This window comes from Battus philenor, unplaced genomic scaffold (assembly GCF_028537555.1).
Source record: "Battus philenor isolate CCGP_79_NKW_IND1 unplaced genomic scaffold, ilBatPhil1.0.hap1 SCAF_12, whole genome shotgun sequence".
Taxonomy (NCBI): Eukaryota; Metazoa; Arthropoda; class Insecta; order Lepidoptera; family Papilionidae; genus Battus; species Battus philenor.
The window spans coordinates 3,884,808-3,956,896 of record NW_027181674.1 but is presented as its reverse complement, the minus strand read 5'-3'; the positions used below and the strand labels follow the sequence as shown (position 1 = coordinate 3,956,896).

Genomic DNA, 72,089 nt, shown 5'->3' with positions numbered 1-72,089 from the left:
AATAGTATATCGGCAGTTTCGTATTTATTTCTCCATATGGATGGGAGTGGTGGTCACAATAACGTAGAACCTCACCTGCTTGTCGGTTAAGCGCAGGTCTAAGTTACAAGAGTTTGTCGGTTTTTGCAAAGTATATTATAAACTTCGTTTAGAGTACTGAAAGTTTAGTATATCATATTAAGTAAAACTTGGTAACAATTTTTCTAATGGTATTCAGACAGAGAGTTTAATATTTAGATACGTCAAAGATTTTTTTACTTGACCAGATTATAATTAACACGACCCATTGTAACTGATTACAGTTTACGTAATTCAAAATCTAGAGAGATCATACTCATAAATTAAAGGTTTACAATTTCATATCTTCTTAGACTAGTATTAATAAGGGGTATCGACCTAAATGGTCTTTAAAAAAAGGACTTACTAACAGAAAGGTTTACGAGAGGCGACTTCGAGCCGGTAGATGAGGTTTGGGTAGGCGCCCCCTAAGTGGACTGACGACATAACGTCGCGAGAGGTCTCATGGGTAACGTTGGACCGATACTCATGGCGGTCTTTGAGGGAGGCCTAGGCCTTTTAGTAAGCGTTCGTGAACAGAAAAAAAGAAGGAGAGCGGAGTCAATTAGTAAACAATTATGTAATAAAAGAATTATTTTTTTATGTTCCATAGTCTTCATTACAGCAGATGCATCGACGATGTGTCATTTCTGGTGAGCTGTTAGATTATTCTCGAAGAGGAGTGCATTAAGAAAAAGTTTATTTTTAATTTCGAAAAAAAAGTTGTGTATTCGTAGTCGCACAAGTGAGATAAAAACGGTTACTTCAAGGAATTCATTACAATGTAATATAACTTCGTCGAGTAGCAGGGACACAGGATTATTCTCCACCTGGATTCTCACGATCGCGAAGAATAAATAAAACGGTATCACGACCAATTAGACGTGAGTGAGAGGTCAATAAAAAACAGAAACATTTTTTTAAAGTTTTAATGAAGGTTTCAGATTCTTTGTATTTTACGTATATTATATATTATTTTATTTGGGAGGGGAGGATAGAGTAGTTTATTTGCAATTTCTTTTAAAGATTTGAAAACATTTTGTTTGTTTTTAAATAGGTTATATAAAAACAATCAATATATACTTAAAGTAAAGCAGTTGCAGTGAATTTTAAGTTTCTGTAGTATTCTAGTTTTAATTCTTCAATTTTGATTAACCGTAGCGCTATTAAGTATCACAAATGTCTTTAAAGTGTGGTACAATAATATTTATTCATAATTCATAATCGTCTGTGTATAATGGTAACTGAAAATACTACTGATGTACCTGTTTAAAAAAGACATATATAAGCATCATAAGAACTAGTTAGTAATAAATATCACGTCTGGCTTTGTCTTGTTTCAACTTTTGAAAGTCAAGTTGTGGTATCCTCAAAGTCACGTAAGTAATAATAATATAAGCACAATACAATCAACAAAAATCAATGCCTTTTTATCTATTTACGACGATAATAAGTAGAAACTTCTTACACGCTAAGTTTATGAATTGCACCGCAAATGCCCGTAGGCAGACGGCACCTGAGCTGATGTATTGCCTCAACGGTACTGCGGGCCAAATTGTTACTTACTTGCATTAAAGTTTTAGTTTTGAACACATATACATAAGCAACGCGGTATGTAATTTTAAAATGCGTGTTTCGGTTACGAAGCATTATGACTCTGCGACTTATATTGCGATATAAACAATGAGAGTTTATACAGTTAAATACAGATACTAAATTTGGGCACAGCAAGATCGCTCATCGTCGCGAACATTGACGAAGATCTATCCCTTACAGTGTATTTGTATTTTTTTATGACTGGACACTCACTGCTGCCCAAATGACATTTGCAGATTCCGCGGGTATGAGGTAGCAGGGTGCAGATTGCGCCAGGCTTAAAGCCTTTAAAAGCCTCTTAAAGTAGCGAAGCTCGATGGCTCCCAGGGTAGCCACGGCTGGGGACGCTACATATTTTTACTAGATAGGCATCTATCGGCTGATATGATAATAAATGTAACTTTAAAGGATGTCAGTTTAAAAAATCTTATCTTGAATTGTTAAAACCTTACCTAACCTTTTACGAGTAAAGAAATAAAAGATTACATGAAAAGAATTATAACAAAATATTACCGTGTACCTTTAATGGAATCAGGCGTTATTTTGCGGAAGTCCATCCTAAGTAAGAAAAGGACCAATACATAGCTAATTCCGCCAATGCAGTAGTAGTCATGTCCGTTGATAAACGCGCATGTGGGAAACAATGCCAGTCACTGTGAGACTTTGTGTTTGGCACTAATCGGTGTAACATAACTCCTGAAGATGCCTCGTGGAGGGGCGAAACACGTGTTAAGTGATTTAACGGTGGTAGTTGTGTACTTTGCATTGATTGCCGCATCCGCATTTATCAGCGTGCTGGCGGGTGGTGCAGTTTATTGCATGACTACTACTGCATTGGCGAAAATAGCTATGTATTGGTCCTTTTCTTACTTAGGATGGACTTCCGCAAAATTACGCCTGAATTCATAAGATGTTTACCTTTCTTCTTACCGAAGTCCTATGTCCAGCATTGGATGTCCTGAAGATGAAATGATGATAATAATTATCATCATCTCACCTAAAAAGTCATGTATAAAAGATACCACCGGGTACTCCCTCCCACAGCGAGGCGTAAGTCTAACCGATATTATTTAAGCAATAAAAACGCTATTAAAATAGTCACTGAAGTCCGCTCCAAGCCATTACGGTAACTCAGCAATATGAAATGAAGATAACAATTTCTTTATCGTCCACGATAAATGGTTATTACGTAGAGATGAAAGGAAATAGACGCCGGGAGCACGCGCAATACCACGTATCAATTACTTTGGAATGTTAAATATTTAGTTATTGTTATTCCTAAATGAAATAATGACCCATATCGACAATAAAATGTACTGTAATTGAACACTAGAATGCATTTCATATAAGTTCCTCACATACAACACTGTTAATGTCATCGAAAGATACCGGGAGCAGGTCACTTTCAACCACTTTTACTAGAAATGTATGGGGGGTTCCCCATCTAGTATTAGATGTACTACAGCTTAAGATAAAATAAAGATGTTGCACCTATGTTAGTTACAAAGGCCTTCAAAGCACCAAAACAGGACTTGCAGGCGGATAGAAGGCAATCCATAGTATTTTTGTTAGTCTATTTTAATATGTGAACAACTCTACCTTTAGGCCTAAGAATTTGTCTACTAAAAAATTATTTTTTTTTAACACAACACTAAATTTTTTAATAGGCAAGTATACTGAGATTTTAATTTTTCATCCTTATAAAACAGTTTTCTTCTCCTTTTTCAGCCTTTCTTGGCTATAAATTTAAAGTACGCCTCCTTTTTTCTGCCCACCTATTCATATTTAAGCAATCAGGATTCAGATGTTGTCCCTCATCATCATGATGTCATCACCTTCCAAATCCCATGGTCTCCATCCAGCAGGCGCTTGCATCAAAAATCTTATTGTCTAGCCTGGCCGGCACAAATCAATTGGAATCTCTGTTCTCTAAGGCTGTATATGTGATATCTCTGTAAAAGTGTATATGTGATAGCTCTGTTAAAATATTAAAATTTATAAATTAATACGTTGTTCCTAATGATTCGTCAATAATATCACTACATTGTAAGTATACAATGCCTTGTATTATTATTATTATTTAGCCAGCGGTTTTATTATGTTTATTAAGGTTAAAACCGTGTGAGCCTTTAATTGGCAAGCGTATTAAAATTCATAGTGGTCTGCCTCTGCCTAAACAATATTAAAAAAATAAAATGAAACATTAAATTTAAACATAATATTCTTAAATTAAACAAAATGCCAATAATTAATTAGCACCTGTAAATAAAAAAATACATATTTAAAGTTTAAAAAAAAACTTTCCTTAAATTCGCTATGAATGAAATATAATCCTTTTCCCGAAGGCATCTTCGCCGGAGGTATAAAATTTACGAAACCGTTGCAAGTAAAGACATTTTGTACGTATGATTAACAGCTTTTAACTTTGATTGATTACAACTCGAACCCATTGAGCACGGCTCAATTGTACCGCAACTCCAACATCAAGATGAAGACCTCATGCTTCGGAGAAATCTCGATCGGCTTTTGTCTAACTTGATCTATCAAAACGTGGCTAAAGGTACATTAATAAATTACCGCCTCCAGCTATACTGGACCGGATATCGTATACTCTATATACTACTATATTTTACTTTAAACCTTATTACTTTAGATTATGACTTAGATTAGTTTAACAGTGTTAGTGATTTGCATTCACGAATTTCATTAACCAAAACTAAGGTAGTTTTCGATTACTTTAATAGCACTGACAATTTTGCCCGAGGCGATGCGTCTAGGGAGCCATTAAACGCTTCCCTTAATTTTTCATATACGTTCACTTCGTGTTAATAGGTAAAATAATGTTCGTTGTACTGACACATTATACTAATTACATTTAAAATATAATAGCATTCGACGCGTCGAAGTGTGACGATAATTTTTCTTCAATTAAAAAGAAACTAAGTTCGTAAACAAATAAACGACTTAAATACAGTACGTAAAACAATGGAAGTAAAAAGAGAGATGTCTCAATAGTTTTTTTAATGACAACCGTTTTAGGGGACCTCTCCTTCTGCCTACTTTGTGTGGAGCAGACACGTTACAACATCGGGTATAATATTATTCTCAGTATTCATATTTTTTTATTTAACTTTGTCCTTTCATTCCTCACAATTTCTTTTTCACTTTCTTTATATTCTCCACAATTTCTTTTCTTTATATTCTTTCGCAAATCACCTTATTGCTCTTAAGTATTTTCCTTGTTAAATCTAGTTCTTATCACAGCACCTATATTATTTTGTAATTTCTTATAAAAAAAATTAATTATAAAATATTGTTTGTATTTAAACTTTTTCTTTATTTATGAAATTACATCGATCATTAAATTAATATTTTATAACAATCCGCTGCACCACTTCTGGCAACATTTGTCTTTCATCTTCTATTTTCCTATCTATTCCCACCCCCAGATCAAAGCGAAATCTTCCACTATCTTAATAGTTAGATATTCACTTCATTGTCGTGGTATTTGAAGACAGTTTGAAACATCAAGTAACGCAGTAATCGTAAAACGTTTTTTGGCATGCCCTTAAGAAAAACTTTCCAAAAGAAAAGGCGGAGTTATCTGGATGGAAGAGAAAAGAAGTGAGTGCTGCAAAGAAACAAAAATAGTAGTATGTAAACAGTCGAAGTCAGATAACTCAGTGCGGCCAGCGGATAGTTATAAAGCGATCGTCGAAAGCGTCAGCGTGTTACGTATCTCAACAAGTCTATTTAGAGATATCCCCTAATTCTGAACTATAAGACCAAAAATTACTCAAAAGCAGTTATTGAATGGAAATGATGTGTTCATCGGTTATACGAAAATAGTTAAATAAAAATCATTCCGAAGGGTGTCCACTGCATCCACCTTGGGCATAGGCCTAACTTAAAGATCTCAACGACGACCTGTCTTACACTGCCCGCATTCAACGACTTCCTGCGACTTATCACGTCGGTCAACCTACCGGAGCGCCTACTCACAATCCGTCTACCGGCTGGTGGTCGTCAGTCGAAAACCATTCGGCTACAACCACTGTCTACACTATGTGCCCCGCCTACTGCAACTTCACATGCAACTGTTTGAGCTACGTCCTTCAAAATAGTATTAAACATATAAAACTTTATTTTTATAGCATCGTTAGATTTAAGTTGTAGTCTAGCTACAAAAGCCTCGGTAGTAAATTTTGCTTCCGACAGCATTTCACTTGTAACTTCCTATGAAGTATTAAACATCGCTATCGCACACAAAATAAAGGTTGCGATGAAATCTAAAAACAACATTGGTAGTTTCCATACTTTCTATTTTAAAGTAAGCCCATATCTTAAAAGGTGGCACATTACAAATGTTTATTATATAATTAGTAACACCATACAATACGATGGCAATGAATTGACTCCAATCCATTCTATAAAATTTAAAATCAATTAGATAGTTCCATAATGATGATGACGATAATGATAGTGACGGTGATGATGATGGAAAATATTAATTAGTTGAGACACAGCGTTAAAAATATATGTGATAGCGACAATCAATTTTACATTCGATGTAATGTGAACGTAATAATTCCATGTTTAAAAAAGATAGAAAAATAACAATGCAAATGTATCAAAGATAAAGGCAAACCGTATAATAATGTATAAGGATAAGTAGTTAAACTGGTTTATTTACAATATTTTGTAAGGAAATTTAAATAGAGTAAATAAGACATTTTTGAAAGAGGTATTTAGTGTTGTTATCGAAAATAGCTTGTCTTTATCATTACTTCGTCAAATTCAAATACACTTAGATAATTTAAAACACACACCGACTATATCATTAACTTTATGTCCCCATCATCGACTCTTGAAATAATTAACGTAAAAAGATCAAAACATTTTTAATTACGTTAATTATAATTAAAGCTAAATCTATTCGAGAATATTCCCACAAACTCTATTAGCTATTTAAACTTTATCGCCGAGAAACTTTAAATCGTGTGACACTAAAAAAAGGCTTTTAGGTAATTTTAACGACTACAAGTGAGCCATCGGCTACCGTTCGTCGTTCGACAATAATTATATTTTATGATCAATTAGACACCGCTGTTTTGACTAGAATTTCCCATCAATGACGTGTATTCGTCAATTCAGGCCCATTATGATTAGTTTTACTGCGTCATTTCATAAACAAGAGTCCCGAAAGTGATCTGTTAGGGTGACCATGCATTTTGTATTAAAAATTCAAATTACGAATACAATTAGTCTGGCCATAAACACTGTTATAATTAAAAATTAAAAAATATTACTTTTGTATTTGAAATCTTTCATTTTTATATAATTGTAAACAAAATAGCATTCAGTAAAGTACGTATGGAGCCAAATATGTTTTTTCTAATATATTATGTAAATATAATACAGACGTTCCAGGCTTTATCAGAGCTGACTGGTCGTCATCTATTCCTGATCACCATCGGATGCTGTCTGAAAATTGATTATTATTATTAGTTGACACATATTTTGTGAACACCTGAATTTCAAAGCTTGTCACAAACCTGATTTCACAGATAAGATAAAGATTATACCGTATAAGACTCGTAAGGACTCGTCTCGACTTCGCACTGATTTATAAATTATTAATAATTATGTTAAGAACATGAAGAAAATTTACTCTGTGTAATATATATAGCAAACACTAGCAAATCACATGCACTCGTCGGAAATAGTTTAGTCGCCTTTGCCGTTACAATCGCGGCAACGACAAAACATAAGTAATAGACGTGTAATTATCTATAAGAAAAAATAAGAAAGTTGATTAAATAAAATTAAGATTTAAATCTTTGTACATTATTTTCAAAAACAGCTCACGGTCGTTCATAATTAGCTTATCGAGGGTAGACGAATGTAAGTTGTTTGGTATAAATAACTGCACCAACGATACGAAAGCGAGGATTGTCCCTTAAACTACGGAAGTGTACAAATCTCGAATATAAGAATATTATCCGAAAGTTCGTTCCAATAACTAAATGCTAATGATGTCACACTAGCTGAAATAGCTCTTAAAAAACACATACTGAGGATTTTTTCTCTTTATCTATCATCCTTTTACCTGTAGAACGTCCATTTCAAAACATAAGTCTACCCTGGATATATTAAACCGGTAATGAGCGATCTTCATCAACGTCTTCTGACGAATAGGATAGGTAAAGTAAGAAATTAGGATAACCAAACATAAAATAAAGAATAGAATATATCAAAATTTTCACGTAACATTTCTGTGGGAAAGTGATGGTAGGGCAATGATATAAATCAATGTATAGAAGGAAATAAAGAATTAATAAAAAATAATAGACTTTTTGATATATAAAAGAGGGAGGAATGTGTGACATTGAGATAGATATAAGATGAGAGTGGATATAAATATATTATGCGAAAAATTAATTGTGTCAAAAAAACTCTTTGTGAACCATAACAGTAGGAAGTTCCCCAAAAGCGCGGGGCGGTAAAAGAACGTCTTTCGAGGACCTAAAAGAGGTCGTCTGTCCACCATGATTTACACTTCATTTACTGGTCCACGATCTTCACTATGGAACCTTACGGCCACTAGGGCCACTTCTACTAGCCAATCCTCTAGAATACTTCGATTAATTCATATCATATTCCGACCTCTTCATTTCTGATCTCCTCATTCGATCTAGTAGAGAAATAACACTCTGTAACTTGTTGGCCGGCTACCTTAGACTTCTATCTCATTTCCATGATTATTTACAAGATACATTATAGTTAAACAAATCATTTTAAGTAAACACGTGGGAATTATACGCATAATTTTGTTAACTATTATTTGGTCCGTTCCCTGTATTTATTAAGTTAATTGGCTGTAAATTCAAAGGCTGTTTATTCAAAATGGCGGGCTACGATTTTGTGTAGTAAAGACCATAAACCTCCCTTCTTGCATGTTGTCGGTTAATAGCTTCATGATAAAGTTGTTTATGACTTAATTGAGGTAACAAAAGAGATTCTTTGAAATCGTTTTTGTCTTAATCATAATTAATTTAAATAGTGTTCATACTAACAAGACAAAGTTATTTAATGTTTTTTTTCTTCTGTAGATCTATTGAGTAAGCTATAGACGAAAATGGGTGGTCTTTTTTAAAAAAATAAAGTAAACGAGGTGTTGAAAGAGTTGTAAAGAATTATTATGTATTTTAATATTAATAATTGCCTTTTAAGATTAATAATCATTATCATTATTTCAGTGATAGAACTTCCACTGCGGAACGTAAGCCGTCCTCGTAAATATCAAACAAGACGGCTTGTAAGCGGCCTGTATTACATTCAAAATCACTCATGTTTATCTTCATTGCTGAAGGTCGCGGACTTCTAGGAAAGATTCGACGAACTGTGTCGACAAGTGTCTTTGAAAGAATCTGCTGCTGAATATTTTGACAAGCTGGCCCAGCACATTGAAAGAGAAATATAAAAAACATTGTACAGAATTTGGCAATAGTGATATATGTATTTGTGTGTGTGTGCGTTTGCGTGTGTGCGTGCCTGCGTCTGTGTGAGTGTGCGTGCGTGCGTGCGTGTATTCGTGTGTGCGTGTGTTCGTGTGTGCGTGTATGCGTGTGTGCGTGTGTGCGTGAGTGCGCGTGTGCTTGTGGGTGAGTGTGTGTGATCGCTAGGCTTGGCAGGAGGGTTGGCGATCGCAGTGTGGTATTATGGTACGTAGAGGACGCTGTTGCCCATCTTCTGGAAACTTGTTTGTGAGCTGTGGCAATCCCATAAAATTAATGCGCAAAGTATGAATAATATAAGGTTGTATCTCGGGAATCTAACCCGAGACTTACGATCGGAAGTGTCAGTCCTCCATTGCAGTCCGCCAAGGCTATAATAAAAGCAGCTGTCTAACTGGTTGTACTATTTTATCCTTTACAGGCTAATCATTTGACCTTTGTGTCGCTTGATGGTACGTGTCTGCCTAGCAAAACCCTATTAAGAGACAGTAAACACTGTAATATGCAAAAACGTGATCAAAAAAATTTCGAACGAAATCTCTCTTCAGAGCTTCTGCTTCACCAAGTTTGAGGTAGAGTGCTGATGGCATTTATAGACGTAACCTCTTCACAGTAACTAAGCATATAGTCTATATCAGAGGTGGCCAAACTGCGGCTATTCGAGTGATTATTTTTGGCTCCATGTCGAATTATTTCTCTATTCAAATTTATATTGCCTATATGTGTGTGAACAATTATTATTATTATTCCACAATAAAATTAGCGAAATCCAAACACCGATCATAATTAACTAACCGGCGTCTTAAGTATTATTAGGAGTGCTGTCATATACTTGTGCGTATATCTTACCTTAATGCACATATTTTGTACTATTGTCATGTAATTTAAAAAAATATGATTTTTGCATAGAAAAAATATTTGTTTGCGTGTCTCTACGCTGTCAGATTCATATCCGAACAGAATATACCCTCTGTGGATCACGTTCGGATATTTTTTTTGCATCCTTTTGGTGGTTTTTTTAACTCTTACCACCTTTACCCTAATGTTACTGTCTTCAACTCATTTTTATTACGTTCCATTTTCTTCTCCTTCCTTATTGTTTCTCACTTCTTTCTTTGTCGGTAGTGTGTTGAAAGAATTGAATTTGTGTGTGCGTGTGTGTATGTGTGTTTGTGTGTGCATGCTGGGAGAAGAAACATTTATTTGGAAGAGCGGCAATCCTTCTCTCAACTGAATAAGTACATTTTAAAATTCGACTGCCAGGATCCAATCTTATAAATAATTGAACTTTTTTCATATATATATTGGATTGCCACTACTCTCCAGCAAGTTCCCAGAAGATGGGCAGCAGCATCGTCTGAATACCTTAATACCACAATCGACCACCGCGCTGCGAAGCGTGACGATTATGATCTATGCCTTAGTGGGCGTCCAAGGGTTGAAACAACGACAGCGAATAAAATACTTAAGAAGCTTACATTTGACAATCAAATTAAATGAAAATCAATGAAAACTACAGACTAACTACAGATAAAGAAAAGGTTTAGCCAGCATCTTTTAAATTAATAATTTTATTAAAATTACATATAATAGCTATACCATAAGTGGCCTTGGGAGATGTTATTACTATATATATCTATATGTATGCACTCATACATCCTGGTCGGTAGCATATACTTAATCTTCTCGCATTCGATCAGTGAAGATGGATAGGAATAACGTAAGGAAACTGGTTTTGTGTTTTACCCGCCTACAATTATTCCGTGGAGCTCATTATGACAATATGTGCCGTGGGTGTTCAAACACGTATGCCATTTTTAAAATATTTATTTATTTTACGTTTACTTATTTGCAAGGTAATACATATACATTGTAATTTGATGATTTATCATTAATAGTATATCTATGCGTTAGTTTAATGACAGCACTACTGCTTTTTGAGACAACAGTTTTAAATGATATTAATAAATAATCTTAAAAAGGATACCCCATAATTTTCACTAAATTAATATTTTTATGTAAAATTTCATCACTTAATAGCCTATTTTGTTTCATCATAATTGTTTCAGCTATAATATCCTGCAGTGAATCTGGACATAAATTCTCTTCCCCCTTCCATAGATATCCAACAAGACCAGTTGCAGTGCAGTGCCTTCCGATGTTTTCCTTAAGAGGTAGGGCAACTAATAATGTCTCTTGACTCCCCTACAAACAATAAATTTTTTATAATTATAGTCCAAGCCTCTTTAAGGTCAAGGTCTTTCCATCAGACGAGTTGGGGCTCAAGCGTGGGCAATCAAACAACAAAAAGTGATAAAAAATCATGCCCAGAACTCCTACTAAACCTAAAATTATGGGAGATCTTTGGTCATAATATATCTGTTTAAGTAGATTCGGTTGTTCTTGAGGCTGTCGTATTGCATTTTCAAGTTGCAAGTTAGCCCTAAGGTTTTTACAGCTTCATCTAAACTGAGTTCGTGAACTTAAAAAAGCAAAGTAATTTCAAAGATTTTCCCTGATTTGTAGTGCGTCTAAAAAAGCCGTAGCCAGCTATAATTTATTCATCAAATAGTGATGGTCAATAAAATAGCTATACTATGCCAGAACTGAATAGAGAACTATTGTAAAATTCTAAATCTTTTATTACAGACAAAAGACTGCAAATAATTTAGAGTTTCAGGTAATTTTCCTTTTCAAGAGTTTACGAACGTCTAGACCATATTCTACTTTTCATGTCAGTTCCACTGCTGGATACAGTCTTTCAGATTTCCAATAGAACTAGGAACTCTTTCTTGCTATATTTCTAAATTTATAGATTGTACTGTCCCCAAAGCTCTCAACTTTTAGGTTGTACCAATGGGGACAGTATACTTGCCCGACGACAGTGACCTATTTACCATCTCTTATAGAAGTTATCTTTAAGGTACTCACCCCTCGTGCGCGATCGCACTACCTGACTTTCCAAGCAGGCGATGGAGTAGTAAGACTCACTAACTTTTTGTACTTCAACAAGAATGAACTCACGTTTTAATACTCATTCGCGACGTCAAATATGCTCCCTTGTTTCCTTGTTATCAGGAGTTATGAGACACACTATTCCTGATTCCCATCACTGGATCCAGCTTGAACTATTCCAATAGAACTAGTTGGAAACAGCCTCCATCCTGTGTCTTCGGACGACTTTGACAAAGACTTCTGTGCGCCTTGTAGTCGCCCTTTGCTGCGCTTGCCAGTCCAAAGTCTCTACTCCAAAACCTTAAGGTTCCAGCTATCATCTTCTATGCGCGCTAAATGGCCTGCCCACTGTCAATTCAACTTGCTTATCCTCTAGGCTATATCTGTTACTTTGGTTTCTCTACGGATCTCGTCATTTCTAATTCGATCTCTTAGATTAGTGTTTCCAAACGAGGGGCTCACGCCCCACAGGGTTGCCCACACTCCACAGAGGGGCACGTTGATTGCTAAGGCGGGCAATTTGGAAGTGGACTTGATACAAGTTTAACCCTTTCGTTTTAATATAAAAAGTATGTATGTTATATAAGGTAGCGTAAGAATTTTAAAAAGGCTAAGGTGGGGGATTGCACAATACAAAAGTACAAAAGAAGAATGTAAAATGCTGTCTAAGAGAAACCCCATGCACATCCTTCAATATTTTAAACTAAATCCAAAAAATACACTCTTATATACATTTTTAGTTATATTGAAAATGATAAACAAATTGGGCATTTAAGTAAGGTTGTTAACGTTTCAATTAAATAAATTTATGTTAAGTATTAAAAAATATATGCGGGAGAACCGCGGAGCGAATAGAACATATGTCGGAGAGTGTCCGACGCAATTACGAACGAGAAAAAAGCTTATGGCACGTTCCAATAAATATTAAAAAGGGTTCCGCGAAAAATTATAGAATGCGTTTCGCGATTGCTGTAAAGAATAAAACTAGATGCTAAATAATAATTGACTACAGCATATCAACACGTTTTCATAAAAAAACAAACTCGATGTTTTTTCGTCATTAAAGACATTTAAGACGATTTTTGAATTTGAATGAATTCATTTAAATAACATGAAATAATAAATAATAAAATGATTAAATTAGTATTCCACTAATTTAATCATTTTATTATTTATTCACTGACATGGAAACATTCTTTACATATTTATGACCAGTATAAAAAAGTTCAGAAAAGTTAGTAAAACCCAAAAATTAAAAAATATGTATAAATATATATGTGAATAGCATATCTGATTACAATATGAGGAAACATTTATACTTCATTTCGAGACACATCCAAAATGAATAAAAACATATTACGTATCCATTTCATTTTATAACTGTTTTTAGGAATTTAATATATAAATAGCAACATTATATATTAAAGACTGTCCAATAAATCAACTTCAAGTTGAAATCTAGTGATTGGTAAGATAGTAGCTATTCCAAAAAAAAAAAATAATAAAAACTGTTTTTCAAAAATATAAATAAATTGTATACATTGTGGTAAGGGTTTTTAAATTGCTAAGTCATCAAATCTATCCATTTGATATAAAAAATTTTATTTCAAACTTCATGTTACTTTTGGTAACCTAAAAGACAGATAAAATTTCTTACAACAACGACAGAGGCATGTTTAATAGCAGTTTGTCAAGCTATACACTTAAAATTATTTCTATGTTCAATTGTAACTTATTGTAAATACTGGAAATAGATTTTATTATTATTTTTATCTATAATAGATGGCCTCTTGCCTTGTCATCGGTTTATGGGACAGCCTGTATAAAAAAATTACTAATTCTTTTTCGTCTAATAAGCACCGAAAAATACCCAGAGTGGTTGTAAGCTTGAATATCGATACGAAAACTCGAAATTATTGATCGCAGCTGTGTAATTATTTCACCAATACATTCGTAAGGTATGCGTTTAAAATTAATTGAAAACTAGCTTCGTACAACCGGAACCCTAAACGCGGGAGCGGCAATGAAACCGAGTGTGATTACCATAATTTCATCGCCCCACGTGTCTGAGGACTCTGGACAAAAACTGGTAATAATCACAGTACACTGATGTACTGTTACCTAGAAAGGTGCAAACGGCGAAACAGAAATAAAATATACCTCTGCTTGATTTATATCTGCCTTCACCTGCTTTACATCTTCAATCGCTATCAATAGGAATTACATTTTTAATTAGTCTACTGAGTTACTGCTATACTATTGCACATTCGAACTTGTTTAAATTGCCATACGTATGTAAGCGCAACGTAAAATGTTTACTCACGAAGTGGACAAACGAACTGTTTAAGGTTGTATCGAAGCTAGATGCACGCATCTAAACAGTTCTACTGTTAATCTTTAGAGAAAGCCTATACTTAGCAGTAGATATTTTACAGGTAAAATGATAATTAAAAAAAACTTGTCATCAAGAAGACATAGATAAATAAACATTATATAAAATACGCAGAAGTAGTACGAACGTCCGGCTTATTACAAACAGCGTTTTTTTTTCAGATAAACATTAGATGGGATTATTGGCCTAGGAAAAATAGGACGTGTGGTCATCAAGTCATAGAAGATTACTAGATTCTCTTATTGTCATTCAGTTGCATATCTGGGCTATCACTGGTTCAACTTTATAAACTTATTTACTTTTCAATCATCAACAACCTTCCCTTTATTTCGGTTTTCTGTTCTAAACGAACTGTAACAAATTTGACTTTACTTTTTTGTATTATATCATAAATTGATACGAAAAGGGCAAACATGATCGACTTTTAAAGTAAGTATAAACAGAAAGTTTTGAAATATAAAATCTTACACAACACTTTTTTAATCACCGTTCTTTTACATATAACAATGCCATTGGTCAGATACGTTTATATTTAATTCGGTACATATCAGTAATTTTACACAACTGCTTAGTGATATAAAAGCCGTTGTACAAAAGTTCTTAAAGGTATTCGCTGTAAACACGTATCACCAATAATATGTTTTAAATATCTTAAGACTATCTGCTATCGACTGTACGCAAGTAGTCGCACAAACCCCTTGAGGCCGCAAGGGCTACCGTATGAAATAACAGCTTTTTTGTTCAAGCAACATCGACTTCATATCGCCTGTCATATATCGTTACTTTGTTCTCAGTCCTTAAATATTCTTTACAATTCGTTAAAACAAGCAATAATTTGAATACATTTCAGAAATGAAATCTTTCTTCTTTTTGTATAACTGTTTCTTTTATATTATTTTTACTTTAATCATATATTTCATTAATTATTTATGAAGCTTTCAAATCTAAAAGGTAAGGACATTAAATTTTAATTTATACCTTTTTATATAATAACTGTACAAACCATACCATTATTATTTCGACCATAAAATCTCCACGGATATAGACTTTATCATTGATTTGCTAGTTTAAACCATATCTTCTTCTTTTCAGCTTCGATGGACGTCAATTAAAGTCATAGGCCTTTCAAAGATCGCCGCGATGATCAGTCTTGGGCTGCGCGCATCCAGCGACTTCCTGCAACTTTATTTATGACGTCGGTCTACCTAGTAAGTGGCCTACTTGCGTCTACCAACTCATGATCCTTTCGACCCCTACAGCCTTTGGTTGCTCAAGCGACATGCTCCGCCAACTGTCAATTCAGACGAGAAATTCTTCGTGCAACATCGGTGACCTTCGTTCTTTTGCATATTATTTCTAGTCCGGCTTTTTTTTAGAATCGAATATTTTATATAAAATTTTCGATAATCGATGCGCATAACATTCTTATGTTAAGTACATGCAATTTAAGGCATTTTTCCTATTTTAATCTGCAGGCTAAATAACTAAAAAGAAAAAATAAAAACAACAATAAAAGATGACTGTTTTATAGAAATAGCGGTTAAATCAACCAGTGTACCAATGTTTTGATATAAAATAACATAGACCAGATAGTCTGTAAACAGAGATGAATAAGTTAGAGTACCGTATGCATAATGCGAACGATACTCACGGCCGATAGGGCCGCTGATACAAACTCTGTTCAGGGCCCCGGCGCATCATTAACGCAGATTCGATATCGGCTTCTGGTGATTACTTACTAGGGTGACCATGAAATGTACACTTCATTTTAAATCGTCAACCAATATTTATAATTGTCGTCGTTTCACACAGAGGCCCACTCTAAGGCACAAGCTTCCCTCAAAGATATCAAAATTGACACATTTGGTACGCGGGCTGTCGATCGCAGTGTAATATTATAGTACGTAGAGGTCGCAGCTGCCCATTCTGTTTATGGGCAGTGGTAATGCAATATAGTTAAAGCACAAAGTAAGTTTGTATCCCAGGAATCGAATGTGCGCACGATGACCCCAAGTCTCATTGCTGACGCTTGCTAAACCCAATATGCCAAAAATGAACAGCGTTAAAATCTTACAAAATGAAAAGAAACAGCGAAATTTATTTTTTTACTATAATGTAATATATGTTCTATAAAGACTATATCGCTGAAGTATGTGACATTACAGCTTGTAGGATTGTTGACAATTGAACTTTCAAAAACATTTTTTTTATTTAAAAAAAAATATGCGATAAAAATTTTTTGTGCTAACTTGTTACAAGAAGTGATCATATATATGGTGTTTGATTGCATACTAGATCGTTAACGATTTGCTTTTTGTCTTAATCTCCTTAAGTTTCATGCATAGGTCATACTAAAAATAAAATTAAGTACATCTAAAATTACCTCTGAATCTACTGTTACAAAACTTCGATGCAATCGATACATGGATTGTAACTTCAAATGTACAGGAATAATTTTAAAATGTTTTAATAAAAATGAACAGTACAAAGAATAACAAATCATGGTCACCCTTACTAACGCGTACCTTATGTTCATCTGAGAGCAAAAAATGCCTGTTGTTCCTTGATTACCCCACAACTCATGAAGAAGACGATACTGTTAATTTCACTCGACTTGTTAATGATTTGTGTACGCGACGATATCGTACTTTCGTGCGATAATTATGTTTGGCGTAAATCATTGCGATGCTGTTTGTCAAGAAGCTTCCTTAACTCACTCGAAAGAAATTTATTCAAAATTTCTTTTGTTATCTGATTCTGATGAAAAAATATTTTTCAATTGATATTTATCTGTAATTCAAAACTTATGTAATACACGAAGGTGAAAAAAGGTCAGGTGAAATAGTCATTTAAGACTCCTTTGCACTTTGAATGTAGGTAATTTTTTTCTTAGGATGTCAGGACTGTCTATAAAATTTGCCAAGCATCTTTTTATGAAAAGGTTTAATAATCTCCGACTTACACGTGTTTTGTCAATTGTTTCTATTTTGTCGAAAGCTTCAAGTGTCGATGAAGCCAAAACCGCAAAAATTTAAGGAAAAAAAACGTCAAAAACTCGTCACAGCGTTTCGCAACCACCGTATTTATCTGATTTGGCTCCATGCGCCCTTTTGATATTGAGCAAATTCAAAATGCCAATGTGGGGAGGGGACGCTGTTTTGATACGATTGAAGATATAAAAACCGAATCGAAGAACGTCTTTAAGGCTGTATCGGAAAAAAGGCTATTTCGACTATTTCGAATATTATTGCTTATTTATGGCTATTTCGGCTATTTCGACTATTGAAGACTGAAAAGCGTTGGCAAAAGTGGATTTTACTCGACAGGGATTACTTTGAAATTGATTTGAAACAATAAATTAATAATTTACATTTTATTAACAAATTACACCCTAGTTTTTAATCACAGTATTAAATAACACAAATCTATAATTTCTTTAAATCTTTGTCCAAATAATTTATGTACTAGTTTCATATCTATTTCGCTATCTTTTTATAATATATATTGTTTGAAGATATTTGAATGATACATTAACATATTTATTCATGTATTTATTTCATTATTTATCTGTAAATATTTTATGTATAGACAAGTGAAGTAATGAAACATCATCTCGCCTTAAATACGGTAATGGACGATGACGAAGGTCTTTGACCAGTGTATTGTCGGTGATGTCATATGGATCTTAGATGTGTTCGTTCGCAATAGGTCTTATAAAAAGACTTCAGATCACCTATAGGGCAATGGAGAATGGATCTATGGCCGTAGCTCGGCTGTGAGATCGAACCAGAAATGAGGAGACATTTCCCCCAAAGTCACTGACTTAATTCATAGAATTGTTGTCTAAAGTGGCAGTGAATGGGGTATATCGCTGGTATGACTAACAGCTATTGAGCCCTGAAGATTCTCGAGTGTCAACCATGAACAAGGAGACGCGGCTTAAGTAAACCTCTCATATTGTTTATCCACTAGGGTGACGGACGACTTAATAAAAGTCGCTGGATACGGGCAGAGCAATACCAGTCATCAAGACGATCTTTGTGAGGCCTTCACATTGATGATCTACCAGATGATGAGTGAAGTAATTAAGCTATATATTATATTAATACATAATAATTATCAACTAAAGATGTTATTTTTACATCCATGAATATCCTTTTTGAGAATACATGTGTACATATGTAAGGTTACTAAAATATTGTACATGTTCTATCTTCTAGCATTGTTACGAAATAAATGAATATAAATTTTGTAAATTCGTAATAAGTGAAAAAGGAAATAGTAAATTCATTTAACGATAGAATAAAATATTTCTAACAGTAGAATCAAGTAGAATCTATATGAAAACATTTAAGTTTTTTTTTTAAAAACTATAACATTATTTAACGATTTCGTGAAGAAAAATATAGTTTTAATTAAACTTTATCGATTATATAGATATAGTATATATGAAAATCTTTAGTGGTGTGGAAAATGGTAGCGATTTACGTAATATTGTAAATGAATTTAAATAAGAAAAAAAAATTTAAACAAATAACTGATTTCGCTTCCGTATTACCAACCGCTTCTTGGTGCGTTCGTTCTTAATCTTGGATCTGGTTAGGCACAAAGTAATCACACGTCAGTCAATGCTGGAAGTGGTCTGGTACGTATGATACCGGCATATCTTCAATTATCGTGCCTTACTTAAACACACGGTATCTACGCTCTCTGCGGCTCAAAGAATATGGAGTGTTATTGTGCAGATAGTAAAATAGGCAATTCATGAAAACAATATTTAAAAATATGTATCTTGTTTCTGTTTGACTTACAAAAGTGGTCACTATAAATGATCGTATGTGAATAATAATTTGAATAAACAAGTAAATAATCGATGTGTTTTACACTATTACAGTGTTGGTTTCTACAACACGCTAAATTTTGGGACTGGATTTAATTTGATGACTTCTTGTTCTAAATATTATTGCATTGAATTTTATTTTGCGAAATTTTCTTTAATATTAGTAATTAATTAAAATTTCGGTTACTATAGCTGTACTTTATTTTATAAAAAAAACGTTTTAGACGAAATGGTAGTCGACCTCTGTTCTATTTACATTAGATAAGTGTTAAAGAGAGTTTACATGCTTGTTATTTGTTGAAAGAAATAACGTCTCATGTTTTTTAATGAAGAAAATTTTTTATTTATTCTGACGGAGACATTTCAATGAGGTAATAAACGTATCTAAATGAAAAATATATTTTTTTAAGTAAGCCTAGTATAAAGGCGCTTATGAAACGTAAAATATATAAATATATTTACAGTACCACTGCATTCGAAAGACAGAAGACTGTTTTAAAAATACTCTTTTCAAAGGACATATATACATATGTTTTATATCTCGTAAACAGATGGAAGCGGAGCCGATTGTTCTCAAGAATCTTCATAATTCGAACTTCGATTTTTTTACAAAATTTTTGTCTTTTTATTGAAAAGTCCACAACAAAAGCTTTGAAAACTACTTATGATAGCGTATACAGAACCCTAGAAAGGATATCTGAAGTGATAAAGTTTTTTTAAATAATTTAGTTCTTTACGTCTAATTTTTCAGTAGCTTATGTAAAATATTCGTGTGTATTAATTATTATCTTAGGAACGAAATGAGTATAGTCATGTTAATGCAAGATAGCTTAGATAGTCTGTGCCGTGTTTTTACCCACACCGGCACTCAAGCGTCAGTGAATCAGCTATCACGAGTGATAGCCGGTCCATGATCACATTGATGGCTAATCACGGCGGCCTACTGACGGGCTAAGAAGCCATTTCCTGTGTTACTGTCTAATTTACAGCTCACTTTAAGACTGCAATAAGTCGGTTGAATGATCGAACACGTTTTTTTTTTGACCGACGGACGGGTATGACGAAATTGTATATCTACATAATCAACTATTAATATCTGGTTACCGTACGTCTTATAATCATCTATATTTACATTTTGTTTGTACTTTAGTTGGTTATAAAGCATTCAAAATTTTATTTACTAGTAAAAATATATTTACCAAACAACGAACTTGTCCGCCATATATTATACTACCAGAAATTGCAAGCCTGCAAAAGTCAAAACCAACTGTTATTATGCAGTTTTATTTATTTATTTCACAATACTTATACATGTTATATATAACGGTGAACATAACGCTGAAGGGGTTCTCTACCAGTTTGGATCACAGAAATAAATTAACGAAGGTAGGTGAAACAAGATAACATCATAAGTTTAGCATTTTTCTAATAACTATCCCAATGAGAACTTTTTAGAACTTATTAAAAACTTGTTAATAAATATGTACGAAATAAGTAAACTTCTCAAGTTATAAGATGAACAGGGGTAAGAGAAATTAATTTATCTATATCATTATTTAATTATATATTCCTTATAAACTGAAAAGATAGAATTGTCAATAAAAGAGAGATGAATCGCAGGAAGGGACTAGGGTTAACAAGACAAGTCGAGGATGCATGGAATACATTCAATGACGGATCTAAATCAAAGAAAAAAGAAGTAGCATCCTCTGCGTACCATAATATCACACTATGATTGCCAACCAACCAGCCAAACGTGGCGATAGTACTATATCCCCCTAGAGAAATCTTATGAAGAGGCCTATTTTTACAATGGGTGTTTATAGACTGAAACGACGACTAAAAACTAAAATTAAGGAAATACTTAATATTACTCTATTATATACTACCATTACTCTAATTAAAAGAAGTTTACATAAAAAGACATCTTCTAACTTCTAGTAGCGCCACGTATATTCCAAAGGCATTATGATCAAAGACTCCAAAACAAATTCGATCAGATCTCTTTTGTAATTATTTTAAAAAATACTCTAATAACAGTTAAGTTAAAAAATCTTTTTCACTATTATTGGTGTTATTTTATAAATTAAACTTTAAGATTGCATGAGAATTTAAAGGATTTACCCCGGAACGTATTGAAAAGTTAATTACAAATAATATTATAAATAATCGATATTGTGTATAAAACATTTATAAGTGAAACAGTTATATTTATTAAGGACTATTAAAATATTATTAAATGTTAATTTTACAGACGATAACACAGTAAAACAATTTTTGGATGTAAAATCTCTCAATATCAAGAATTTAAAATAATCTTCACGTCATCAAAACTAGACTGATAATACAAAAATCAAACGCATACTATTTATTTAAGATTTAGATTATACATTTGACTTTTTCAATTAAGACAGTTACTGATAAGTTACCATTACTGGACTCTGATAATTATTTTTGTTTATTACGGACTATTTACATACTATTATATAATACTGAATTCAATAATATATTGAATATAAGAACACAACAAACCAATTTACAATATACATCAACTATAGCAAAATAAAAATGAAATGTATATATGTAAAACTGAGAAATGAGGTGAGGAATGAAAGATATCGAATGAAAGAGAGAGGCAGAAGAAATGTAAAAAGAAAGATAAAGTAGGAAACATTATAAGAAGAATGCAAGAGCACGCCAATAAAAGTAATGTGAACAAATTATCATATTAAATAAAACGACCCTATCCTTCGTAAAGATAAGGGTACAAAAGGCCTCCGATAGCGAGGGCTACAAAACCAAAAAAATATATACATCAACTTAGTGTTAAAAATTAAATAGTTAAGAAAATTCAAACTAACTTGATTTATGTATAAAGGAGTCATATTTTATGGTGCATGAACAAAAGTATATGAATCGATTAATAAAATTGGTTTATACATTTGACGTAAATTACAAATTTTAATATAAAGTCAGTACAAAAGTAAATTTTATGCGAACAAGAAAAAAAGTAAAAATTAAACTCAATTTTGTTTAATCGTACAGTAGCCAAGGCGAGACTGGAGTGATTCGATTATAGTAATTTTACGTACCCGTTGTTCGCTGACCGTTCCAGTATCGATTTCATTAGATATAAAAATCGATTCAGCGATGGATGACCGGATGAGGTTTTGTTTTAGCTCTTTACTTTTATTATGTTTACCATCTAGATATGTAATTACAATGTACTTGTCATGAGCTTTACCAATTCCATTACCGTTCGTGCGATAAATTACCTTATCACTTTAACTTTAACGTTTATTTTACAAAAATAGTAATAGTTTTACTATGTCGATGTATCGCGTAGGTGGCTTGGAATGGAGAGATTTTAAATAAAAAAGCTGACTCCGCTATAATGAGCCCCGCGGTCGGTTGATTGATTGAGCATTTAATTGATGTCAGTGGTCATCGATGCGACTTGCCTAAGTAGATTGAGGATTACTCTTCAGTTCTTTTAATTACAAATGTGTCTTTGCATACATTGTAATTATATTTACAGAACCATTATGATTCCAGGTTTGCATTAATTCTATATCATAGACAATTAAACAATATCAGGAATGCAATACTGTTTGTTCAGTAATAACGAGGTTAGACGCTGTAAGTTACGTCAAAAAATAACTGGCCAATTTAAATATAATATTAAAAAAAACATTTTAAAATTCGAAAATAGAACTTTTCATCTCTTCTGATACATCACATTATCTGTTCATAATAACTTGAAAGCGTTTATCTTTTATTGAACCGTCGGTTCCTTATTTGAATATGAACTTGTGTACTAATAAAGAACATAACAAACATCGTAATGAATTTTTGTATGGCATTAAGACTGACTGTTTTTGACAACCTACGATTTGCAAACTACAGGCATCTCTTTGAAGGATTATTTGCAGCACTCGAAATTATTTCAAAATTCGGGACAACGTACCTATATGTATCGTATTTTTCATTTTAAAATTCGTTAAACACAAACATCGATTAAGTAATCAGTATATGAAAAAATTACTGAGAAGTACTGTCACCACATATTTATTATTTCCGAGGAATTATAAAGACATATAGTACGATTATTTTTAACTTTTAATATTTAAACTCAGCTTGTCCATTTTGTACTTTAATTTATATCATCAGCATTTCAGTCGATAGACGCTCGCAGCAAGGCACATGTCTCTCTCAAAGATGGCGACTATGATCTGTTTTGCGCTGCCCGAGTTACTTCGTTCAACGTTGTCTTTGACGTCGGTCCGTCTAGTTAGTAATTTTTTTCAATAAATATAAACTCTGTAAATATATTAATATCTTTTAGCATAACTTATGAATGCGTATTTAATTGCGAATTGCTAAATATTTTAAATTATGGAAAAGTGCTCGACCTATCAAGGAACTTGATCACCCTTGCTACATATATTTACAATTGCCTGTCATTTATTTAAGTTTTATATAGATACAAACTAGCTGATCCCGCAAACGTTGTTTTGCAAAAAAAAATTAAAGTTTTTAATTAACAAATGTAAGATAAGAGTTGATCGTAGAGGGGTGAAAATTTAGGTTTTAGGTATGTTTTTTTGTATGCCGTATCATAATAAAATAAAAACCAAAAAAATTGTCTAAAATATTAAAAATTAAATTTAGGGGTGGACCACCCTTATCACTTAGGGGTATGGAAAATAGATAGTAGCCGATTCTCAGACATACTAAATACGCATGTAAAATTTGGTAAAAATCGGTCAAGCCGTTTCGGAGAAGTTCAAGTTCGAACACCGTGACACGAGAATTTTATATATTAGATTTTCGCTAAATTAATTTTCTATTATTTATTTGGTTTCTGTTATGCTAGCTCTTTGATTCTTGAAGTAAAAACTAGTTTTGTTTTATTTCTTTCTACCTGAATAATACAATATTATGTAATATTATTATTGTACGCACTAATTTGATTATTTACTGTAATTTATTTTGTATTTTTGTGCCAACATTTAGGATTTTCTGTAATTTGTAAAATACAAAACTTTAAAAAGCACAATTGACTTATGTGGTATCTACTATTGACACCCTGTTTGAAAGGCGATGATTACAAGATACAGCAGTTAGGTTCAAAATTTATGTACGAAAATAAGGAACAACATTGCATAGTTATTTTTGGCAAACTGACCATCAAGCGGAGGCCGTTTCATTTAAAGCCTGATTCTAAATGTCGATTTTAAAACGTAATGATAATACAAAAAAAAATTGCTTAGAAAGTTCTTATTACTGTATTATATAATTAAATTCCGTTTACTATCTGTCCGTGCAGACTTAGTACTGCTAGAAGTAATTGACCTGTCGCATTTCAGAGGGAAAAAATAATATTTCAGCGTGATCAATTTATACAATGTATTTGATAATAGATGTTAAAGTTTTAATGCGTTTTGTTGCCAAATGACTCATACATTCAGTACTTTAAAACTTGTATATCTAAAATCGTTGATTTAAGTCATTTGTAAAAAAAAATGTCAAAATATTTTAACACACCTTCTTGTGTTTTGCAGTAATAATTCAATGTAAACCGCATATATAAGCAATTAAAAAGATATAAGCTCGCAAAGGAATTCACTGCCATCGATCATATAAATTTATTCAATCCTCCTCGAACGAGAGACTAAGAGGCAATTTTAGATTTGAATCAAAAGGCCGTAAAACCGGCGACGATCTCGTAGCCGCCTGAGAGACGATACGAACAATATTGATAACGATAGTACATAAAGAACATCGTTATTAATTTTAATTTATCACCATTGATAAATTACTCAATTTTATTTTTTAATTAAAACGATTTTTATTGGATACTTGACATTAAATTCATCTTGAATTTCGCAAATTATATCGAATACGACTAGTAAATATCATTATTTCAGCCGTAAAACAACCTCTTCCATTATTTATCTCTAAGTATTTAAGCTATAAATTATTTTTAGAAACTACATTACGTCATTTGCAGCGGTATATCGAAAGGGGGGAATTCACAGAAATATAATTCTTCATATACATCGGGCGAAAGAGGACATACAACTTTACAGCACTTCTCTACTTGTTACTGTCTAAGGATTTTTATTGGTTAAACATTGTTATCTTACTTCTAAATAGGTATAAATATAAGCTAAGCTTGAAGGTATATACACATCAACACAAACACTACACAGCTCTACTCCGGTAGAGCGCTTTACTACGCGAAAACGTCTGCATGGAACTGGTACGCACCTGACCAGCTTTGTTTATTTTTAAGTTCAAGAACCATTTCGCTCCGTGAACTCAACTTCGGTGAAGCTATACAAGCATTCGGGCAGTATACTCACACTTCTACTTCGGAGTTTGTGTTGTTATTACCTCTAAGAACGACCAGCCCTAAGAAGAATCTCCAACATAGAGATGCGTCACTGACAATGATATAATGTAGCTCTGGCCTATTAATAAATTCTGTGTAAAAAAAGTTAATATTTCATCGACAATACCGTAGATATCACGCCATACTATTTTATTTAATTCATGACATTATTTTTCCCATAATCCTATCATTCTATTTAAGAAAACTGTAAAATAATCACAAATTAAAAACACGTATGACAAAAACTGAATAGAAGATTTTAAGCAACAGTTGCAGTTAGATTTGCTTTTATAAAACAATTCTATCGCAATTACGTGATATGAGTCAGAGCACTGTGCGTTAAAGACAATGCTCTACAAAACCCCACACAGTTAAACTTTGCGGTAAGCCAAAGAAGAAGAGTAATCTGCTAAACTGTGAACTGTAACAACAACTGTTCATAGGCACAAAGGAAACATATCATACATACTTATAATTCTTATCCATTTATAAGCGGTCTTCACCGGCAACGATTTTACATACTCGTATTTACTAGCAAAGGAAAACTAAACATTGTAAGTTTTTCTTGTGGTTTTTGTGCACTGAGGTCACTCAGCCTAAAACCTCTTTTAAGGTAGCGAAGTTTGAGTGTTCCCTAGGGAGCCTCGTGTCAGACTAGTACGTACTACAATCCCACCGGATGGAGGGTTGAGGTTCTGCTGTTACTTCTCCCGCTAACGCTTTACGAATAAGTAGTAATTAAGTTAGCCTTTTCGCACAACCTTGAGGAGGCAAATAGTTGTAGTGGGATCAGGGTAAGTATCTTTTATTTAATTACGATTTTTAATTAATTGTACAATTTTGAAATGAATTGCTCCAACTGTTATTTAATTTGTAAAAATATTAAAAAAAAGGGTATGCGCATTGTGACTTCTCTCAATTCAGGACACTTCTCAAATGATCTAAGCCATGTTTTAGGATGAACGATATTTTATTAAGCTGTCAAAATTGATAAAAAGCTGTTCTATTTGTCGAATAATACTACGACTTTATGACACCGGAAATAAGCATCGCGTTTTAAAAAATTAAATTACATACATTTCAACTTCAATATAATAAAGAACTAGTAAATTTTCAGATAGAAGATTACACGGCACCGATGTACAGTGCGCTCAATTTTCTCTCTCACATTACTAAACGCTAGATTTAATTACGATACACGCACTTACTCCGCTGTTAAACCGGGAGCCGACCATTACAATAATAATCTGCTCACGATCGATTAATTTATTAAGTAGAACTCTACAGATCCTATTCACATGTCGATGGCAGACGATGCCACTGGGCTAAGGAAACCTGCAACATGTCTCAACAAGTAATAAGGATTGCAACAACAAGATTTAATCTGAGATGAGATGTGTAAATAAACGAAAATAACCAGCATATCCCAGCGGATCGGTATATTAAAGTTAGGCTACATAGAACACGGAACGAATAGCCCTTGGAGCCTGAAGGTTCTATAGTGGAGACCACGGACCGGTAAGTGCGGTTTTTGACGTCCACCCACAAGGTATAAACGAGCTTGTTAATCTAGTCGGAAGATGCTCGGTGCAGACCACTTTCAATAAGTCATATTGGAGATCTGTGAGAGGAGACTAAAATGACCACCATTGGACATCATTCGGATGAAATGATGATAATGATACTTCTTTAAAAAATTAATTGAAATAGAAGAGATTGCTTCCACGAAACTGCCGTCATTTTTCATAATTTAATTTTATTATTTTTTATTTAACAAAGATTTTCATAAAATTATCAACATTTTTACTTCCAATATGACGTGTGTTTTATTATTAAAACCTTACTTTTCGATTTATTTCAAAAAATACATTGTTTAGTTATGATTCGTAAACCAAAATTATTATTTAATATACCCTACAAACTAGTCGTTTTTAGTAATATTGCATGTGATATAACATGCCAAGAATGCCGAGGGAGCTCTCGAGCTAAGTTACGAAAACGAAGTTTAAGCTAACCTCCTTACACGCTCTAATGCCTTAAGTATAGATCCAGTCGAAATAGAAAAAAAGCTGGTTCGCATGTGTTATTGTGAGAAAGTTTTACACATAATGTAAAACTTACTTATTTCTTAATTTTATTACTTCTAATTATTTACTTCTTAGTAAATTTATTAAGATTAAAATTAGTTCATTATATAAAATTAATAACCGTCAATAAACCTTAAGTAAGAAAAGGGCCAATATTTAGCCACTTCCGCACATGCAGTGGCAGTCGTGCAACAAAGTGCGCCGCCCGCCAGGCCCCTGATAAATTCGTATGCGGTAAACAATGCGAATCACACAACCGCCACTGCCAAATTACTCAACACGTGTTTCACCCCTCCACGGGGCATCTTCAGGAGTTATGTTACACCGATTAGTGCCAAACACAGAGTGAGTCTGTGCATCTACATCTATACTACCATCTCTGCATGTGCGGAAGTGGCTAGATATTGGTCCTTTTCTTACTTAGGATGGATTTCCGCAAGGTAAAGCCTGATTCCATAAAATAATGAACCTTAAACATATACGAGAGAAAATATAGGTTCTATTTCCTTGATAAATCCCTGAGTGACGAAACGTATAATTTTTCAACTTACTTATCTAATTAATACAATTATCGATAGTCAAGTACAGTCAGATACCAATGACCAAAGGAACCTAAGGATTAAAAAATAACGTACAACGGTAAAGACCACCCAATACACAACAGAATAGTCGATGACAAACCAAAGAAACCTCTGCCATGTAACCCAATGAATACGTTATTAATACGTATAGACATAAATAAAGTAAAAGACTAAGAAATCCACGGACGCTAACTGTAGCGGCATCTAAGACAAAAAACATCCGCAGAAAAAGTTGGAAGACCGTTTTCAAACAAACAATGATGCTATACGAAAAATTGGTAAACTGTTTGTTTGTAATACATTAAGCTTTACTTACAAAACTATAAAATTTTAGTAAAACTTTAAGGTGAACACAAAAATATTAGAAATTCCAAAATAAATGATATATTACAAAAACTTCATTATTTATTTAAAAAAAAAATTATAATTTTTTTCATAACTGCGTACAAGTACATTTTAAATTTTATTACCTACCTCTAAATAAAAAAAAATCAATTTAAAGAAGGAATATTTAAAAAATAAACATTATATTGGGTCAAGTAAAACCATAGAACAAGAGAAAGTTATAGAATAAGGATTCCAAATTCTTTTGTGTTTTGCCGCCGGAGCGAACAGTAGCGGCATACATTGAATACAATACAACACTTATTTATAGTCAAAACTGTCGTCGCCATAGCGTCCTGGCCGGGGTCCTTAAGGAGCTTTTACACTCACTTTATTATTTTATTACATTCGATAAGAAACATTATAAATATATAACATATTGAATAAATATCCATAGTATTACGCCCCCATATTTTAACCATTAACTTATTTACGGGTTCTTTTTACACAAATAGTACCACATTCAGTTTACCATTCTAGAAGGACTCTTTACGAGTTTTTGTAGAATATATTCATTCATAAATTTATTAATACTATTATCTATTCATGTATGCCCCAAAATATATTATAATCCCAATTTGTAATACAATCTTTCACAAATCTCTCAAGTTAAAACTAGATCTTGCAGCATCTTATACGTATAATTTTTTACCTTCTTCTTATTATTTTCTGCTTATAATTGTTTGTGTAACTGATTTCAAATAAGTGTGTAAACTTTATATAGTTGTTAATAGTAAGAACGCCTTATGCGAACCTAATTAAATTTAATAAAATAAAACAAATTTAAAATATGGTCAGTGTATTCGCTCCTTTATAGTTAAAATCGCCAACTCCTTTTGCGGTTCACAAGATCAGAGGCATAGCAGCGCCCTAAGATTTTTGAAAATGGAGAAAAAAAGATCCGTATAACGGTGCTCCGGGCCGCAAGGTCAGTCGGGTAGCGATTTGTTTTTATTCTCATCCCGTTCAAGTTTCAATTAAGTTCGTTTCAAGACAATTCTTTTACTATGCACCTAAATTAAACTAATTTTTAAAGTAAAAGTAACGATATTTGTTATTTAGTGAACCATGCAAATAGTTAAATGAACTGTGAACAAGTTTTTAGCAGGAAGTCGATTCGTACATTTTTTTGGCCTGGCTTACACAGCTGCCTAAGTATCATTTGCACATTCTGAAGCTAGGAGGCAGGGCGCACTGGTCGCATAGCCTTGAACAAGAAATGCAAGTTTAAGATAGCGAAGCTCGAGGGTATCCTGGGGAGCCTTTACTTGGGCCGCTACCTATAACAATTTTATTGGATTAGACCCTATAAAGTCATAGGTGCTCACGAGGGGACCTCGGCTCAAGCCGTGAGCACCTATATCAATTTTGCTAGGTTTGTCAATTCGTAAAAAATGGTCCATTAGCACTATCTATCATGCAACGTTACGTAGTGGAACTAAATTAAATGAGGATTCATGTCATTTATACCTTGGTTTATACTTCACATTGACAGTAAGACACGAATCTGTAAATATTATAATAACATTGAAGAAATAACGACACCATGTTGAACTAAAACTGTACTCTCCTTTTTACATTTATGTCTTAATGGGTTTAACCTTTCAAGTATCTACCATTTTTGTAGGTACATGCTTATTAAATTGTATTCTATATATGATTTGTTATAAATCAGTAGGGCTGTCGAAATTGGAAAACAAATCATCATAATCATCATCATTTCAGTCGTAAGATGTCCACTGCTGAACCTAGACCTTCCCATTGACTTCTGATAAGACCGTTCGGAAACGGCTTGCATGCTGCGTTTCTCGACGACCTTAAGAAGGTTATCGGTACAACTTGAGGGTGAACCAACTGCGATACCCGTGGTCTCCAATCAAGATTTATAAAGCCTTCTCAATGCCTCATCAACATGCCAATCTAATAGACCATATCCGAAATAATATAAATAAATTAAAATAAGTGTACGAATTAGGCAAGAAATAGGAGTGGTGAAGGAAATTATACAGATAACTAATTTAATTTATATTTTTCTCTGTGATCCTTTCCATGAAGCGATCACATTGATTAATAAATAACTGGTAACTTTTATTCAATAAACTAAATATTTGATACGTTTCTGTACATTCCAATTTCACAGTAGATTACTTCGTCCAAAATGCGTGTTATATTGAAAAAGTTTAAAAATATAAAAACTATTTCATCTAAGTAATGAACTTAGAACTAAGTACAGTTTTATAAAATTATAGTAGGTTTTCTTTTTCCTGTCACATAACTAATTAAATCGATAACCCTTTCGATCGAAACAAACGTCAGAAACCAGTTCAAAATGTAAAACTGAATTAACATAAGATTACTGAATGTCACGCCGGTGAGATACATCTTACGCGATAGTGTGTGATTGACGTTATATGTAATTTTATAATTTGTGAAGTGATGCATGTGACCGATAGACTAGAATTTGTAACTAGAGAGTGGTGTTTTAGAAAGCCCTTTGGAAATAAAATAACAGTAATATTAGTGTATTTCCATAATATCAGATATCAAACATACTGCCTATAAATACTCTACACTAAGCACAAACTGTCGTTCACCTGTTAGCTCACTGTCTCGCATTCGGAGGACTTCGATTTGAATCCGAATGCCGGTTAGGTATAAAAATTGGTGAGGACTTTATGGCCTCGCTAATCAACGACGAGGAAACCAGACCGGCGTTCCTAAAACGTGCAGAACGATTTCAAAAAATGCGATAAAAAGCAATATGTGTTAAGGTTTAAAATTAAAATTGTTATAATAGGCTAATAAATAAAGGTGTAAACAGAACAATATTGTAAAAATGTAGATCTAGAATAGACCAAAAGTGAGAAAAAGAATAAAAACAAGAATCGTAATAGTTAAGGTATGAGAAGAAAGAATGGTCGAACGTAAGGAAAATGGATGAAAGGGAAAGGTAGAAGAATTGTAGAGAGAAAAAAAAAGAATGAAAGGAACAACAGAAGAGCACGAAATTAAAATTATTAATTCGAAAACTTATTAAAAGAAAATAAAAGTCCCTATACTATAAATAAGATAGGGGTACGATAGGCCCGTATAATAAATAAGGTTGAAATACCTAAGGGCTTTGTACACAGAAAGTTTTCGAGTGAATTCGATAGACACAGTGTGAGTAGAACCGACAACATAGTACAATATAGCCAAAGTTGCGGTATGCTGGCAACGTAAGACCAATGATTGTGGCGTCCTTAGGGTTGGGGGAGCTATGAATAAGAATGGTCATCTATCGGCAGACATAATGATGTCAAACATTACGTATTAGTATGCAACATTAGACAGAACTACAGGAAGATTAAAAATATTAAGAGTAGAAAAATTTTTGGTCGTCATTATTTGAGCCCAGAGACGCCAATAGCAAGGTATAAGCTACGACCAATGATATCTGTAAGAGGATATACCATAATCATCACGCTCGGTAGGCGGGTTAACGATCGCAGTGTGATATAATGGTACGCAAAGAACGCAGCTGCCCACTTTGCGGAAACATGTAAACTGCAGTGACTCGAAGTATTCTATTTCCTATTTTTTCGTATGAAGTTGGTGCTGTTAGGCTTGCGGCTCTTACAGCTTTATCGGTGGTGAGTTCACGGAACGGAGGGGCCCGTGAACTATATTTCTCGAAGTATTGCTCGTATGAAGTAGTGGGTGGAGTACATCGCTCGTGCAATCGATGGTTGTCGGGGCTAAAAGCTTCTCGAGTGGCGACCACTAGCTGGAAGACACAAAATGGGCAGGCCGTCTCTAAGTGAACCGACGAAATAGGTAAAATCGCAGGAAGTCACTGGGTGCAAGCAGCGCAGGGCGAGGCATCGTGGCGATCTTTGTGAGAGCCCTGTACCTTGCAGTGGGCATCCATCGGATAAAAAGAAGAGCTACATATTCACTCCTTAGAAGCTTTTTCATCTATAACCAGTCACCTTGTATAAATTTTTTGAAGATCCTATTTTAAGTATAAAAAATCTAAAAGACATAATTAATCTAATGCACATGCGAAGGTTAGTTTTAATGCTACAAAATGAGGGTCAATGTTGTCTATAAAATCGACGGAGTCGCCAAAAAACGTCCTAGAATCATGTAATTTGACATCGGTGACGGTAATGATCGCAGTTTTTCGGGTCCCAAAAGCACCGAGCAACGGGTAAAAAACTCGTTAGCGTTATTATCCCTAATAAACGAGAGTATATGGCCAGAGACCATAATGGCGTGGTCATTAGTGTAATGCTCGGGTATCGCCTCGGGTTATGCGCCTTTGTGTCGCCAGGGTGCGTTCCTCGTACTATATTTACATACTTTATTGTTGATAATTAGACGACGTACGTGAGAATTTCAAATACTGATCCAAACTTGCTATATATAGAGTGATCACTCTGAAATACATTGTATTAATTTATTTTTTCTATTGGAATGTGACTGGCCAATAACAGTAATTAATTTTAATATGTAGTAATCTGAATTACGATGCTTCTTCTTACCCTATTATCATTACGATATTTTATATTTCTAAAACCATTGATAGTAAGACATCTATACGTACATTAATTTTTAACAAATGAGCTAAAGATTCACCCCTTTAATGCTTTCATACCTATAACTGACCAACCTGTATATATATATATATATATAATTTATGATCTTTTAAAATTCATTATTTAGATATATTACAATTATATTGTACGTAAAGGAATTAAAGTAATTATTGTGTAATGTCGGCAACATCAAATGGTGGTTGTGTTTATAAGAAAAAAACTGCAATCAACTTTTTAAGTAAGCCACGTGCTGTGCACGGCACGCCCTGCGTGGCCGATTTAAAATTAATAATGCACACAATAATACAATAGAAAAGACCGCTTTTGCGATCACAGTGAGACATCGATGTAGATCTTTTGTTGAACGAAATCGATCTTGATATCGATTAAGCGCAACGATAATGGAACGTTCGTCGCTGTGGCAAATGCGTTTCGTTTTGACGTCGTGAAGAAGTCGAAATGATACATTGTTGATCGATTAATTATTTGGTTACAATATGTTAAATCGATTTCATGGAATGACTAATATATTTATACATAAATGACTGCCACGACAGACTTGGTTGGCTCGTTGTAGTCGAATAGGAAAATGTAATAATAATCTGAATATAAGATGTCTACGTGTATGTTTCATTTTCACGCTCCAAAAATATAATATAGTTGGAAAGGCAACATAACATTCGTCGTCGTAGTCTTTTTAGCCCGTAGACCCTCACTACAAGGTAATAAGGCATAGGTTCGCCTTTAAAGATATGTATGGGACATATACCATAATCGCCACGCTTGGCAGACGGATAGACGATCGCAATGTGGTATTATGGTACGCAGAGGACACTGCTGTCCTTCTTTGGAAACTTGTTTGTGATCAGTGGCAATCTTATAAGATCACGAGAATCAAACCCACGACCTATGGTCGGAAGTCAATTCTATACCGCTAGACTATCATTGTTCACGCAACATTGAGCAATTAAAATGGTATAAAATATATTTGTAAACTGTGTAAGCTGCTTCGCGAAATTAATGAACGCGCACTTAACCTTGCGAGTTAAATTTGTGAGATTCCGTTCTTAGCTGACTGACGGTGAAAAGAATATTAAAAGCAAATTTTAAATCTTTGAACCCTTTATGGATCTACAAAAACTATATACAACAACCTACCAAACAAATATGTATGTTACTTCTTCTTCTCTTGTTCAAACTCCCGCTCGGAATTAGAGTCAGCAAACCATGACATGTTTAAGAAGATGGTTCTAGACCTTTTAGCACAAAAATCAACCTAAGTTGTTACTATATACGTATTATATTTATGTATGTTTATAATTTATGTACATCCTTCTAAATAAGTATTTTTGTATTATTTTTCTATCACATTTACAGACGTAATTTACGCCAACTTGTTATCTCTGCAATAGTCTAGACTCACTGGTAGTCCGCCATTGCACAAAATATAAAAAGTGTGAAATAAATATATAAATAAAAGGAATACTGAGGAATATACGCATGATATCAACATCTTAAATTATCTCGTAACTTGGAGTGCAACCTGCAACCAATGGATCAAGTCTACGTGACTCAGAAACCACAGATCTCCAGACCCCGATAAACAGGAAGGTCGATCATTAGTCATAGCTTTACGAACCCATAGATATGAATTGTGACATCGTTAATTATTATCCAATATTAATTGCGCTGCCTTATCTATCCACTTACTTGCTCTGTGTAATATTTCACTAGGTTTGTTTGGCTTCCTCTTATTATATGCCTTGTTTTAATCATAACAACCAACATATAACGCTCTAAATAAAAACAATCGATTTTCCTTTTAAAATGCATTTGAAAATTTTTTTTCGTTGGTAGCCCTGCGGTAGAGTACTGAGTCTTGCGATCATAGGTCGCGGATTCGATTCTCGGGATACAATCTTATATTTGGCACTTTGTGAAATAATGGTATAGGATTGCCACTGTTCACAAACAAGTAACGGCTTTCTCTGCGTACCACCCCATGATCGCCAACCACCCCACCGAGCGTAGTGATTGTGATATATCCCACCATAGATATCTTTAGATGAGGACTTCACTAATAAGGAGATATTTTAAATCGTAAAACAGGCACGAATATCAGAAATATGAATGCGTTAGTAAATAAAAAATGTACGTATGCATGGGTAGTTGTCGCACAGGTAGTTTTTTTTAAGTTCTATGATAAATTTTAAAATATATACACAAACATTTTGTTAATGTATACCAAGGTATATATCAATAGTGAACAAGTTCCAAGGTAGTCTGAGCCATAATTAAAAATATATTATTTTTCGCGAGACGTAAATAAATAGTTATTTAAAGAATATGAAAAAAAGGTATTTAAAATACCTAAATCACATTGACAACATAAAAATAATAGTACAAACTATTAATAGTATTATAGATATTAATAAAAGACAATTTTACATCTTTAGATTATTATTTAAAATTTGCTGCATAAGGTGGCTGTACTTCTCAGCAATTGCTACAAATCCTGTTTTTTTTATATGGTTCTTTGTTATTGTGTACCTCTCTTACTCTTCTGTCTACTTTCGGGACATTATTTTCGGGGCATTTACATTCTTTTCAATAATTCATTTTACATACTTTTTATTTCTTTACTCTTTTTTCGTCATATGATCTATCTTTCCTCTTCTTTCATTCTATAATTCTCTAGCGTTCCTATCCTTCCTAGTATGTAGATACTAATTTCCTTTAATGTATCGCCTCTCTTCTTTCATCTCGTCCCTTAGATATTACAGGTTTAAACATTTATCACATATTTTCGCTTTTAGCATTATATTTAGGCTATGTTATTAAGTGTTCCTATTTCTTAAACTTATTTGATACAGACTACCATATTTTATCATAGATACGATTTTCAATTTATTTTCATTATTTCTGTTTTATTTATATCTGTCTATTTTCTTATTGATTCATATTTTATTTTTGTGTTTATAACCTCTTATATATTTTTTTAATTGCCCAACCTGTTTCATTTATCGGTTATGTCATTTGCAAATGCCGGTTAGTTAAAAGCAGCTAAAAGCTGTCTACATTATGCGTCTTAAGACAACCTTAACAAATTCGTCTGTCGACTTGTAAAGACATCCTGTGCTGTGCTTGTTTGTACTAGAAGCCCATATTTATAAACTATTTTGGTTATGTACATAAACGAATAATTCTTATAAATTAACGGTAAAAAAGTTTAACTTAAACTGCTTTATTAAGTAAAATAAGAACTTTAGCAATTGCTTACATATATATATGTATATGAGGACATAGCGTGGTCGATTAAGCTTTATATATCACAAATAAGCTGAAGGCGACGCACGGCAGCGGCTGGCGGAGCAGCGTGATGCACATGCTGATCGGCTCGAGCCTCCGAGGCGTGCATTACTTACAGATTAATATACACAAAGGTACAACCCGGTACATTAATTGTGGGTTAACAAAATTGAAACATTTATGTAAAATGTTATTTCAAATTGACATTTGTATATACATAATTATTGATTTGAGTTGTAAAACCTTTAAAGATATTGCTGTAGAGCACATTTGCTGTCAATTAATATATAGTAAACCTTATACAAAAATTAATAGTTTCAGAAATTTCAAAAAGAGAAACGGTGATATAGCTGCAAATAGTATTTTAAAAATTTCGGTTGCAAATATAATAAATAATATTAATTAGTGTTTTCTGTCTGTCCCTGTAAACTTTGTATTGTAGGACCGGTCGCATTCATATGGAAATAATAAATTAATGTTACATATTTCAGAGTTATCACTTTAGGTGTAAGAGTTTTAAAACTTTTTGCTGACAAATGAGTTATACATTCACTTCTAAGTCTTTACGCCTATAACCGATCATCCTGTATATAACTAAAATTACTGGCCGATGAAAAATTTAGGAAGCGACCTCTACAGTATTTATATCAGCTCTACAGACGGCGTAAAATAAAACTTAAATATACTAATTATTTGATAATCACCAGTTCTATTTTTCTCATTAAAAAGTCCAGATTAAAAGGTTCTATAGAAGTAATTGCCTTTTGCAAAGAACGTGGTCTGTGTTCTTTTGCTTACTTCATATGTTTTTTTTCTTTTCCTTCTTCTCAATATACAATAAAGAATTAAATAAATACTGATTACTATTTCTAGTATTGGGGTAGTATCCATGACGACCTACTGCAGTATTTCATCACCATTTACTAGTATTTAATTTTATAGATAACAGAATCTCTCCTTTAATATTAAGACTACAGTCTATTCTCTTCAATAGGATACCTATTAAATTAAAAATCCACGTTTCACGTGTTCACATTGTTCACATTGAACAGTCGATGTAAAGTACAGAGAAATATCTTAAATATGTCACTTGAGTTGATAGTTGAAAATGATTGATTGTTTTTTTTAAACTAGCGTTTATGGTGTTCAAGATGATTAAACAAAGGCGTCGTGTAAAGGATACGCATTAAAGGGCACCATGTAATTTAAGTTTCTATGCTAATGATATTGACTTCTATTTATGGTAAACAAATAAATAAATAGAAATAGTTGTATAGCACATCTTTCTTTTTATTTACATGTTTAAATAAACTTTTACTCTACTAAATAAAAAGCTTTGAAATTACTTACTACAAGTGATAATGGTTTTGCAACTAGTTGATCAAATAAAAATATGTTGATCAACTCTGAACAAGTCATCAATTGCAAATCAAAATCAACGATGTGTTTATGCCTTCAAAAACAATGTTAAATATTAACCATAGGTTTACCTTAAATTAATATTGAAACTTTGGAAAAGTACGTTGGAGTGTATACTGCACGTCGAATCGTGTACCGTGTCGCACGCACTTCGCAATCCACGCCGAACACCGGTCTGATTAATATGTCCCAGTGGCAGCCCTGAATCCCGCGTAACAACCGGGTGTGCGGCGCTGTAATGCATCCGATAAACATCTAGTGGACCAACAGGACATCGGCTCACATCGATGCGAAATGAGCACCTCACTTCGCCTAAACACCGCTTACTCACTTCAATTTCTCGACTGATCGAACCACCGCTGTAGATTGAGGTACGTGTAATCTCATACGCAGTTTAATTCGCGATGTAAATTTGAATTGCGGACAGTCCGTTATATAGTGATAGATACATCCGCTTCATAAATATCTTATTACCAATAAAGTACTTAAATCAAAAATACGAGTCTTAAAAAACGTTATTTAATAATATTAACCCCCAGTTAACTAAAAGGAGTATACAGTCACCGCTTGAAGTAAGAGAACGATGAGACGTTTAAAGTTGCGAATGATAAGATGCACTCAATTTAACAGAAGACAGATGGCTTAACAATCGTTCCACGTCATGTAGCTCATACTTCAAGAGGTAACAGACATCAGCGACCACAATTAACCACAAACTTACAAGAAAGCCAGTAAGAAGTTCATTTAAGAACATTGAAAAACGCAAACATGGTCATCGCAAGAATTTAAATATATAAATATATTTATACCTATATATATACCTGTGCAGCATTGTACGTCACCACAGATAATTTTAATATAAAATACAATTATATTTAACCCAATAATTTCCTAACGGACTTACTATTAATTATAAAGCGTAAATTGTATTTAAATTTTTTGATACAATTTCGCTATGTCGTGACGCTATTCGTTTCAAGGTTATGGTGTATTCATGTATTCACGTAAGATCATCAATAGTGATTATTGATGAAGTTCGTGAGAAAAATGCAGGAAGAAATTTATTTGCAAGAAACTAAAATCAATCTGGAGTTCTTTTGATGGCATCCTTCAAAGCTATAAATACCTAGTACCGGCATCTATGTAGTCCCAATATTAAAAAAATTATACAGATTTAACCTAATATTGTGTTCGTCTGCTATTAAAATTTACTTTACAAATCAAAAGACAATTAGTTTTGCGCTCTTCTCAAAAGCTATTTTCAGAGTAGTTTCATTCTATAACTTTTATTTTGTTACTTCATTAAATGGATGTTTTGTAATATTTAATACAGAGCCACCTTTACTTTATTCAGAACACTACACTAATTGCATGGAAGTATATTATTGAAGAAACCATTTTTAACACTAGATGGCGGTTAAATATTCTTTGAGCATAATGTTTATACATTAATTTATGAACAAGACACCTTACTTAATTTATTTAAATAAAGTTTATTTTTGCATAATTCTCGAATATTCGTATTAAAAACGTAATTATAAAAAAGGACATAGATTACAAATTACAATATACTGTACAAATATATGGCTGATAATTTTTAATTTTTGTATGTAACAAACACAAAAACAGAAAATATTAATAACATGTACATAGTTTCCGAGTAAAACTGATTTAAATTTATGCTTATGAACTATTTGAATTTCTAATTCTAGCCATAGCTTAATTTCTTCAGTATTTAAAATATGATAAAGCATCATAACAAAAGTCATCCATCACAAAAATAAATAACTCGATAACGGTAGCACACAAATGTATCTACCCGTAAGTTAAATATTTTATGCACGTAATTCTGTACGATATTGCAAGGTCATAAAACTTAAAATTGTTAACACGCAATGTACGGGCATTTTTCACGACTGTACAAAAGCAAGTACGATCCGACAAACTTTACACCGTTACTTTGACCCACTGGTGAGAGAAGATCAAATCACCTCAGTGCCTGACGCAATATCGTACCGTTCGAACGCGAAGATGTTTTTTGAAAGCTTTCTCTTGAACATGGCCATTTTGGCCGCCCTTATTGTCGCTTTAATATTTGACTACGTGACGAAATTCTTTAGCTATTGGTACATACGACATGTTCCTTATAAAGTCGCCATTCCGTTCTTCGGTAGTGATTACCATCGTGTTTTAAACTTTAGATCGACATCAGATGAAGTGAAGAAGTTTTACAACAAATACCCCAAAGCGAAATTTGTAGGTGCGATCAAAAGTCGTATACCTGAATTGATTGTGAAAGATCCGGATGTCATAAAGAAAATGTTGTCGACGGATTTCGCGAATTTCCATTGCAGGGGAATCGGTCTCGACAAATCTCGCGATGTTTGCCTAAGAAACAATCTATTCTACGCCGAAGGCGAAAAATGGACTTTACTACGTGAAGGATTGGAGTCTTTATTGAATGCCTTGGATCGTGAACTTGAAGACGGTTTACATGTCTGTTTGTCGGGAACCAATGAAGTTGTGAATGTTCAAGACTTATTGTCGGAAATATTGGACGCCGTGTTCAAGGATTGTCTCTTTGAAGGAAAGGAGGACGGATTTCTAATAACTGAGCTGAGGCAATCGATGCAACGTCGTACATTTTCTGACAAATTCAAGAGTTATTTGAAGGAAGTTTTTCCATCCCTATTTGTTCTGTTTAGATTAGAAACAGTACCAGGACTACAAAATTATAAAGAAAAAAAGCTAATAGAAAATTCAAATTTATTTACAATAGTACGAAAAATTGGTCTGGCGGATCAGTTGAATATGAAAAATAAAAATACAAACGACTTAAATAAAATTTCTGATCTGGAAATGGCATATTCAATGGTTATTCTTTTTATAACTGATGGATATATTCCATGTCTAAACGTTCTCACGTCTTTGCTTTACGAACTAGCAAATAATCCTCATATTCAAGCAACTCTGAGAGATTCAAATCCGGATAAATCTGATTATTTAGATGCTTGTATTAAAGAGGCCCTTCGTTTATATTCTCCTTATGCGGTTATAACTAGAATGTGCGAGAAAGCGTACCAAATACCGGATAATAAAATAGTATTGGATAAAAAAATAACTATAAAAGTACCGGTCGAGTCGATTCATCGCGATTCGAAATATTATAAGGACCCTCAAGTTTTTAACCCGGACCGGTACTTAGAAAGTAAAAATGAAGGACATCATACTTTGACTTATTTACCTTTCGGCGCTGGACCTAGAAGATGTATCGGTAAGCTTGTAGGTTATACAAATATCAATTATATTATTTAAGTTTGTGCCATATTTAGTCCGATTTTGTACTACTTTAGATTTAATAAGTTTACTTATACAATTAGTATTACTGAAATAAATGTGGTGACTATCTTCAACAAATAATTCAATTATATTTATCCATAATTCATAATTGTAAGTATACGGGATGATTGATTATAGATGTATGAACTTTAATAGGGAATATGTATAGCCCATTTGCTGTAAATTAAAGTATTGTACACCCTTTAAAAAAAACATTGGATTCAGAAATAACAAACAACGTAATGAAAGCATAGTAAAGAAAAAGCTTTATCAAAATTGAGATTGCTGCATATTAAAATTAAATATTGGTTACTGTCTGTTTCTGCAGACTTTGTATTGCCAGAATTTTTTAACTTGTCACGTTCCAAAAAAAAATATTTCGGAGTAGTCACTTTATTATAGGCTTATTGGAAAACTGTAAACACTTAGGATTTATACAGATAAAATAAGTTCTTCGCCTTTTAATTTTTTTTTGCATCTATAACCAATTACGGGGTAGCTTTATGATTGTAACCACTACAAGCCGTCCTGTTTTGGATAGTAGCTGTTGTCCTATTAACATTTATAGCTTTCATGGATTTCATATCTTTGATTCTGGAGAAGAGTCCGTAGCCTGTAGCTTGTTTTTGACAGGAAAGCGTAATGGCTCTTCTCTTCTTCTTCTTTCAAGAGCCATTGGTCAGGTTGCTACAAACTACTAATTACCGGGTAAGAAAGCTGCTTGCTTAAAGGCACCATGTACTGACCTACCGTAAGGAACCCTCAGAGGAGACTTGAGCTTTGACTATTTAGCATTTCGACTCAAGTGGACCCTAGTGAGCTGAACCTTGTCTTACTGACAGTCTTACTTTAACAAATAAATTAAATTTATATGTACACCGCTTGCGAAAATTTGAAAATAATATTAGAAATCAAAAAAAAAAACATCAGTCGATATCGATGATTTATTCTGACAGTGAATCGTTTAATACAAATTATTCTTTGGTGTCAATATTTACTATATAAATAATAGTAAGGTACAGCGTTTCATTGAGCAGCTCAGGGGTAGAGGACTGATATCTGCAATCCTAGGTCGCGGGTTAGATTCCCGGGAAACAATCTTGTATAATACACTTTGAGTATTAATTCTAAAAATTACCATTGCTCACCAACAAGTCTGCAAAGAAAAGGCAACAGCGTCCTCTGCGTACTGTAATAGTACACACCGCGATCGGTAACTTGCATGCCAAGCGTGGTTCTTATAGTATATCCGCCATAGATATCTTTGGGGGAAGCCTAGACATTGCAGTGGGCGTCTATGGGCTCAAACAACGATACCCTATCTAAAAATCAATGATTTATGACAAAATAAATAACATAATGATAATATAGTAAAAAAATCTTTAACAAAATTGGTATTAGTACATACAAAAACTTTAATTGAATACATAAATATTGTCTGGAATAGAACAGAAAATTGCATTCCAATAAAAAAACATAACATGCAACATATATTAAAGTGATCATTTTAAACTATAGGGTCATTCGAAACAGATGTAAAAACTTTGAAGCTTTTGCTGACAAATAGGCTATTCATTCTCGCCTTTTCAATCTTTCACAGTTATAATTCTTAGTTCTAGGCGTAATAGTAACTTAGCGAGTACAAACGGGTCGTTGACCTATCAACCAAGATTATTACTTTTAACTTTTGCATAGTACCGTGTATCGTGAGTGTCTTATAGAATGTTGCATCGACCGGCGTATTCACATTTGAATAATTAATAAGCAAACAAAAACTGAGCACTTGTAACCAAGCGGTAGAGAACTGAGACTTGCATTATATATTTATATCTAATATATAAAATTCTCGTGTCACGGTGTTCGAACTTGAACTCCTTTGAAACGGCTTGACTGATTTTTACCAAATTTAATATGCGTATTCAGTAGGTCTGAGAATCGGCTACTATCTATTTTCTATACCCCTAAGTGATAAAGGTTGACGAAATTTTTTGTTTTTATTTTTTTATGATACAACTTACAAGAATACATACAACCATAAATTTTTACCCCTCTACGATCAATCCTTATTTCTAATTGGAAATTAAAATATCATTTTTTTTTGCAAAACAACGTTTGCGGGATCAGCTAGTATATATATATATATATATATATATATATATATATATATATATACTACTATATATATATATATATATATATATATATATATATATATATACTACTATATATATACTACTATATATATATATATATATATATATATATATATATATATATACAAAAAGGTCACGGGGTCACGAACTAACAAGTGCAGTGTGAGATATCCGCCCGCAAGGTGAACGCTAGATGCAGACTGCTTCCAATCAGTCCTATTGGAAAACTACAGGGGAAGATAATGTCTAGCCGAGGACATCCAACAGCTGAAATTATAATGTTGAAAGATCCTATAAAATATTGGTTATATTTATCTGGATGGATTCTAATGTGAAATATATTTTTATTCGCAGGTGAAAAGTTGGCTCTGAAGATAATGAGAAAAGTTACTACAGCCGTTCTCAAGAAATACAAGATCGAAACAACGGGCAGGACCCCGCAACGATTATCCATGACTGATCATAATTTCATGAAAATTATCAAGGACGAAGTCTGGCTGAAGTTTACACCGCTTGAAAGTTAACGAAACTTACATAACGTGTTTACAAATATAATTTACTTAGTAACATTTAGTTAAGGTTTAAAAGTTATTTATTACAGGCGTATTTATTTTTAAAAATAAATATTAAATAACTTATGACATGGTTGTCTCTATGGTCAGTAAAAGAGAATCTTTTTATAAGAATAACTTCGAAGGTTCGCTAACAAAACATTTTTAAGGATTAGTGTAAAAATTGGGGTGGATTAGTTAAGTTTCACGACATCTATACGGCTATTGAAAAGACTTTAGAAAATTAGGTTTAAATAACTTTTATTGACGTTAGATGGCGGTATTACAAAGTTGTTAAGTTGGTTATAAATTAGCTGTGTAGATAAAATGTTTCTAAAATGTAACTTTCTTATAATATTAGTTTATTTTGTCAACAACAACATCTAAGTTGTACTGGAGAAATATTATTATTTAAATAAAAAAAATGGGATGCAGTTTTTGTTTTCTTTTCATATCTCTTCGAATACATTTGTAACGGAAAACTTTAAAAAGACTTCTGTTGTGTTTCATGTTCTGTTACATGATTTTAAATCTAAGCCACAATAACATTTGAACTGCACATATAAGTAAGAATATTAATAACATTGCTAACATATATAAATGTTATGACGATAAGATTTTTATAAATACGAGGAAACAGTTGCAACTTAAACACTTCAAATGGAACGTTATAAGCGTTGGTATAAAATATGCAATCTAACATACATTGCCTTGTACATAATTTTTATCTGATAATGAGCACTTGATTACTACATTTCTTATAATATCATATATTTACATTTAAACACAACATTTGTGAGAAATTACCTCATTTAATGAGTTGCAAATATAAACAACATTAAAATGAGTATATTAATCTATGTTTTCTAAATTCTAATAAAAGTATAAGAGATAATACTGGTTTCACCATTCAAAAAACAATATTTTTAGATGAAAATTTAATCGACTTATTTTGACATTTAAGTTACAATTAAACATTTTCCTTTTCTGATGACTGCTTTATATGGTATGACTCTTTTTATGTAAAAACAATAAATAAATTAAATATCGCACTATGGCATCAAATGAAACCAGCATATATATATAAGAAAGTTAGTAACACATTTTAATTGAAAAGAAAGCGTTGCGTAAAATGATATATAATCGATTCCCTAAAAGCTGTCTAGGGGAAACACAATGCAGGGGCTGCAAGAGAGGACTTCGAGTTGGGATCGAAAAGGAAAATGTTTTCCATGCCATTCATAGTGGGTAGATAATGGACTGTCGCAGAACAGGAGAGGTCGATACAGCCTGACTATAATTTGTTTATCCGGACCCTTATTCTGTACCGCAATCCCGAACGAAACACAAAAGGGAACGATGGCGCAATTATGGGAGGGTGAGAAATAATATGATATATAAAATGGATATGAAATTGGATGGTTATATTGAAATTGTCATTGTTTATGGACCATGAAGTCGTTATAATTTTATTATTGATATCATTTATTTTACATTTTTGAATCTATCTACCTTAATGAATAATTATATATATTGCTTTAAATTTGTTAATGGTTAATCAGGAAGTAGAGTTCCTAAGACAAATAAAAATAATCGACATTGTTTAACGGAATGGGAGGTTGAAGTGACAATAGGCTGACTACATCGCGCACAGAACAAAATTTCAAAGTAGGATGTCTATCTACAAGGTTTAGGAAGTAGAACTACTAAAAATATGGAGAAGGCCTATATCCAACTGTGATCGTTCTGCAGTTTTGTGACGATGATATAATCAGGTTTGCTCAGGAAAATTTAGTAGGTATTCATTTCTAAAGTCAATAAAAAAAAGTTTTTTTTGATAATTGGCAACATTGACGTAAGTCCTTCCTAATTTTTATTTAACTGTAATGATCATTTTCCTAAAAATGTTCTGAACACCTGTTTCAATTGAGAAATAGATGTACTAAACATTTTTTTTCTTTAATTCTTTCATTTAACCTTTAATAGCCTGATTTTTTAAAGTGATTTTTTTAAATATTACTGTGTTTCCTTGAGGGTCTAGATGAAGGGAAAAATAGATTTTTTTTAATTTCGTTGGAAAGAATATTATACAACAGTAAAATTCGTACAGCCAACCTATAAAAAAACTAATAGTAATGTGAACATTTGGTTTAAAAGATTGGTATCAAAATTGAAACTCTAGGCTATTTAGAGTTAACTAATCTGTTATATGCAGATTCAAATTTCGAACAGGATAAATCTTTGTTCAGTGTCTGTATTGTAATGATAAATTCCTATGTATATTCCCGCAAGACTCATCCCTTACGCCGGATTGTTTTTTAAAAAATACTAAAACATCGTTCCTTTTTATGCCTCCGGGATGGATGACTGATGGCGTGCCGAATAAGCGAAAACGACGGTTTTTATAACGAGCAAAACGTTAGGTATTCTCTGAGATATTCCCGATGCCGTTACTGCCCGCGAATAATGTATAGGGAACATAATTCATGTCCGCGCCACACGTGTTTTTGTGTCACCCCGCATCGAAGATAATTTTAATGATCGATTTCTAAAGCGACGATTTCCTTTACGTATTGCCAACGTTACAGAATATATACGCATATAATTTCTAGAGTTCTAATGATTGTTTTGCAGTCAAATATTAGTGCCGTACAAAATATAAATAAATAATCAACATTGCTCAAGAATTGACAAGTTGAGGTTGCAGCGGTCAGGTCACAGCCTGCAGGACAGGTGGCCGCCGAGGCCTTAAGGTTCTGGCGATGACGGACCAGTAAGCGCAGTGAAGGACGTCCATCCACAAGGTGAACAAACCACCTTGTTAAGGTCGTCGAAAGACTTTGGATGGTGGACATTTCTTACCGGTCTTATTGGAATTTAATGGGGAAGACCTATGTCTATCAGTGGACCTCCTGTATCTGATACGATTATAATGATTGTCAATATTATTCTTGTCAACAAATTATGAAATAGACTTTAGTATAAATTTTTGGTGTAATACATTTTATGAAATAAGTCGACCGATTCTGTTTTATGCAAGCTTAAAATATGTTATTTCAATATATAAGGCTTTTATCAAAACGAAACAAAAAACTTTTAGAATTAATTATACAGATTAAATATATTAAAGAGATTACAATGAAGCACTTTGCATTTTATATATTCGCCTACATAGAGAACAATCACACAGTAAAATATGTTGGAAAGGAATTTAATACATTACGATTCCTCGACAAAGCCTTGTACGACGAGGTCGTAAAAAGTACCCTGTCGCCCGACGAAGTACTCTTTGAGAATTATGCTTTCATTACGGTAAATAATTCACACCGACGTGTGCCTCTGATAAAAGTTTCAAGATGGCGAATTGGCGCGGTGAGGAGCGACGCCTAATCAAATATTTTTATGATCGACGCCGTTTTACGGGCGGCATGCTACCGCTTGGGAGTGTGGTGCAAGTGTAGAGAGCAAGAGGGATATTCTCATAAAAATATGATATTGTTATATTGATTAATAACCCAATGCGATAACCTTTTGGTTACTTTTTTTAATTTCAAATGAAATAAGATAAACACGAATTCGAACTTACAGATTACCTACAAAGCGTCATATCAACAGAATTTTGTAAATAATTTTAGCAGTTTAGTAAGATATCCATGTATTCTTTTTAACAGTATTATTAATAATTATTGTTATGAACCAGTCTATCGTCATCATCATCCTTATCTCAGCTATAGGAGATCAATAGTGGGATAACAAGCTTGCCTCATAAATTTTCAATTGGACCAGTTGGACACCTGTCTACCTTGCAGGTGAAAATCCGTTAAGCTAGCCGTAAGGTGGTTTCTACCCCAGAATTTCAAGGCCCCCGCGGCATTCCTAGCGAGCTATGTGGTCACTGTCACTTCAACTTGCAAATTTGCTGGTCTCTGTATATTACTTTCTTCCGTTTACAAATGTTTCCTTGTTAAAGCATATCCCTATTAATGGCTCGTTGAACGACTTTGATTTGCCAATGAAGTGCATAGTAACACACCACGTTTAATTGGTCAAGTGGTGTGCCTAAACTGAGTAACTGAGTGACGAATCATTTTATTAATTTCATCTGCCCGCTGTCTCTTTTAATTTGTACCACCCGCCCTGCTAGAGTTTTGTTCTCTGTGTACATTCATTCGCGTGTATAATTTAGTTAAGAATATCAAGTAGACACGTTCCTTGATTAAAGGATAGTTGAATAACAGTTCAATGCTTTTGTATGTAAAATAATACAGAATGAAAATTTGAATTTGAAATTGAAATGAAAAAAAAATCATCAAAAATATTATTAATGGTACTTTAAGAAAAGTTTTCTTAAAGGTTTTTCCAAGACATACCAAGAGACCTTCCTGTCATTAAACCTAAGCCGAACAAAGATTACGGATCAAGTCAAAGAAATAACCAAGAATGCCAGTAAAGATATAACAGCGATATTTCACTACAACCTGAACCTGAAGGACTTGCTAAGCAACATTAGTAGAATAATTTCAAATTTGGGAGTATGGTGGGTGAAAGTTGATGTCAATGCATTGCAAAGTCAGACTCGATCACTATACCCTGAACTATAACTGGTATATGTGATATACCATTACTGTGTTAAAAATATGTAGACAGTGGTAAAAATTATCATCGAACTATACTATGACAATGTAACAATTCTTTTTTTTTTTAAATCCGAAGACTGTCTTTATCGAGGCCTTGTTTAAAGACCTTTCCAGACCAGAGTTATTTATATATTTCATGGTCTTTTAACACCATCATCATCATAGACGTCCATTGCAAGGCAGGTTTCCCACAAAAATCATCACGATGACCAATTTTACTTATGTCTTCATGCGATGTTAATTAAGTCGTCGATTCACATTTATTATATAAGATATAATTAAAGTCATCATAATTAATTTACTCCGAAGTCCTTCAAAGCTGACCAATTTATACAAAGCAAAATATAATCTTTAACAGATAAACTACTACTAGAAAAATTGTCATTATCGATTCAAATTAAAATTGCGACAGTACTTCAAAAGAAGAAGAAAAATGAATCAGACGATAGTGTGTAGTTATATTAACACTATGTGTTTGATGATTCAGTTATGTATTGGATAAAGAAGTGTATAGCATACAGATCATTTTATGTAGCATATACCGTACATAATAATATAAAAATGTATCATTGTGTTCTACATAAAATAAATACTTAATAATTTATCAACGATATTATATTTACGGAACTGCGAATTAATATTTTTTTAAGGTCCCCGCTATTGGGACCTCTCGTTCCTCCCCCTATTTTGTTGGGAACAGGGGTTTCCTTTCTTTATTAAATATTTCACTTCCTTTTTATTATTTTCAAACTCTTCATCCATTTTTCATAATTTCTATCATATTTTTCTATCTGTTCTTTCATTCCATAATTCTGTATATTTTTCTCTTCCGCTCTAATATCCTTTCATCCATCTTCAATTACTGCAGTGTAGTTTTTTTATACAATTTATATATATCACAGCTTTTTTTTAGTAAATTTTATATCTTATACCTATATATCACAATTATTTTATTTGGTATTTTAGTTTTTACATATTTAATTTATTTCTGCGAATTAATATTATCGATGAAACGTTCGATGTCGGTAAATAAACGAACAAATATTTTTACCAGATGCAAATGATAAAGACGTATGTGACGGCGCGGCGTTCGCTCGTATGTACCGCAATGTACACAGGCGTACAATCCGTTGGTTATGGCTGACGTCACGTTTTGATGAGATTGTATCATATTATAACGTATTCTCGAATTGGAATTTTTTTTTAAAACTTTTTTATTATTTTTCTGATTGAATTATTATTACTGACAAGCTGTCAAGATAGATAACTTCAACAAGATCGTGTTTATCTTGTGGATGTACGTCCAACGATGCGTTTGCCTGTACGTAGTAGCCACTCTAGAACCATAATACTAACGGCCACGTGTTATACGCTATAGAAATAAATTGATTTAGTTGAATTTAAAAAATAAATATCAGATTCATCGCTTTATTCATTTCTTTAATATCTCAAAAATAATATAAATATTAGTTATAAAAACATAAATAAATTAACTTACTTTAATATAAAAAATAAATATCAGAGTCATCACTTAACTTATTTCATTAATATTTAAAAAATAAAATAAAGCTAACTTATAAAAATATATTTCTGTGTTTGAATCATTGCCGCAATAGTGATAATGTAATTATATTTATAGTAATGCTTCATAAAACATGTTAAGTATTTGATAATATTCTCGTTTTTTCTTGGTTATGGAATTAAATGTTTGACAGCTATCTGTTTTTAATTTACTCCGTGATTTGTATGTGAAAAGAACTATGAAGAATTTACTATATTTCTCACAATTTTTACATTTTTTTCTCTACAAAAACTTTTCATATACATTAACGAAATTATAAACAAATAAACTAATCATTTCCAAGTTTTGAGCTTAGTACTATTTGGCGGTTCATTTTTATTTATATTTGACGGAGATCTAGCCTCGAATCTTTAAAAAAACATACAGCACTACATTACTGATATAATATTGGTAATTATGATAAACTTTAAAGACAAAAATTTCAGAGAGATTCGACTAAAAACGTAACAGCGTCTTCAGAAATCCTAATATTCCGGCGATTTAAGCGACTACTCTCTCTTCTTCGAGTAGCCGGTACGTTGAAACATGTACCTTCAACATTTATTTTTTAACGTTCAAGCGATTTTGTAACGCAGCCATATCATATCAACCTGTAATTACACGTATAATTCAAATATGTATCATTTAATACTTAGTCCTAGAAGTAGTATTGTATTTCAAGAAAAGAAATGTACTAAAGGTGATACAGAATAAAATTATTTAATATTGTTTTTGTGCCGTTACCTTTTATTTATGGAAAATGTGATGACGCCATCGTTCTTTTTTCAAACTCAGTGCTTTTTTATTTACTATTTTCATCATTTTGCGAAAGAAATAAAGTGCCTATATATAGAGACAAGTCACATGTGCATAAAACATTATACCCTCTCGGCTTCCCCTGTAAAGCGTCTTCGCGGACTCATAAATCTTAGCGAACGCAACGCCATCTAAGTTTGTTCTGCAGGCTATCCACAAGGGGATTAGGAGAAAGATTATTGAACATTAAAGGTTTAATATATTATCGTGTGCATATATGTGTAAATAGATTACATTGCGTAATAATTATATATATATTTTTGTTTATAAAATGGTTACTTAGTTATCTATACTAAGCACTACCGCGCCAGCTTTGAATATCTCGCACTGTCTTTATTTGGTGTTATTTCATAAAATTCTTAGTAATTAATAAAATGTCGTAGAAAATATTCTGCTTAAGTTTTATACCTGTTACAGTATAGTTTAGTTAATAGTTTGAAAATATGTATTTTTAAAAGAACTACCCTCTGCTTCACTTAAACAGAATTTCGTAAAGTTCGACCTTAGCTAGCCTTCACTAAGTAGCAAAAATATTATTACATAATTTCAAGTTTCTAAAACTCATAATTTTAGAGATAACATGATGAGTAAGTACATAGGTCGAAATCACTGATAAACAAAATGTATAATTATCGTTCGGGTATCAAAATTATACATAATCATTTTTAATTTTTTTAACAAATTTGACGATAATTTAGCTGTTAACTGACATAATTTATTAAGAAAAGATCAGAAGAAATTTTAACTACAAATTAATTACAAATTTCTAGACTTTAGAATAGAAAGGTTTTCGTCAATTTACTTAAATTTCTTTTAAACTTAATATTTGCTCAAAATTTTCAAAGACTGAAATATTTTAATAATTAAGCGATGTGCTTGTCTGCCTAAATTTATTGCTGAAGAAAATATAGTATTACTTTACAATTTAAATGTAATTTTAATTATTTGCCCCTATAGACTATATTGAGTTAAAAGTATTGGCCTTTCGTCATTGAATAGACTTTTCTAAAATAAATAATGCGTTTTATATATAAAACATGAAACACATTTGAATGCTCTATTTATATTACTTTATGCGTTTTATATCGTAAATTAAGACTTTAGTATTGAGATCATATTATCATTAGGACGCGTACGCAATGTTTTTTGTTTGATTTAATTCTAACACAGATTTGATTAATGTCAAATATTTGACAGACACAGACAGATCCTTTTACTCTTTGGTTTATAGAAAAAAAAAGAAAATGGTTTTACTATTTCATCGAAATTTTTCCATTTCTTTTCATAAGAACATTCTTCGAGTCTTAGTGAAGATATGAAAAATTTGCAGAATTGGTCATAACGTTCTCGAGTTTTGACCTTGGTACCACATTTGATGTTTCATTGATATGTATATAAGTATATAGATAAAATTGGTAAATAATATTTAATTTATATTTTATAATCAATTTAAGAGAACTTTAAAAGAACACCTATTTTTTGTTATTTATTTCACTAATAGATCTAGAAGAATAAATATACGTAATGATTTTAATGATAAACTGAAACAATTAAATTTTAAAGAACGTAATACTTACGATTGACGGATCAAGTGAAAGCTTTAATTTTACGAAGAGCTTATGCATACGTTCTGTCAACGTCGGATGTACTTTCTTCTTATAATTTTCTAATGGCGACAAATAAACGCCGCTACAAAGCATAAGAATCACTTATATTTTAATTAACTTTACTTAGTTATATTTTAAATGTTGTTATTATTCACTTTTTACACCTGAAACATTTATTATTATACTACTGAAACCGCTGTACCGCGCCTAGGGTTTGTGACCGGCGAGAGGAGGAGGGAGGGAGGGAGTAACGGCCTCTTCGTTCCGCTATTTCGTCAACGTCAACTATCACACTGTCAACGGTATCTGCGATAGCGCTTATGCTATTTTTTTCCGGCCCGTACCTCCCGACGCTTACTGGGGCTTCAATAGCACTATAATTCATTCTTTTTACTGTAAAATTACAAATTTACGATTATAAGAACAAAATTATTACAATGGATACATATGAATGGGTGCGATGAAATGTCGTAACTGGGAGAAAAGCTCCTCAGTAGGTAATATAATGTCGACCACACCACATATACAAGATACACCCTTCGTTCACATAACTCGTAACAGATGCAAATATTCAGTTGGTCTTCCCTTTGACTATCAAGGCATCGTAAATTATTCAAAACAGTAAAGTGACAATAATACATGTGCTATCCCCGCCCACCCTCCATTTCAAGTAAAACGTAAAAAGTTAAAAACAGCAGTATGTGCCGAAAAGAGCCTAAAACTTCATTACATCTAATTAATACAAAATTAAATTAGGGTTATAAAAAAAACATTTGTAGATTTATTATATTTATATACGTACTTTAAACATCCCAGAGAATATTTTTAATTAATGTACCTTACAGATGCCAAAATAGAAGTGACGTAACTTCATAAACGTACCATGAATTCAACATACGGGTGCCGGGTCTATCGCTTTCTAGGGAGAGGGGCCGAGTTTGATGATCGGGGCTGACGATCCGTGTAGTAATAGTAAGAATGCCTCCAACCAATGCATTGGCTTTCACCTTCACCGATTAGTCTCGTATACGTACAAATATATATGCTAATCTTAATATCTCCGTGAAGAAATATTTTAAAAACATTAAGAGTTTTATTTGTTCAAAGGCCTATAAACATGAATTCTAAAGTATGAAAATTACTACAGTCTCTCATAAACTTAACAGCGTAATTTAAGCCACGTGAAGAAAGAAGGAGTCTCTGGCAACGCACTCAACTCAAGGGTTGGAAGTATTTTAAAGGCGAAGATCATGTCTAAGTTTCGAGAAATAGCGGAAAAATTTTCCTACGTTTAAAATTGTTACGATTTTTTTCGTTTTTTTAAAATTAATCGAAATTTAATTAGTTTAATCAACAAGAGATATTAGTTAGTAATAATAACTATAATTCAAATCACCATTTAATTGAAAGAAAACTTGCAAAAGAAAATTATAACTGACTTAAGTAGTTACTTATTTAAGTATATATATATTCAAGATAACAATGTAACTAAATATACATATTAATAGAACTATTTCAGAAATAAAACGAACCATACAGTGATACAAGGTCGTTTAAACAATGTAATGTTTGCGGTATGCGGGGCTAAATCGGACTAGCACCGACTGCAGGCCTGCCTTACTTCTACATATAGTAGCTTCAAAAATACCACGCGTCATTCAAGTATAAATATTTCATATTCATAATAAAGCTTCAGAATAAACTAGTCTAACGAATGAATAAAGGATATTTGTGAAAGTAACAACAAAATACAATCAAGAACAGCATGTGATTGTTGTGGGATATTTTCAGACCATGCTGCATTTGAAACACTCTTAGCTTTTGGTTGAAGGACGTCATTATAAAGGAATATCAATCTGATTCTATTTTCCATCTAATTGGGCTCTTATAACGTTCTTCTCACGACGTACATAGATAATCAATATAAATTACTTTGAAAAGATAATAACGCGATTAAATAAATGTATAAATATATAGTAAACACATTCTTTCACTTTTTAAAAGTATATGTAACACGGTACGCAATGCTAAAGATATTTTATGATTGTCTTTATTATCAACGTGAAGCTATTTATAGATAGTTTGACTAGTGGAGTTATAAAATATAACATAAACCTTTTAGCTTATATAGAAAATATCGTGTTAAAATTAACAATATAAAACAAAACTACGTGGGAATTGTTATATTTAAGCCTATATGTCAAAAAATTATAAAAATAATTAAAAAAAAGATCGCTTGTTACTTGTACCACACCTAATCCGAGGTCTCATTCGTCGAGAAACGCTCACGTAGTAACGACAAGTGCTCGCCGAGGCGTATCCGTTTGACGAGGACACTTACTTTGCTTCATTTGAACGTCATTTTAATATCTATCCGCTTTATCATTTGATCTCGACTCTCGTGCCTCACTCATTTGTCAAAGAGAAAATTCATTTGATTTATCGCTTTGAGATTTTCATTTCGTTTAGTTTGTTTTACATGTTAATAAGGTAAGGTTTTAAATTCAAATTAAAGGTTAGGATTGTTTAAATACGTGAATTCATTTAGTTCAATCTATTTATTGAAAGACAAAATGTTATATGCTGAAAATTCTTAAACTAAGTTATAAATATTTGCATTTAATATTTAGATTTCATTATGTAACTATACTTAATACAAAAATTCCCAATTCTTTTACTGCTTATTCGTAATATCCAACATTTTTATGGGTTCATAAAATATTTTTTTTTCCAATAAACTCGTTTTAACTTAAAAGAAAAACTTTTAATTTAGATATCTGTATAAGTAAATGTAATTGGTGTGTCTGTATGTAACATTAAAATAACCACTTTATACTACATGCACATGAATAAGTATGCGGTATATGTACGAATTATTATTTTTTTATTTTTTCTCTGTCTGTCTGTTTGTTTCGGTTATTCTTTGTAATGGCTGAACCGATTTTGACAGGACTTATACTGGCAGGCAGCTGATGTAACAAGAAGTAACTTAGGCTACTTTTATTTTAAAAATATACTCAAACGAAAACAAAATAAATAAACTACTTTTTTGTTAAATAGTTTACATATGTATAATGATAATTTTTATATTTTATTATAGCAGTTAAATCATTGATTACGCACTTAAAAAGTTACAAAATACGGTACCAAGGGATTTGTAAAATAAAATCGTTCGTGTTTTCACTTTTGTCAACTTTCCACATAAAATAAGGCGCCCTCTAACCTAGAATCCAGTAATATTTATAGATGTAATTAAAATCCAGATTAATTCGATCCTAGCAGGTAACAAATTGGGCTCATCTGGCATTCTGCTCTACAATTAACGAGTGATCTCTATACACGATTCAAAATTAAAAGTAAATTTTATAAACAAAGAAATAATAGAACACTAGATAAAAATAAATATATTTTTTTTTATTTTAACTCTGCTTCGCAAGGTTATATAGTATAGTGGGGAAGAAGCAGGAAAAAACTAAAGGAATTGAGAAGAACTCTACTCATAAAATAATTTGAATAATAAAAAGAGAAGTTGTCTTCGCAAAGTGTTCATCATCATTTTTTTCAGCATAAGGACGTCGACGACTGGACATAGGCCTCCATACTTATATTTTAATATGCAAATTATAATAAATTTCTTTAATATCACATTTACTCTTTATAACATTTATTTAGATGGCTCATTTACATTATAGTTAGTAAAAAGTATAAAATGTAGTAAAAAGGAAACAAATTTATACCAAATAATCAAAAATGGAGGAAAATCGTTATACAATTGTCTTACTGCTAGTATACATTAGAGATGTGCGAGTCAGTAGAGGCGATAAAGGTAACTGGGCGGAACAGTACTATCGTTAACTAGTTCCCTGATATTTGTTCGTATTGGTGTTTCTACTCCGCTAGTATTAGCTCGAACGACCCTTGCACTGTTTGTTCCGTTGCGCACATTGCATTCACTCCTATAATAATATTTATTTTTTTAACCGTTTCACTGCTAAGCAATTCTTGCAATAACGCACGAAAACAACGTTACATATATTGACTTTATCAAACTTTTTCAATACTAAATAATAATAAAACAAAAAATCGAAACCGCCTTGCAAATGAAAGTTTGGAAGCAGTTTTACGTGTTGCTACAAGTAAATTTTAAATTATTATCAATTCTTTACTGTCTTTAATTACCTTTACTTCTGGCGGTCGGCCCGCCATCAGTTCATGATTTGTCCGAGTGGCCCCTAGTCTTAATAAGTGTGTGCAACCATGATGTAGAGCAATACCTTGAAGCAAATAAAGATTATGAATTTTACCACAGTTTTAACGAATAAAATATACAATCCAATTTGATCGTACTCCTACTTGACTGAGAAAGGGATGAAGAAAACATAATACAAGAATAATAAATTGATGGTACTTATATTCACAGTTTATATTTAATAACATTTAGTAAAAAGTGGTTATTTTAATATTATAAACAAACACATCAGCTTTATTTATTCGTAAAGATGTGCAAAATATTGACTTTTTATAAATAAAAGTTTCTTGTGCTTGTTCTGAGTTATTTGTTATTCAAATAGGTGGTAGACACTACTTAATTTAAAAAAAAGACGTAATTGACCGTATATTTAATTGTTTGTTTTATTTTAAAATAAATGAGTATTGAATGAGGTGACATTACCGCGTATGCTAATATGGTTCGAGATAGCCGTTTTATACATCGTGCGGGGTCTCGGTTCCGTAGCTTAGGGATTCCGAATACAAATTGGTTTAGTTATAAAACTGTGAGCTGTATGCACATTCCGTACTCCCTGGAGTCCTCTTTAGTGTAGTTTTTGCTTCTTCTCCTATTGACTTAGTCACATGGGGAATGGTGTAGTGCTTAACCAATTTTCTTAGTATTGTCGGTTGTCGGAAACGATTTGTGTAGAAATGTAAATATATGAAACTCACGCTTTTATTAAGAAATATCCGATACTACTTATAATTACTTGACGTAGATTTCTTTCTCTCGTGGTTATCTGATCGGATGTAACAAAGTTACTATTTGCCTTCGAATGTTAGCTAAACTATTGATTTTTGGATAGGGTGTACTACACATTAATTTATAATAAACGAGCTATACTAGACCAGCGTCAGAAATACGTGTACGCTTTTACAATAAAATCCAACAGACATATTATGAAAATTCTCTAAATTTTTTCAACGAATTGCTAATACAAATATTTACAAAAATCCAACAACTTTGTAAAGGATATTTAAGTGATAATACACTAGATTTGCACTAACCACTGTATTTAAGTTATTTGTAAAAGTGATCACAATATATCTAAGTTTCTTATGATCTCGTAGATCGGGAGTTTTGGTATATTCAAACCTTTTTAAGGTCCAAAATATTATCAGTAGGCCACAATTTGATTTTAGTTTATATTAAATATGGCTCTTTAATCATTCCTCCCTTGGTATACATAAGTGACAAATAATTCGTTGTGAAAAGTAATGTGGTAAAACGATGTATAAATATTTCCTTTTTAAATATAAACATAATTTTTATTTACTAAAATATAAAAATTGATTTTTTGATTAACGTTATCCTTAAGATAAACGGAGGTGTTGATAAAGAATATCATTACAATTTATTTCGTATGACATGTCGAGAGATTTTCATTCTATTTTAGTTAAATTATTATGTTTATGGTTTATGAAATATTCTTTTTGACACAAAAAAACTATTTGCTGTTTCCATTTTTCTAAAATCTTCAATCATTTTTTAAAGAGGATATATATTTAAAAAACGAATGATTTATAAATATAAATTATATTTATTGAGGTAGTGTCAGCCCAGCAGAGGTAAAAGACTCGAAACCGTGGATCGTGGGTTCGATTCCAGAGATGCAATGTTATAAATCACACTTTGGGAATAAATTGTATAGGATTGCCGTTGCTCACAAACAAGTTTTTAGAGGATGGGCAGCAGCGTTCTCTATGTACTACAATACCAGACTGCGATCGTCAACCCGCCTGCCAAGTATGCCGATTTTAGAATATACCTCTTTGCAATGTTCTTCTATGGGTTGAAACGATTTGATGTAATTCTATAATCAAACCGTTTAAAATTATTTTTAACGGTACAACTGTCTTACGTCAAATTTTGTTATCAATTTAAATTAATTATCGAACATAACTCAAAAAAATCTTTAGTGTTTTAAGTGATAGCTTGGAAAATAATTTAAATAATTACTGTGTAATCAACTTTTGTTACAGTAATCATAAAAAAGACCTGGGTTTCTTAGAACGCTTGTAGTTTTTAATTAAAGAACCTGGTTTAAATTTGGAACGCGACAGGTCATTAACTAAACTACAAGGACTATAGGAAAAAAAGTAAATAATAATAAATGTGAGTATACGTTAATTCGAATTTTGAAAATGCTTTTTATTACTAAGTTATCATTATTTGTTATTTTTGATACGATTTATTTATGTATCGCGTGTACCATACATTAATTATAGAGCTATACATTTACTTGTTTTTAGTTTTGAAACCTACAACCAATCATCTTGTATATGAGATCTACCGAAATGTAATTATGGAACAAGTAAAAAAGGAACAGGCGGGTACGGGCTGGGCAATTTATCAAAGGATCTAAAAGAGCGCCAAATTAAAGGCTTTAACGTTAATTTACCGTGACGTTAAGGGTGACATTGACCGCCCTATACCGGTGAAATAAAGCTTATTTTGCTCGGTAATTATAATTAGAAAATTATAACATGAGAGATTAACATTAACAAATGTTTGTAAAAATCCTAGAGTACAAAATTTTCATACACTGTTTATAATTTTTTAATGTATTTGCGTACTTTTAAAAAAGAAGTATAATAATAAAATTATCTATTTATTACATAATTCCATTAAATTAATATACTGAATTTTATTGAAAAAATGTCACATCAATATTTAACAGAATAAGTTAATACATGCCTTTGACGATTTATTTGTGATTAAACTTATATACCAAAACTTTTGTTAAACCATCCTTACAAATTTATAAATTATATATCGTTTTTATAAAAAAAAAATCTCTTCAATATATAACAGTACAAATTTTTAACTATGTCGTGTATTGATATTTAAAACTATAATTATGTGTTATTTAGTAAGGGGTGTAATTAAAAACATATATTTTTATAACAAAACTTTTATTAAAAAATCCTTACAAATTAATATAAAGAATTAAAAAACATAACAAAACCCGTACAAAAATGATAACAGATGTATGTAAATGTAAGCACTTGTTGCCTATGAGTCGATATCAACGGGCCGGCTAGACGATCAGCTGTTGACCGCAACCAATGCGGCCGTGAAATACACAATCAAGAGTTTATAAAGAATTAGAAAAAGCGCTGTTGACAATAGTCGACCGCAATAGTTGACAATAGTAAAAGTTAGTGGTTTCTGCAAGTCATGATCAATGTAGAAAGTTTCAAAACATGTCGGTCAAGTGTCGATATCGAAAATAGGCGATTAATGTATGTGCTTTCGACTTAATGAGATTGTAATGATATATCACAGCATGTATTGGCAGTATTTAATGCTTCCCGTGATGGAAGCCCCAGTCTTTGTGGTCGTGATGACCGCCCTTCTTGCCATGATCATGATGGTGATGATGATGCTCCTCATGACCGTGGTGACCCTTGTGACCGTGGTGGTCCTCATCGTAGTGATGCTTGTCATGATGGCCGTGCTTGCCGTGGTGATGCTCGTGATGACCATGTTCGTGGTGTCCTCCCTTCTTGTGATCACCTCCATGTTTCTCGTGGTGTCCGTGATGATGTCCGTGTTTGTGGTGTTTGCCTTCATGGTGATGGTCATCGTAGAAGTGGTGATCCTTGTGGAAGGCGTCCTTATGGTATTTCTTGTGGTAGCCATCGGTTTTCTCTCCCTTATCGTGATGCTTGTGGTGGCCGTGTTTACCTCCCTTGTGGTGGTGACCATGCTCATGGTGGTGTCCATGATGATCGTGCTCATCCCAGTGCTTTTTGTGGCCGCCGCCATGTTCGTGGTGATGGCCTTCGTGATGGTGCTTGCCATGGTCTCCGTGTTCGCCTTTGTGATGGTGGTGGTGTCCTTTGTGGCCCTTGTGTCCCTTCTCTCCGTGCTCGTGGTGATGGTGAGCGTGGTGTTCCTTGCCACCGCCTTCTTCGTGGTGGCTGGACTTGCCGCTTGCGGCTGCGACAAGGTCCTTCTCCTGCTCGCCGAGTTCCTTGGCGTATACTGCCACGAGGCAGAGGAGCCCGATGGCTACAATGCACTTCATTTTCGGTTGTTGTTGTTGTTCTGTACTATCTGGAGTGCTTCAGGTGTCTTTTATACTCGATCAGTTTCAGATGAGGAAAGCGTGCTGCAACCCGCGCGCAACACTTCAGGGACGCTGTCGGCCGCTCAACCGCTGGAGCGTTACACATTTCCAATTGCCGTTTGTTGTTCACGATCAATACCAAATTTAAATCACTGACGTAGAAATAAGCAACATAGCCCATCGAGATACAAATTTTAATTATCTTATTACAAGCTGATGATGTAATACAAATGTAGTAGTCTTGATTTATAATAGGTTCAATAAAACTGCCATAGATCCGGTTAGCCTTATTCCACAAAATTGCAACAGTTGGCGCATATCAATATTATCAGAAAAAATAGTTCTTTAAAATGTGTTTTCTTTTAATAAGTTGATAATACTTAATTATCCCTTATTATAATATATATATATATATATATATATATATATATATATATATGTATGTAATATTTGACATATTGTATGCGTTTGTTTCAATATTAGCATCTAGATAATTGTCAAGAATAAGTACGAATAGGTTATAATTAATAGGGGTATCTTTCGTACATATTCTGATTATAAATATCATTCAACGCTAAAAGAAAGTTTACATCTATTTTTATTCATTAAAGTCCATCTAGTGGTTGTTTAATAGAAATAATGGCTTGCGATTAAACATTATATGTGATTTTTATAATATGTAATGACTTGTGATGTACGGTTAAAAGTAAAGAAGTAAAATAAAATAAATAAACTTTCCAATTTTAACATTTTGAAATTTAATGATTGAGATTTTCCCATATCATTAGAGACTTACAAATAAAACTTTCCAAAGTTTTAAAAACGTACAAATCTATTGGGTAATCGTTCAACAAAGAGCCTCACGTTTCAACCACGGTCAATCGAATACGGTTAAAGTGCATTCAACTTGAATTAACACCATTGCTATTTTCCCGCCAAATGCTAACGGTTTTACTAATTTTAGCTTTTATAACATAGCTTCTGTTTTGTTGTGCGAATTAACAGCTTTGTGCTAATGTTAAAGTTAGTTTTACAACTAGATACATAAAATGAATGTTTATGATATTTTTTGTATGATAAACAACATTGCTACATTTTTTCTAAATACTGATTTAATTTTTTGCAATTTCGTTTAACGAAAAATGAAAAAAGTTCATTTCTTGCTCCCTTAGCTCCTTTTTATTATTACGCTAATTTTATATAGTTATGGATTGACAAGGAAAATAAAAAAAAAATTACAGTAAAAATACTAGTGATTGCAATCTAAATATCAGGCAATCATAATATGTAAGTTAAAAATTTTAACACAATAAAAAGAACCGGCAGTGGATCGGTGACAAATATAAATATATATATATATATATATATATACATATATATATATTTATATATATACATATATATATACATATATATATATTTATATATATACATATATATTTATATATATACATATATATATATATATATGTATGTATATATATAATATATGTCGCGGAAAATCGTTGAATGCGGTCATCGTGGCGTATCATTGAAATACATAAATAATAAATATATCGAATACACATAAACTTGCTTTTACAGTTGTCCAGATTATCATATCTTTTCAAGATAACGAGTACAAACGCAGTGCTGCAAATAAAGTTGATAAAAACCCTGCAATAATTTATCTACCATTATCGAATATATATAGATATCGCTAATATCAGGATTACTTCAGAATTGTGTATCAGATACGTATGCCCATCTCTATATTTTAAAAAGAACAGTATTGACTTCCTAATATAAAGAACGTTAAATGAAAAGAAAATTATAAATTAATTTTGTCATTAAAAAAGAATTTGTGTATATTCCATCATCCTTTTACTTTGATATATTTTATTATCTTCATATGACAGTTTTAACCGCCATTTTGTTCGAGTTATGTTTACACAAAAAGCGGAGTGCGCTGAATGTACATATTTGATATAATATATTAAAATGTTGACTAGATGAATTCGTTTTACAAGCCACTGAACACATTAAATTTATTATCCGTTTACTAATGCTAGGAATAAAAGGTTACTGCGACTGATGGCGAAAAAATAACTACAATTGAGATAGAGAGAAACAGAAAATATGTAGAGAGAAAGAAAGAAAGAGAGAGGTAGGGAGAAAGAGGGAGAGAGAGAGAGAGAGGAATAGATTAAAGAAAACGGATGGTCTGTGAACACAATAGATATATCACTATGAAACCCAGCATAAGTGAATATATATTCTTAAAGAGTATTGCAATTTATTCAATTGTTGTTTTAAAGAGTAAATAAAGTATTTAATCACAATTGTCTAGTTATCGTAACGGATTTCTTATATTGTACCGTTGTTGTATTATTATTCATTAATTTCATTTTGCCTATCATTAATCTTATACTGCCTATTCGTAGATGTACAAAAGTAAGCGACATAGCCCAGCGGGTTGGCATATTGAAGCGGATGTGGCCAGGCCACTAGGCTGCTAGGCTGCTAGAGTGGAGACCACGGGCTATCAAGCGCAGCGAATGACACAAAAGTTGACAGACGACCTTGTCAAGGTCATCGGAAGACGCTGAATGCGGGCCTATATCCAGCAGTGGATGTCATACGGTTGAATAGATCATCTATCATAATCAGATGATTAAACAAGTTTATGTATTTGCCACGTTGTCAACAATGTACTGACATGGTGGCAAACACAATCGCAAATTTAAAATTGATATTGTCGAACTAATCGTACATTGGCCTCGTTTCACTGTGAACTAGTGTCTTATATCGATATACGAAAATTCCTTTCAACAATACGATGACATATTTATGAGTATATAATAAAAGAAAAAAAGATTTATTTTTTCGTAGCAGGTCAGTATTTATCGTTCTCAAAATTATTTATTTATATCAAATTTAATCATTAAATGAAGTAATTACTCTGAAATATGTTCCATTAATTTATTTTTATTTTAGCATGCTACACGTTAATAACTTCTAGCTGTACAAACTCTATCGGGACGGGTATACTACATATATTAAAACGCTGTTTTTAAAATTATAGTGATTTGTGAGAATGTTTCTCTTTTTATTTTTAGAAATACTTATTTTATCTTCTCTCTTATATCAATCTCGTTCTATCCTTCGCTGTTATATATCATGATTCCTTCTTTCTAAGTCTTCTACGGAGTTTGTTCTTGTTGCGGGTTACACTCCATGATGGTCTTATCGACCCTGGTCTCGGACTATCTTTACAATCGGCCTGCCCACCTCACCCTTTGCTACATGCAGAATCTGTCAATAGTTTTGTTGTGTATCAAATCATTCAACTAGTGATTTATGCTTACACTATGCTTTCGTACAAGCTAATTTTTAATCTCCTTTCTAATGTAATAATCTCATTGATGAAAACATAAATGGCAAGAGAAATAAAACATCTTTTCGGCCCGTAGACTCTCGCTGTAAGGAATAGACCTACCCCAAATAAACCTATGGGAAGATGTACCATAATCGCCACGCTTGGCAGGCGGGTTGCTGATCGTAGTGAAGTATTGTAGACGCTGCTGCGCGATCCTAGATAATGAATCGAAACCGTGACATAGGAATAAAGCAGTGATTCGCAAAATGGTCTATATCGACCCCTAGGGGTCTATGACAACCTGCAAGGGGTCTACGACAGCGAAAAAAGTTTGTGGGTCCATAAAATGAAAATAGCGGTCCACGATAGTGCTATTTATTTCTTAGTAATTTATTATGAAAGCATCAAGTTCATCCTTCTCACTAAAAATATTGACTTATTGCTTATGTTATTTTATTAATAGTTTATTTTATATTTATTTAATGTTACGTATATTTTACATAACAGATACAAATTTTTTTTGAGTAGTTTTAATTTAAATTTAATTAATAAATGTATAAATTAACACGTGTTTTTACTTTAAGTTTTTAACACTTAACCTCACTACAGTAAGAAATTTACAGGAAATCAATATCAGGTAAGTAGGGGGTCTACCCTACACGGAAAAACATGGCAAGGGGTCTATGACACAAAAAAGTTTGGGGAACTCTGGAATAAAGTCTCAGTCTTCTATCACTGCTCTACTATCAATAGAAATTATTAACAGCGTATTGATACTATAACAAATACTTTTGATCGCTGAAACCAATTGATAATGCTCAAAGTAACAAGTCAACTCGTTAACAGAATAAAAACTAAAATTTGACCAAGTAAAAAGTTCATACTGTCAGAAATATTCATATCGCATGTACACAGGCATCATGCGGTGTTGGATAAAAAAATATTTATTTCCACGTCCATTTCAATTTCACTGAGCGCTGAATAAAAAGAACAATCTGAAAATTTAATCAGAACAACAATAGGGATTGCCCTCGCACAATTCCTGCCGGGCGTACTTATTCTTGACTTGAATTGTGTTCCTGGAATCGATGGTTGCTCTGTAATATACAATCTATTTAATCTTTATCTGTTTCTCTTTCTCTCCTATGCAATTATTAATCCCACAGGATGGTGAGGTTTTCTTTTCTTGTCTTTTACTTACATTACAATCCATCCGTCGCATTTTTAAAACGCTTTATTTTATTTAAAAGATTTTTTTTGTTACACAAATAGATCTTCGTTCAGTCAACAAGATATTTCTTTATATTTACCAGCAAACTTTTATCTTAACATTAAAAACTCTAGCGTTAATAAGTATAATATATATATGTTCTGACAATTAGAGAAAAATGGCTTAGTAATTAGCTGTTTAATACTATTCAAGCATTAAAAATAAATGTTGTTATTTACCTTTTTCTAGGCTTTAAAAAATTAATAATTTGTCTCGGCAATTGTGTACAGTATCTTAGAATTCTCTCAAATAAAATTCGTCTTCTTCTCGACCTATAAAAGTGCACTTCAAGGCGTAGGCCTCGTCCAACGGTTTCCGTCAAAATCAGTCTTGAACTGTCCTTCCTTGACAGTACTCCTGGTCGCCACTCGAAAACCTCTCTGAATTATTATATATCATTAGTTTATTACGCAAAAACTTGTGAAAAATTTCTCTTACAGTATAAAGGATTCTTTTAAATCTTGCAAATGAATTTCTCGAACACTTTATTTTTTTATTTAATTTATTTCATCCATTATAGTTAAAATAAAGAGTTTGATTTGCTTACTGTATTATTTGGTTGTTTGGTCTTCCCAGAACGTTTTGAAACCTCGTAGCTTTAATTTAAAGGATGCTATTATAGGGGAAATCAATCTGATTCTATTTTGTATCAAATTGGCCTCTACTTGCATTCTTCTTATAACTTAGTTGTATAATAGGAATATATATATACATTGATTAACACATAAATGTTTGTCTCTATAGGAACATTTAACACTTAAGAATAAATAATGATAATTGTATGTTTCTTGGAAAGTGGAAAAGGCATGACTCAAATGACAAAGTAAATTAAGTGTTGGATCAATAGAGCAGTTATCAGATTCCGGTAGAGCCAAGTGTCATTAGAAAAGTCCTTGTTACATACTCGTCAAGTATGTGTATAAAAGGATTGATTTCTATAATGCAATTACAGCGACTTGTGTCTATGACGGTAGAAGAGCACTTATAATCTTCAAGGCCGAATAAAAATAAAAAAAAAATATTTATCTTTATTAACTAATGTTGTTTGCCCGGTAAATACTGATTCATTAGATTGTGACCATGATTATGAAAGTCAAAAAAAAGTTACATACATATTTATATGTATATATAAGTATATTTATATATATACATATCCACCAATACATACATACATATATATATATATATATATATTTATATATATATATTTATATATATCCTTTCTTGCCGCGAAATGTCAGCAAGGAGGTCAATGACTCAAAATCCTACAGTATAAATTTTTTATAGCATATGATTAAATATTACTTAGAAGGGATTTTATGAAATAACACTATTAAAAACCGCGCGGGCCACACGAAGCGAGCGAGGGTTGTGATATATAATGCTATGTTACATGTATAGTTTTTACTATATTTTAAATTACATAACAATTCATAACATCAAACATTCGGTACAACCAAAGTTTAAGTAAAGATGTCTCTGGTCGTATTCCGTTTCGAACAAGGCGATATTTCTTTTATTTATGCGTGTCACATATCGTACAGTAAAATTTTTGTAATTTATTAATAAACTTTTTTCAGATTCAGGATCTCTAGCGGAAACTTATTGCAGACACTAGGCACAAAAGAAAAATATATTTAAATATTTACAACAGTGTTCACATTTTTTAACTAAACTGTTCTCCTATCATAAAAGATACTTTGTTTGTTCATCTGCAGGCACTTTTTTGGATCATACTTTATATACAGGGTTATTGGTAGGTGTTAAACTTCAAAACAGAATATTAGTATATATACAAAAAAAGAAATCAGATATAACGCGTTTACTAGATAGTAAACAATAAACTATTTTATTTTTTGTTGACAGATGTCAAAAACAGACTAAAAAAATTAATGTAGTCAGTATTTCAGAGTAATTATTATTCACATAATGATCTTTATACCGAATGATTGGAAATTGGTGTAAAAACTCTAATTTTTTTTGCTGTGAAATGATCTATGTGTAAAGTTTTTTTACCGAATTTTAATGAACCTTTACCATTTATACCATACGTTTTCTATGGTTTATATTATATGTTCTAAGTTACGATATATAATAAGACAAAGTTGTCGCACGAAATGGTTTTACTGTTAAATATTTGGTCACATTATAAGTCATACTATATTTCCTATAACCTATTTAATAATTTTAAGACATTGTGACAGCCTTAAAACAAATAATGGAAAGGTAAAAACAAATTATTTCAAAAGTTTTATAGCAAATTTTCTTTTTCAATACATCTCTGAGATCGTCTTTACATTATTTGTTTTGATAAAAATATGTTTGTGTAAATTAACGGGTGAAAGGTATTTATTGTTCATACTCGCAGTGTTGATATAAAAACAATATAAAAACTTATCGAATGAAAGCCGACGATTTGTTAATCTATTAATCAGACCATCGACACTTAAGTTATCAAATGGTTTAATACGAGGCCGTTTGTTTATCGACTTGTAATGACTTAAATGACGTAATATATACAAGCATTTAGTAAGACATTTTGTACGATGAGAGACTATATAACTTTCTATTGACATAATGAACTCGAGTCTTCGGACGACCTTATTAAGATCTTCAAGTGATGCATTATGCCGCTTTCAACAGTTCTTATTCGGAAACTATGGGGGAGACCTATGCCCAGAAATGGACGTACTACGATGGAAATGTTGGTCATGGTTATTAAAGAAATCCTACTAAAATGTTCAACAGGCATCTTTTTCACCGAATAATTAACATTCTTTATTATTTGTTTTTCCTTTCTAGTTACTAACCTACCTTCATATATCATTCTGACTCAATCGTTGTATGTAACAAAACACTTATTTTTGATGGCATATCGCAACCTGTAGTTGATTTATCAGCGTGCTTTGAAAGTGACTGGGAAGTAATTAAATAATTAAAATCATTTTAATTAAAGGAAAAAATCTTTATTAAAGATACATAATCATAAAAAAACATTCGAAATACAAATAACTTGTTCTTTAAAAGTAAGACAAAATTAATGCATGTAAAATGTTATAAAAAATTTATTTATTTTTTTGCCTTATTGTAAACATACGGTTAAAATAAGGTATATAAAATAGAATTAATAATTGTCATTAAAATTAAATTTTAACTGTACCAAATACTTAATATTTACTTGAGCTACATCGTAAACAATGTGTTCATTAAAAAGAAGTTTGCCTCGACAGTTGTTTCTCATTGGGACGCCTAGAGGAACTACGACGCCGTCGTCTAAAGTAATGTTTTGTGTAGGATCTGGCTGAGTGCATCCAACACCCCAAACGGAGTGTATGTTATTAGGAAGCTTTGTAATATATTGCGCTTCATAACATTCCAATACATTACCAAGAGCAACTTCACATAAAAGGACAAGACCGATTGGATTATTTTTATTCACTAAGCAATATCTAATCGATTTAGATATCATATCAGCGAAATAGATTCCTTTACCAAACATGTAACCTGTAACTGGCGCTTCTGGAGGTGCTATACGAAGACCTTGAGAAAGAATCCCAGCGAGGTTTGTAACTCGAGATCCATGCCAAAGCAAACGTCTGTTATGAAGATTTTTAAATTTGCTGTAACGGTCTATTTCACCAAAACGACAAACTTCAAAAATTTCTTCAATTTCATAATTATAACTGTCGTTATTTGTATTCTGTATGTAATTTGCAATAAGATCATAACTATGTGTGCCTTTATCTAATGGCTTAATATCAGTATTAAGTTTTTGATAAAACGATTCAATAGGACTTAAAAATTCATCTATTGGCGAATCCAGTAGGTTGTATACAATCTCGATGTCCAGAAGGCTGTCTAGCATTTTTATTTTCTTGATAATCAATTCTCTGCTGTCGAGTAATGGAGGGTTTTTTATTCCAAAATTGTGCGGCACTATTGTATAGAATTTGTTAGAAGCATCTTTTATTTGATCTTTGTTACATACATTTTTGTCAAAGTCTTCGAGAAGCCGCGAAAGAATCTCATATCCGAATTTAATTTGTTCTTTAGACAGTTTTCCCAAAGGCATTTTTTCTAAATCAAGTTCATACTGCAAGAGACAATTCTTTATCACCTCAGTGTCAAATATTTTAACGATAAGTTGTTGCACTGATTGAGGAAGATTAGAGTTACTTTCTATGTTAATTTTAGAAATTCTAATATCTTCATAATTAATATCAAGTGGAACATATGCTTTTGGCATTTTAACAAAATGATGCCCAGAAAAAGATCCATATTTAGTTTTCTTCATGTAAATGCTTTTGAATTGAATCATGGCCTCGGTAATTGATGGAAATGTTTCAAGCATTTTACCACCAACTGAAGTTCCGGTTCGTCCCCACGAACGAAACACCCAATACGTATCTTGATTATCAGCTTCTAATAGTTGCAGTTTGTAGAAAGAATTTCTGTTATCGTCTATATCAGCTTTACTTAAAATAACTGAATAGTATTTGTTTTGTTCTTTATAGACATGTGATATGTTTCCTAGACCCGATCCAGGATCGACATTCATCCCGTCTTTGATTTTGGTAATTTCAGTTCCTTTATTTTTAAATAAAGATTCATCATTTGAATTATTTTTTGAAATCCTGTTAAATGGATCGGAACCCCAGCTTGCAATATTTTTTTCTTTTATTAGATTAATAGAATCTGTTAAGGATCCATTAGTAGCATCAATGAAATCAAAAAAATTCTCCTCTATTACCTCAATATCTTTAAACATTGCTTCTTTTAAAATATTTGACATATTTATTAACTCTTTTTTGGTTGTTACTATTGCAGCGGTTGTATCCAAAAGATCGCTTATGACAAGTCCTCCTAATTTGTTAATTCGTTTTTTCAGTTCTTCTGGCATTGTAAATTCCCCATGTAAATAAAATTGTAAATTCTTTAAAGGGAAATTTTCTTTATTCACTGTTTCATTATTCATAACACCCCAAACCTTTTTAAGAGTTGCATCATTATAAAAATAACGCTGCATAAATGTACCATGATAATTTTCGAATATTGGAAAATTGCGTAAATCAGAAGGAATTTTTAATGCGATTTTTACGGGAGTTTTAGTTTTGAAATTGCAGCGAGACCATGCACTGTAATCACCGCAGCACTTATAATATAAGTAATCGGGTACAAATCGTACTTGTTTGCATTTAGGACAAAATGTAGGTACACCAAAAGTCATATAATCAGCTATTTGATCTATACAGTTATCCCGATTTTGGGGAATTTCTATAAAATTTTCGTCAGCTAGTAACTTAAGATTCTTTCTAGTTAAGATGCTCAAACCGTTTCGGTAGTAATCAAACAATTTCGATTCTTCTTCGGTTGCTTTCATATAATTTTCAGCTTCTTCAATGTATGTTTCATAGCTGGTAGAGTTTTTTAAAGATTTTATTTTTTCCTTAATTACAGTTTGATCAGTATCGAAAAGTTTTATAAAGCCCGGTATCTCTTCACCACTGCGCATAAATAAGAGATCTTCTCGTATTTTGATAAAACATTCTTGGTGATACCACTTGCGAGTGTCTCCGTACCTTGGATCGTAAATTAATTTGGAAATTCTGATTTCATTTTTACAAATCATCAAATTGCAGTAACGACATCTGGCTTTATTGGATTTTGAATATTCTATATAGAACGTGGATAGTAATTTTGCAATCGAATCTTCACAGCGTTCTGTTTCATGTTTGCCGTTAATTGCTAATAATAACATATTTTTAATTTTTCTTTGTATACGAACTTTGTCTTCGTATCGAAGAACGTGAAACTTAGCGATTTGAACAATGCTTTTTGGAATTATCTTGGTGAAAAAACATACCTCGTGATGCCAATGTATTTGTTTATCATCATAAAATCCTGATTGCAAAATTATTCCGAACCGTACGAATCCTTTACTAATTTTTATTTTACACACCTTACAAGTTGCTTTTCCGGTTTTAGCGTATTCCACTTTATATGGAAAATCCGACATTTCGCACGAACTTTTAGTTTTAAAATCAATCGGACAATCCTACTGTCTTCAGTCAACCACATTTGAAGTACACCCGTGCTATAATGCAATTGATAACGATTAGATATTATTTATCCGTTGAAAGCTAGATGTCGCATATCTTTTTTTAAGGTGTCGATAACTGATGATAATTTAAAGGCTCATGAAAATTGTATAATTTATTTATTAACTTAAGCTTAAAACAAAAAAAAAGCAAAGCTATTAGTTAACTAAATTAAAACTATGTACGACTGTGTGCCTTCTCACACGTAACTTTAAATCAAACAAAATTAGAGATGTC

At 32.4% G+C, this 72,089-nt stretch overlaps 3 protein-coding genes across 3 annotated transcripts; 1 reads left to right on the top strand and 2 right to left on the bottom strand.

The window, feature by feature from the left end:
- The first annotated feature begins 40,103 nt into the window (after positions 1–40,103).
- Positions 40,104–44,463, top strand: LOC137932948 (probable cytochrome P450 6a14). The gene is made up of 2 exons (XM_068776638.1): positions 40,104–41,388; positions 43,961–44,463. Exons 1-2 carry the CDS (start codon positions 40,146–40,148, stop codon positions 44,128–44,130), a joined length of 1,413 nt encoding a protein of 470 aa, XP_068632739.1. The 5' UTR covers positions 40,104–40,145; the 3' UTR covers positions 44,131–44,463.
- A 15,892-nt stretch (positions 44,464–60,355) lies between these two features.
- Positions 60,356–61,084, bottom strand: LOC137933043 (spore coat protein YeeK-like). The gene has a single exon (XM_068776777.1). It carries the CDS (start codon positions 61,082–61,084, stop codon positions 60,356–60,358), a length of 729 nt encoding a protein of 242 aa, XP_068632878.1.
- A 4,957-nt stretch (positions 61,085–66,041) lies between these two features.
- On the bottom strand, positions 66,042–70,654 carry LOC137932820 (poly [ADP-ribose] polymerase-like). Its single transcript, XM_068776496.1, has 2 exons — positions 68,933–70,654; positions 66,042–66,134 (listed from the first exon to the last, which is right to left on the bottom strand). The coding sequence occupies exons 1-2, from the start codon at positions 70,652–70,654 to the stop codon at positions 66,042–66,044; spliced, it is 1,815 nt and encodes a 604-aa protein (XP_068632597.1).
- Positions 70,655–72,089: the final 1,435 nt, after the last annotated feature.

Excerpts from the sequence above, each read along its gene's own strand:
- LOC137932948 (XM_068776638.1), top strand. The coding sequence starts at position 40,146 with ATGTTTTTTGAAAGCTTTCTCTTGAACATGGCCATTTTGGCCGCCCTT. Across the intron at positions 41,389-43,960 it reads TGGACCTAGAAGATGTATCG|GTGAAAAGTTGGCTCTGAAG; the intron begins GTAAGCTTGTAG and ends TTTTATTCGCAG.
- LOC137933043 (XM_068776777.1), bottom strand. The coding sequence starts at position 61,084 with ATGAAGTGCATTGTAGCCATCGGGCTCCTCTGCCTCGTGGCAGTATAC.
- LOC137932820 (XM_068776496.1), bottom strand. The coding sequence starts at position 70,654 with ATGCCAGAAGAACTGAAAAAACGAATTAACAAATTAGGAGGACTTGTC. Across the intron at positions 66,135-68,932 it reads TTGTTTACGATGTAGCTCAA|AGAGGTTTTCGAGTGGCGAC; the intron begins GTAAATATTAAG and ends ATAATAATTCAG.